This window comes from Papaver somniferum, chromosome 2 (genome assembly GCF_003573695.1).
Source record: "Papaver somniferum cultivar HN1 chromosome 2, ASM357369v1, whole genome shotgun sequence".
Taxonomy (NCBI): domain Eukaryota; kingdom Viridiplantae; phylum Streptophyta; class Magnoliopsida; order Ranunculales; family Papaveraceae; genus Papaver; species Papaver somniferum.
Window position 1 is genome coordinate 208,484,659 of NC_039359.1, and position 70,205 is coordinate 208,554,863.

General features: G+C 37.2%; 4 protein-coding genes across 4 annotated transcripts; all 4 read left to right on the forward strand.

The window, feature by feature from the left end:
- Window positions 1-15,347: 15,347 nt before the first annotated feature.
- LOC113350357 (nuclear transcription factor Y subunit A-3-like) lies at window positions 15,348-20,009 on the forward strand. Its single transcript, XM_026594471.1, has 6 exons — window positions 15,348-15,821; window positions 17,032-17,427; window positions 17,559-17,662; window positions 17,738-17,809; window positions 18,916-19,083; window positions 19,313-20,009. The coding sequence occupies exons 2-6, from the start codon at window positions 17,169-17,171 to the stop codon at window positions 19,679-19,681; spliced, it is 972 nt and encodes a 323-aa protein (XP_026450256.1). The 5' UTR covers window positions 15,348-15,821; window positions 17,032-17,168; the 3' UTR covers window positions 19,682-20,009.
- A 16,473-nt stretch (window positions 20,010-36,482) lies between these two features.
- On the forward strand, window positions 36,483-39,949 carry LOC113350363 (PHD finger protein ALFIN-LIKE 4-like). The gene is made up of 5 exons (XM_026594474.1): window positions 36,483-36,832; window positions 36,922-36,954; window positions 38,072-38,300; window positions 39,217-39,352; window positions 39,472-39,949. Exons 1-5 carry the CDS (start codon window positions 36,736-36,738, stop codon window positions 39,751-39,753), a joined length of 777 nt encoding a protein of 258 aa, XP_026450259.1. The 5' UTR covers window positions 36,483-36,735; the 3' UTR covers window positions 39,754-39,949.
- Window positions 39,950-40,211: 262 nt separating this feature from the next.
- LOC113350358 (probable mediator of RNA polymerase II transcription subunit 37c) lies at window positions 40,212-47,455 on the forward strand. The gene is made up of 9 exons (XM_026594472.1): window positions 40,212-40,531; window positions 40,644-40,962; window positions 41,077-41,213; window positions 41,366-41,500; window positions 41,588-41,806; window positions 41,952-42,197; window positions 42,324-42,380; window positions 43,215-43,444; window positions 45,411-47,455. Exons 8-9 carry the CDS (start codon window positions 43,273-43,275, stop codon window positions 47,300-47,302), a joined length of 2,064 nt encoding a protein of 687 aa, XP_026450257.1. The 5' UTR covers window positions 40,212-40,531; window positions 40,644-40,962; window positions 41,077-41,213; window positions 41,366-41,500; window positions 41,588-41,806; window positions 41,952-42,197; window positions 42,324-42,380; window positions 43,215-43,272; the 3' UTR covers window positions 47,303-47,455.
- Window positions 40,466-42,191, forward strand: LOC113352685 (factor of DNA methylation 2-like). The gene is made up of 7 exons (XM_026596480.1): window positions 40,466-40,531; window positions 40,644-40,762; window positions 40,928-40,962; window positions 41,077-41,213; window positions 41,366-41,500; window positions 41,588-41,806; window positions 41,952-42,191. Exons 1-7 carry the CDS (start codon window positions 40,466-40,468, stop codon window positions 42,189-42,191), a joined length of 951 nt encoding a protein of 316 aa, XP_026452265.1.
- Window positions 47,456-70,205: the final 22,750 nt, after the last annotated feature.

A 70,205-nucleotide genomic window follows, 5' to 3' on the forward strand; every position in this document is an offset into this window, starting at 1 on the left:
ATAGTAAAGTACTAAAATTGGCTAGGTGTGTAAAGATGACATGTTAAAATGAGTCCTAACATTTCAATTTCTACACTTGATTTAATTTAGGGAGTTATGTAATGAGGGTCGTGATTCTAAACATGGAGGGTAATGGACACATCAATTAAATAATTGACAAATCAGAAAATATATGTGAAATATACACTCGATAGAGGAGTGTGAACAGATTTGGACTCTGCTAAAAATGATATTCAAATCTACACGCAACACGTGTGTATCTGATGTGCCAAACATGCTGATCAACCTGGCATATCGCATTACACGTATAATGTCTTGTTGAATGTCCCCAAATTTTATTGTGCTGTGCGTGTGCTACAAATGTGTCGGGCACACTCTACCTAGTCAAACAAATAGATAAATCCAGTGATCACCAATTGCCTCACAGAAACCAGATATGAGGGGCTTGTGGAGTGGATCTCAACGTATAACCTTGCGAACACATGAAATCTAGCAAATAAAACCTAGTAGACAGTAGATACATGGAACCTCCAACAAAAAAGCAAGCGAATGCATAAAATCTAGCAAAAACCTAGTAAATACATGGAATCTCTAACAAAAGAGGCTAGAAAATGCATGGAAATTCAGAAATCAATGGAAATGAGTTGACACCAATTTTGTTTCTTGCTTGTTATAGTATCTATTTCTTAATATAGTATCTATTTCTTGCTTGTTATAGTATCTATTTCTTAATATAGTACGTAGTACTCCTAATGCCAACTGCACTGGAAGGTGAAACTTAGCTTATATAAAGACAACTCTCTTTATTGATGTTTAGAAAATCTTTCAAAACTAAACACAAGTTTTAATCTTGCTCATATGATCAACCACAACTTTGGTGATCATATATATATAGAACTATAAATTCCTTTTCCTAGTCTTATTACCTTATTACATGTCTTTCCTTTTCTTAGAACTAGATGACTTCTAATTCCCTTAGAATTACATCAATTTTCTAATCTTGTGCTAACCAACTTGTTAGTGAGTTCTATGTTGAAGTTAATCCAACAACTCCATCTTTCAATATACACTTATGGAAAGCTTCAAAGATGACCAACCGATTAAATTTTATGACCATCTTTTGGTATAACAATTGCTAGATTTGATCACCTGGCGTCTTTATAAACATTAGCTTTCTTGTCGGGAGAAAACAAATAGTAAAGTACTATATCGAGCTAGAAACGTTAGCTTGCATCGTTTTAAAAGGATACACTTCCCAAGTGAGGCATGGTGCATGCTGTTTTGTTGCAAGCTTGAAGCTTAGGCTAAATCTTATGGTGTGCTAGTCTAGTAGCTAGATTAGCAGTCCACGTCAGTGAGGACTATCTCCTAAGTCTTATGGGAGTGCTAATCTAGTAGCTAGATTAGCAGTCCACGTCAGCCCAGCGATGAACTGAATGGTTCAGCGCTTTAAATCTCAGCCGTCAGATTAAAAGATATATCGTCCAGCGCTGAACCATTCAGCGAAAAGGTGTTTTTTTTGCGCTGAATCATTCAGCGAAACTATCTAGCTGCTAGTTCACATGCTGGCAACTGGTAGGAGAGAGAACTAGTGTTAACTTTTTAAACAAAATTGGTTAAAAAGACCAAAATCAACAATTCCTGGGTGAAATGGACAGTTAGATTTTGATACTGTTTAAATGGACAAAAATGTAAAAATAGGCAGGATGTAACCAGTTTCATCGTGCCCATTTTCAAATATTTTTTCTTATTTTTAATTTACACAGGATGTATCCAGTTTCATCCTTGCTATATTTTAAATTTAAGCTAGGATGAAGCCAGTTTCATCCTTACTATTTTTTTTTGGCCATTTCACCCAAACTATTTTTTACTCGTCCATTTGAACCGTGATTTAAAAATATTTAGACAAATGACCCATTTTACGAACTTTTTATACCATACTTTTTCTTTGAATTGCAACACTTAACTGCTAATGTAGCACCTTCAATGTAGCCCATAAGACTTAGCCTTATGCAGTTGTGCGTACTTTATTTTATTTTATTTTTATCGATAAAGAATTTGATGCTAGTACTTCTGACGAGACTTTGGTATTAAACTATAATGACATCTACATAAACACTACTAAACTAAAAATTTATCATTATGGATGGGGGCACAATAAAAATATAACTGCTGAAAACAACATTTTCTAACATTTTCACCCCAATAAAATTCTTTCTTTTGAAATGCAACAACATCAATAAACAACTTTAATTCTATGCAGTTGTGCATATTCGTTTTTTTCTTTTATCGATAAAGAATTTGATGCTAGTAATTTCAACGAGTTTCAAACTACAACTTATGTTTCTTTGCTTGCATGTAATTCTGTTTCTTCCATTTATCAAAAAATAGAACTTCGAGAATCTAATAATCTAATGAATATTCATAATCGGATCGAAAATAGAACTAAATGGTTGGAAGTTAATTCCGAGAAAAACCATCCTTTTTCCATCGGATCATATACATACTTGTATTTGTCTTATTCCAGTAATTCTTCTCTTTTTCTTATCGGATTTCTCGGTGTTGTATTTTTACGGTATGTTTTTGTTACTTTGTCTTCTCTTAATTTCGATCTTAAACCCATTATAACTTCGAATTTTCGTTAATGAAAAAGTTTCTTGTTTATCAAAAAATAAAAAAATATAGTAAAACACAAAAAAAAAAGTCTAATAATCTCTTCACCAATTATGAGAACTATGAATATAACGAATAATCTTGAGAGGTTAACAAATATAACCTACAAAAGACATGGAATCTCTAGCAAGAAAAGTACGTGGAATCTAATGAATATTCATAATGCAATGCACTTGCGCTGGGCAGCTGGCCACCAACTTTGTTTTTAGCTGCTCATTTGTTTTTCTCCGTATAATCCATATTACTACGTCTATTCATACAATTATTATTTGAAAGCTTCAACGATGACCACTCCATTTTTTTGAAGAATCGCCTTGGTGGTACCTGGTCTAGGAATTGACTTGTGAATAGTTGACATTACAAACATTAAATTTCATAGCCAGGGCCTTGCCGTATTTTAGTTATCTGAATTGAAAATGCAATAGCCTAAATATATGATAATGAAATTAATTAAGCCGGAGGAACCATGTCTAGGTAAATACATTATCCTAGAATGATTGCGATGTCACCTGGGGGAACTAGTCTCAAGAGCGTCGAACCTCGTGGAATTTTATATTGCCAGTTCAAGATATCAGTTCCCAGAAGATCTTCTTTTTCTACATTTGTTTGCACCAATATTGAACCCAGTCAATGCATGATGTTGTTCCAACCTTTTATGGGTTTAAGACAAGGCGATTCACTTTCTCCGTATCCTTTTTTTTTGCTAGTGGCGGAAATTTTGGGAAAGTTAATGCATGATGCTGTTCAAAGGGGCCAGATTAACGGCTTTAAGGTTGCAGAAATTGGGAGTATGATATCTCATCTTCAATTTGCGGATGATACGCTTATCTTCATTGACAATAAAGCAGAAGAGGTAACTCGTCTGTTTATTATCTTGTCTATGTTCGAGTCTCTAACGGGTATGAAACTTAATTTAGATAAGAGTACCATGATAAGTATAGGAGCTGATGAGATCATTGGGGAGTTGGGTTGTAAAACAGAGAAACTACCTGTAAATTATTTAGGCATGCCAATAGGTGCAACTTCGAGATGTACTTCTATTTGGGATTCTGTTTTACATAAAATGACACAGAAGTTGGTGTCTTGGAAGAAGAAATTCTTGAACAAGGCAGGAAGGATGGTGCTTATCAAGAGTTGTCTGGCTAGCCTACCGGTATACTTCTTATCGCTCTTTCACTTGCCAGTCTGTGTGGAGAAGAAAATGATAAAATTGATGCGAAACTTCCTTTGGGGTGTTGTTGAAGGACGCAAGAAAATGGCTTGGGTTAACTGGGATAAGATTAGTTTGACAAAGGAACAAAGTGGATTGGGTGTGAAGAATTTTAGACTTACTAACAAGACACTTCTTGTCAAATGGATATGGCGTTACACAAAACAAAAGCAGGCATTATGGAGGTCTATTGTACAACACAAAATTGGTTAAAAAGACCAAAATCAATAATTCCTGGGTGAAATGGACAGTTAGATTTTGATACTGTTTAAATGGACAAAATGTAAAAATAGGCAGGATGTAACCAGTTTCATCGTGCCCATTTTCAAATATTTTTTCTTATTTTTAATTTACACAGGATGTATCAAGTTTCATCCTTACTATTTTTTTTTGGCCATTTCACCCAAACTATTTTTTACTCGTCCATTTGAACCGTGATTCAAAAATATTTTGAGAAATGACCCATTTTCCGACTGTACAACAGATGACCAAGGCAGATGCGGATGTGATTATGCCGGTGGATGAAAATTCAATTCAAGGTAGGAGTTTGTGGCGAAACGTGACTAGGATGGTGCCCGAAGTTCATAATATGATAACTTTCAAGATTAAGAATGGTAGGAGCGTGAGGTTTTGGATGGATCGTTGGTTACCGGTAGGTTGTCTCAAGGATATATTTCCGATAATTTACAAGGCATGTAATCGGAAACACGATACTATTGCTGAGATGATTAGAGACGGTCAGTGGCATGGGAAGTTTAAGCACCGGTTGAATGCCAATGAACAGTTGGAATGGGACCTGTTGCGACGTGACATCGGTGCCGCTCCAACTCTGGTGGAAGAAGACGATGTTGGATACTGACATTTTTTTTTGTTTTTTATTAAAGGAAGGTTACAAATTAGCCATCAGACACTGAACTAAACTGGAGGTTGAACCATTACAAAAACTTTCATTTGAAAAGAAAGATAAACTAATACAAAACGAAATAAAAGCACTGAAAGAGAAATATAGATATGTCTAGACAAGAATCAATGCTACCACGTACGAAGTGCATTAGACTTCCTAACTCGGTCAAGTACGAAGAAGGAAGCAATCGAATCGGCTAAGTTTTCATCAGCCTAACTCCGACCATGATTATAGTGTACTGTTATCAGAACCTGTTTCAAAGCGCGAATATGTTGATATCTAATTCTCATAAATGATCCGCAAATGATATATAAAGGTGCATCACTCCCTTCCGAAAGAAGAAGGATGACTAATCACGGTGACCCTAGACCGGTTTCCATAAACAGTAGAATAGCATTCAACTATCTCAAACAAAACCAATTCACACCTATACCACCTATACCATATATATGTACTTGTTCTATTTTCATTATTGCACACAAAAATGCCATTTTGAAAATTTTAACTCTTCTTTATATATCATTAATTAATATTTTGGACTACATGTACTCAAATCAAAAGTGTGCATATTTCTGAAAAAACAAATGTGTACATGTTTATAATAAACTTCCAATACCGTGGGTTTAAAATTACTAGTGAGATTAGGGTATACCCAGATTAATTGGGGTATACCCAAATTTGAATGGACATGTGCCCTTACTAAGGGGAGGTCAAAAACGGATGAAATTACTTTAGTACCCCTGTACTAATTAACCTAAAACTAAACCCTAAACTTAAAAACTAAAAAACGTTTAATCTTCTTCTAATCCATCTTCTCTAATCCCTCTCCTTTTCTCCTTCCTTTATCTTATTCCGTCAACCAAAAATTTCAATTTTGATATTCTACCAAAAATGGTTCGATCCAGTAGCAAGAGAGATTCAACATGTAACATGAGAAGATCCAAATCATATGGAAAAGGTAAGGAAAAAGTTGGAACTAGCAAACCCGAAAATCCAATCCCTGAGAATGTTGAAAAAAACGCTCCACCGGTGAAAAGAAGACTATAAATGATTTCTAAACTCAACCCATTATTTTAATGTGTTATATGATTATTATATTAGGTTAGAAATCGAAAATTTTGATTTTCAGGGTTTTTGGTCGGCAAGGTCGATAGTTTAAAACCATGCCGACTATTGATATTTTGTAAGCGCCGGCATGGTATTAGGATGAGTAACCTGCCGACTTTTCATAGCAGCCATGGCGACTGTTGTGCAATTACCAAGGTCGGGATGGTATAATAACAAACCCTTCCGACTTACATCTGGTCGGCATTGTCTTAGACTTGTACCATGCGGACCTTGGGTCACAAAAACTTGATTTTCCTTAGTTAATAGTCGGCATATTTCTTAAATAGGACCATTCCGACTGTTTATTTGTCGGCATTGTAGATGAATACAACCATGCCGACTAGTTGGTAGTCGGCACTGTTTATTTTATCGACCTTGCCGACCAGTAGATGACCAAAACCATATGAAAATGTGTAACAATTTTCATCTCTCTCCCGCTTTATGTGTATGGGTAAGTGGGCAGGAATTGATTATTTTTCTCTGAGAAACAAGGAGAACAGTAATTAATTCTTCGCCATTTCCCTATATACGTAAAGTGGAAGGGAGAAGAAAATTGTTATCCAAATTCATGAATGTACCGACCAATATTGTATGTTCAACTGTGTTGTTTGTTTTCATATCTCTTATTTGTGCATTGTTTAGGTTCCCAGAGGAAATAAAAGAAGATATACCTTGTTCGGTTACTGCAGAAGAGCTATTATAATTTATTGACGGAATTTATCCCAATGTAGAAGATCCTAAAGATGAAATTGAAGAGAATTGCCCTGTAAGGAAGTTACTTCTGATGGGTAAGAAAGATCCTGAAGAATTCTTAAGATTTATGCACAATCCTAGCAATCCCCTCAACTATGTTGAATGCACATCATGAGAGGAGGAAGAAGAGGAGGTTGATCCAAGAACTTTTTTCAGGGCATGTGACTTTTCTGGAGTGGACCCCTATTACAATGAGGTCGGTGACTACATAGGTCCAGATAAGGGAAAAGCAAAAGTTGATGCTGGTGAAAAAGCTAGTGATGGGAGGAAAATAACAACAATGAGAAGGATCCATGAAATTTTTAAACTTTATTATGTTTTACTTTCTCTACCAAAACTTAGTTTGTGGTTTGAACTATTACATTATGTTTTGAACTCTTAGATTATGGTTTTAGACTTGTTAAACTTATGTTAATTTTCAGTTTCAGTTGCTTTAGAAGTTATTCTTTTTTGTGCAGTTTTAGACAATTTTTCATGTTTTACTGAGTCGGCATGGTGTGTAAACTATACCCTGCCGACCATACTAGGCTTTATATGCCACAATGCTATCACGGACTGGTGGTCGGCATGGTTTTAAATCTCGACCTTTCCGACTTATATGTTAGTTGTACTTTTTAGGTACAAAGTACAACCCATTGAATGTTCAACGACTAGAAATTTCAAAATCAAGATATTAGGTGTGTTGTTATTATAAAAGCATTCTCAACTTCATCTTCAACCTTGCATAAAGAATGGAAGTTTCAAGTGCAACACAACCAAATATTTGTAGTCTTTGTACACTAAGTGGTCATTTTGCAAACGATTGTCCTTTTGAAAGAAGCAAATGCACTATTGAAGGTTGTAAGGGATTCTTATTTCTCATGAAAGCTGCAGTAGGAGATGTATATCATCCGTATGCTTCAAAATGCACTTGTTGTGGGTTTTTCTATTGGATAGATGAGCGCCTAGCTCCGTATGAAGATGAAGTTGCTAAAATCAACCTTCTACCATGCATAGATCCATGTTGCGACGGTAAGATGAAGCTAATTACCTCTCCTAAGAAATTGTGTACCGGAAAAAGATACTATATATGTCCCAAATGTGTTAGGGTTAAGTTTTTAACGTTTGTATGCTTCAATTAAGGTTTGTATTCGATGTAAAGTCGGCATGGTACTAAATTAAAAGCGTGTCGACTGCTTAACAGCCGACACTTAACAGTTTACAAACCATGCCAGTGGTCGTAAAGCCGACAGTGTTCTCCTGATAAACCATGCTGACTTAATGCATCCAAAAACAAGTTTTTTTTTTCTGTTTTGATCGGTCTGGTTATCCTTATAAACCATGCCGGCGGTTGTAAAGCCGGCAGTGTTCTCCTCATAAACCCTGCCGACTTAATGCATGAGAACATCCAAAAACAAGTTTTTTTTCCTGTTTTGATCGGCATGGTTATCCTCAAAAACCATGCTGATCATATAAACGTCGGCAAGCTGAGGAAACCAAGAGCATGCAGACCCTGTTACGGTCGGCAGGGTCGTGTGACAAATACAATGCCGACCAAAGGAATATACACAAAAAAAACCACATCCATTTCATTCATTCGTAGTACGCCAAAGTACATTACACAAAACACGAATGCGATTACAAAAGTACTCCAAAAATATTTCTTAGTTCCTACCATAATCAATCATCACTCAAATCTATTGGATGGAGTTCATTCAAATCTATTAAACCTCCTTTAGTCAAATCTATGTGACATTTCTTAGACTCATCTAAAACATTCCAAAGGTCCATGTTGTCCTCATAAAGTTTCATCCATTACTTGCTCTTGTTGTTTGTGAATTTCTCCCAAAATCTAAACCTACAAAGAGGAGGTAATGGACATTCCTTGTTAAGTTGTAGACCAATAAAATGATTTTTATCCATCAAAGTCATGACAATTCTTCTATGCTTGAGTTGCTCCACGCAAACCCCGTGTTTCGGTGCAAATGCTATAGATAGTCCCTTACTAAAAAAATGTACCACGCAATTCCACGTATCCGCCAATAGATGGCCACACTCCGGCATTCTCATCCAATGCTCCCATTTGACCGGTGCATTTACCTCCGGGCCTTTAACACTAGTTAGCAAATCTTTAAAAGTTGCTTCTTTGTCCTCCATGGAACCTTCTAGCATCATTGAGATATGAAACTCCTTGTCGGGTGGCCATCTTCTTTCTTATGTATTGGTATTGGGTGAGATTCTCCTCAACCGCTCCATTTAGGTGTCCCAATTGTTGCGAGACAACGTGAAACCCACAATTTCCATCTTTTGGGACGTCGTCGATACCAATAACGAACTCTTGAATAATTGGAGGGAGTTGTACGCGATACTCTTGCAACACCGATTGTACTACCTTCCTTGGACGACCTCTTTTCTTCACAACATCTCCTTGTCTTACTTGACTCTCAAGAGTTAGAGTGTCATTTGGATTCAAGTTTGAGACCGTTGGTGTAGTTGAATCCTTCCTTGTCCGACCCCTTTTCTTTCCAACAAATTCCACACTTGCTTGACTCTCAAGAAGTGGAGTGCTATTTGGATTCAAGTTTGAAACCATTGGTGTAGTTGTTTCTTTCCGCGGACGACCTCTTTTCTTTTTAGCCGGCTCCTCCTTGTATTGCGCCTCGGTATAAACATGTCCGGATGGATCGCACTTTGTACTCAAATGCTCTTTAATTTGTTCCTTTTCGGATTGATCACACTTTGTACTCAAATACTCTTTAATTTGTTCTCTTTCGGATTGATTGCACTTTTTACTCAAATACTCTTTAATTTGTTCCCTTTCTTCCGCCCTCGTCTTTGTGATAGGTGGTCTACCGTTAGGATCTTGTTTCCCGGTTCTTGAAGTTCTTCCATAAAAGGGTAAACAATCGACATCAACTTGTGATTCATAGTTTGTTTGTCCAACCTATTCAACTTGGGGTACTTTTCAAGGATTATTCTCCCAAGTTCCATGTCGCCAAACTCTTTACCGGGATCTTCTCTTGGAGCCGGTTTGAAAGATAATTGCTTCCAATAAGGATCGATATCATCAAGAGGAATGGGAGTTTTATACCTACCAAGCATATGACGAGATGGAAGTCCGATAGGCTTCATTATCCTACACTTACAAGGAGTGCTCGGGTCGTTATACTTTTTATACTTTTTAAACAAAGCGAGATGTTTCATCATAAAACGTATTGCCCAATACGGGACGTTGCAATGTATACCAACAAGCATCCAATTATCCTCCTTAAACTCCCTCAACTTCCGGAAGCTACTTTCTTGGAATTGCTTTTTTATCTTGTTGATATCATTATTAGTGTACTCATGGATAGCATGTTGCACCGTCACAATCCCATTTTGACTAGTGAAATGTAGACCTTTTAGTCTCCCATGAGCTTGCTCTACCATACTTGTGGATTCAAGTTTGAAATGTTTATAGTCGTAAGTAAAAGCATACACAAACCTCTGTTTGTGTGGCCTCAACCATTGTTTCTTGCAATATTCCACTACTTTGGGGTAATTAGTCCCCCAATCTTCCTCGAACTCCTTCAAGTTTATCTCATATCTTGCAACACTCATCGACCAAGCCACCTTATCCCACGCTTTCATGAATAACCCAAACTTGATCTCGCCTTCTTTCCATTCTTCGTCTTCTTTCTCTTTCTCCTTCTCTTGCTCCTCTTTAGTTAGTTTGCTAAGAAGTTCATCTTCCTCTTTTTCACGGTTAGTTCCTTTCTTTGCCTTCGGTTTTTGGATATGACTTATACAATTATTTCTAAGATTGCATTTTATATGCCAAGTGCAAAGGAAATTTTGTGCATTGGGAAAGACTATCCTCACGAAGTTCATTATTGCTTGCTCATTGTCGGTGACCCTGGGAGTCTCGTCTTCGTGGTAGAGAAGCTTCAAAGTTTCCAATGCCCAAATATAGCTATCATCCTTCTCACGATCCATAAAACACCATGCCATCGTGAACGATTGCTTATCCGAGGTTTGTCCAACAATGTTCAACAAAGGCATGTTGTACCTATTCGTCTTAAGTACAATCCATGAACAAAACTTGGTAAAAACAACGCGCCAATTGAATCATATCGGGTGCGCAAGAAAAATACGATCCACCTTCCCCTCCGATGACTCATGGTGTCTCACCGTGTAGTTGTATTTGTGTATTAACCATTATGATTCTTCCATCACCTTTCTTCCATCCCATTCAATTATTTTAATAGTTGTCTTGGCCGCATAAATTGTAGACAATGAAGAGAGGTTATTCTTGTCATCCCTCTTGAACTTACTAAGGAGCTTGCTTGGTTTAATTCCCCAACTTGTTCTTACTTGTTCGAACTTGTGCGGTTTCAACTTGGCAACTTGACAATGCCCAACAAGATTTTCTGGATCTTTATGGTTATGCCAACCAACATCAACTCTACTCATTCTCCACACGTTGTCGGTTTCTTTGTTCCTCCAAAAAATAATCTTGAATGGGCATCCACACTTCTTTGACTTCGTCTTGTACATCATAGTCGTCTTCTTATCATACACATAGCCCTTTCTCTTGTGACTTTCGTCCGGCGACCCATAACACTCGCATACCATTTCAAACCGCGTAGATTTTTGTTGGGTGTTTTTCACTAGAACACACATCTTCTCTTTTGCTTTATCAATAATCCATTTGAACGCGTCATGCTATATCATCGCCCAGAGGTATTGCCTCTCCCTATCACATATTTTATGCCGACGATATCACAGTGGTTTGTAAAGGCACTAGACGTGATGTTAGTAACTTAATGACTCTGTTTGATGAACATGGTGCTTGCTCGGGTCAAATAATTAGCACCTCAAAGTGTACATTATTTTCTAGCAAGCATATTACTATTAGATCTACTATTATTGCTGCTCATTATGGTATCCCGACGGGCTCCTTCCCTTTCCTTTATCTGGGTGTCCCTATTTTCCAAGGTAAGCCTAGGAAAAAATACATTCAATCGATAATGGACATAATCAAACTAAAATTCGCTACCTGGAAGAGCAAGTATTTTTTCCATGATGGGTAGAGTCGAGTTAGTTAATTCTGTAATAGTTAGTTCCTCATTATATAGTTTTCATGTGTATGAGTGGCCAAAAGCCTGTATTCATACTCTGGAAAGCTGGATGAGAAATTTTATTTGGTCAGGTGATATAAGCATCGTGAAACACAATACAGTTGGATGGGATAAGCTTTATTTTCCTCATGCTAAAGGTGGGCTGAATATCAAATCTTTGGTAAGTTTGAATAATGTTGCATTAGTGAAGATAACATGGAAAATCATGACCAGGGAGGAATATTGGTGCTCCTTTAGTAAGGCGAGATTATCGTGAAGTTCCTATAAAAAATCTTCAATTGTGACCGATATTCGTCGACAATGGGAGCGTATAAAACATGATATTTTTTGGTTAGATGGTAATGGCTCAAAGATCAACTTTTGGCGAGACAACTGGTGTGGTGATATTGGAACCTCGATACAGAATTATCTCGACTTGGATGTTTCGCAAATTCATAATAGTGTTTCTGACTTCATAGTAGACAAAAATTGGCACATACCTGACTACATGCCAGAACTACAAGGTTTGGTGAAATAACACATTCATGGTACTCCTTTTGCTTGCCATTTAAGTGATACGATGGTTTGGAAGATCGGCGATGGAACTAGTCCAGACTCGAACAAAACTAGAGGTTCTAGTTTAGATTTCCATTTATTAGTGTCTAACAGCGGCGTGGAGTCTAACAAGGCATGGACTTCACAAATAACATTATCGTCATCAAAATCATACCCAAAATGAGCTAAGAAAACCTCTAATGGATCTCCCAGGTGGCTCTTGCAAATATCTTGCGAGTGCATACTTTCTTTTCGCCCGGACTTCAAACTAAAGTACCTAAAAAAAATTCAAACAAACTGCGTAAAAAGAACTAAAACAACAATAAAAATAAATTATTTACAAAAATTAAAGATAAGATATATACAATGATATCAACTAGCGAGTATTTTATTACCACTCCCCGGCAGCGGCGTCAAAAACTTGGTACAGATTTTATATAACCAAAATGAATGATTAAATGAAACCCAGTTATATCCGCAAGCGCACAGGTCAATAGTAATATAGATAGCAAATGCGGTTCGTTCCCACAGGGAGTGTGAAATACTCTACCAACTAATACCAAAAATTAAATAATCAACAAGATAATGTTTTAAGGATTTTTAGAAATTCGGAACAAAATGAAATGATAAATAATTTAAAGATAAAGAAAACGAGTGTGGGTTATTAGGATTTTCGGTTTCCACCAATTAATTATGCAAACTCTAGTAATCTTTATAAGTATATTCCATGCTTTTTCAAATACTGTTTCTCCGCTATAGTTGTCTTCGCTTCATGAGTAGTGATTCTAAAGCATTACCTATCTATCCTTGCATACCACGTCTAGGGATTTAACCGAAGCACGAAATATCAATTCAAAAGCATAAATAATCAAGAAAATCGCATGAACAATAAAATACCAAGCTATATGAAGAAAAACTACTAGTCATTTAAATCATTATTGAGCATATAAATGTAGAGTTTACATAATTAAATTGGTTTCTACCCAAACCCTAACATAACTCTAGCTAGACATGGCTTTCTCAAAAACCATAAACATATTAAAATCAAACTTTAGCTAAAGAAAAACGAAGAATCGAAAACAAAACTCCAAAATCCTTCTCCGGGTTCTCTTCCAGCTCTGTGGCCGGGCGCCCCTCTGGTATATTTTGAAACAACACATAAATATAGCTCACAAATGAATTCACGTTTTTCTTCTTCGTCGCCACATCACCTCCCAATAGAAGTCTGCCACATGTCATGAAAATATAAATTCACCTAATGATGTTGTGCCGCATGTCATAATATGACGAGACATTGTAAAGTATCACCGAATCTCCACTTTCCATAGTATATGAATTTCATTTAGAAAGCATGATATTTTCTTGCATGTGTTGGGTCCCACCTTAACTGTATTTGCAAAATGACGTCATTTGGCTTCAAATATTCCTTCAGATTATTTATATAAATATAGCAAGAGAACTTATGTAAGGACAAGATATATTAATCTTTCCTTTTTCTTCATTTGCACGTGGTCATGGAGGTGATATTCTTCCATTCTTATGCTAACAATAATAAAGTCACTCTTGACCAATCTTAGGAGGCATTAGTGTGCTGACATCGACTCGCTTCACCATGCATTAATTGAGATTAAGAATTGTCCGCCCGTTGTGAACTCGTGAGTGCTAAGCCAGTGACACTAGCCAACTGAATTTTAATTCTGCCCACGTCTATAGGAATCGTGAACTTAATCATGTACTCTTTTTTCCTTGCAAGTTCATAAGGCTCCGTTTATGTTTGGTGCCGCGCAGTGGTGCTGATACATAGGAATACCAGGCCAGCCACATTTACCCATTTTAGTCGCAAATGTCATTTGTTGTTTATTTAACCACTTATTTTTCAGGTGATTGGATTTGTTTGTAATTCCTGCGAAAGCCTTAAAACAATATTATTATCCAAAATATCGAGTCCTAGCGAATATAAATATGGGCATAAAATATAGGACTTTCGTGCTTATCAACACCCCTACACTTATATTTTGCATGGTTAAAATTCCTAAGCATTTTAATTCAATCACAGTTATTCGTCAAGTAACTTTTTTTTTCTATTAATCAATCAAAAAGAATATCTAGTTAGCGACTTCATTGTCATTTTTGGTAAAGATGAATAAGAAAGCAATTGGACCAAACGTTTCACATTAAAAAAAAAAAAAAACAGTGTATAACACATCACTTATTCACCGTCGATATAGTGCATCCTCAGTAATCCATTTTATAGGTGACCATGCATTCAGTCAGATAAATTTTCTCCTCAAAGACCGCTAACACCTTATTTGTTTTTGCCTGACTCGTGTGAGTCATCTGAATCTGATTCGTTTGGCTCTGACTAATATCACCTGACTCATCTGGATCTGACTCAATACGTTTGTTTTATGAATCAGATCTGACTCATCCGACTCATAAATATGTAAGTCAATCACTTGGTTCCAAGAATCGAAGACATTTCATTCTCCGACTCAAGTGAGTTCCAATTAGGAGTTAGTTCTGAGCCAGATCACGAGTCATATCTGACTCAAAATAAAAAAAACCAATAATATGACATCGGACTCGAACCGAATCAGGGACCGAGTCAAATTCAACCGGGAAGGCACCAAAAAAAGCAACAGACATTAAATACACTATCCGGTGGATTTGAGCCGGCGAAAAGAAAACACCTTAAACGCATTATTTTTGAAGGCTATTATTGTGACGCCTCAATAATAACCTACTTATTTTTGGTTAGTGAAACCCAGCTAGAAACGGGGTAAACAAAACACAGAACGCTTGCTTCTTAAAGTAACCAAAAATGGAGCGACACGTTGCATCTACAGAAACTACAACCACCCTACTAGTGCTCTGTAGTACTAAGCAGTACGTTATCATCATAGGTAGTCGGAACTCCGGAAGCCTGGAACCAACAATAACAACGAAATGGCAACGGACGTAATTAATAGAAACATCCACGGGCATTTGTATAAAAGCTGTCTTATGTAAAATTCATTTCATCATCAATTTCGAGAGAGAGAAGAAGAAGATAAAACAAAACAGAGTAAAGTAATGAAGATGAAGTGAGAGAAGGGCGGCTGAACATAAAAAAAGAAGAAGAAGATAGATGATGAAGCAGAATATAATGGTTTTTTAATTGAATAAAGAAAGCGAAAGAAATAGAGAAGAAAAGGACAAGATAGTATATAAAAAGGTGGGAGGAGGAGTAGCAGTGGTGGTGGGAGAGTGAAGAAGATTAGAGGAGTGGTGGTGGTGGGACTCAAATACTAAGAAGAGAGAAAACAAAAGAGAGGGGTGTTTTTTTTGTGTAGGTGTAAGTTTTTTTTATTAGTTTATTATTAAGGGGAGAGTACATTGAATTTCAAGGAGGAGGAAGGAAGGAAAAAAACAGAGAGAGTTTGTAGATAGATAGAGAGCAGCAGCAAAGCCAAGAAAGAATGAAAGAGTTTGAGGAGAGGAAACATGTTTAGATCTACCCCAACATCTTCATTTCTTACTACTACTTTACCAAATCCCAAAGGTTTCTACTTCTTTTCTTTTGCTTTGCTTTGACTTGTGATGAAATTATTGGATGCTGTTTCTTTTTCTGGATTGGATTGGATTGGATTGGATTGGGTTGCTTTTATCTGATTACTTTCTTCATTGGGTTGTTTACTTGTTTAGGTTTGGGTTCTTAATCCCAAAGCTAGTTACTTCTTTTTAGTTTTAGTTGATTGATCATATGGTGGTTGTTGTTGGATATGGTGGTGGTGGTGAAGGAGATGGAAATTAGTATAGTTTTGGTAAGAGTTTTTTTGGTGTATATTTAGGATTATGGGTAATACTAGTATTTCCTTTTATCTGATTTTAAATGAAATTCCATTTTAGGAAATGGGGCTTCTCTGATGTTTCTGTTGTTTGTTCAATTTTGTGTTAATAATTGATGGATCAATTATTTATTTTTTTTTTGCTTGTTCAGGGTCTGAAACCAGCTTAGATTTGATGGTTTTGCATGTTGTCTGTTTCCTAAATTGATCTGTGATTGTTTCTAGTACTGTTTTCTATACCAATTTTGTAATTCCAGTACATCTTATTTGATGACTGATTGGTGTGATTCTTGTACCTTGATGTTTGAAGCCATTATTATTAAGAACCCTTATTTGGGTAATTTTGTGTTGTGATTTTTCATTGTAGGTGGGAATTTTTTTTTTTTTTTTTTTTTTTTTTTTTTTTTGTGAATTTTGATTATAGGTAGAAAAATTTGTGCTGGAAAAATTGTTGACTTTCTAGCTATCTGTAAATGGCATCTTTGCACTTGCTGCTCCTGAGCTGCAGATGCCTGAGTTCTGATTGCTGCACATGATGTCTATTGTGGTTGTTGTAAGCTTAGGAGGAGGTTTTACTCTAGCATGAAAAGTTTCTATTTGGATATGCTCATGGCATGCTATGTTTCTCTTCTACTTTGGGTTCCAATTTAAGCTTGATCTGGACTTGATATTTTCAACAAATCTTCATTAGAGACGTTTTTGATTTGTGAGATAGAGTGACCATAGGTATCTTCTAGGTTAATAGGCATCTAGTTATTCAATTTTATGTGAACTTAGATGGATGTTGGTCGAAATTTTGATATTAATGCCTGCTGTGTTATCCATGGTTTAGTTGGTATATAACTGGTACGATGAGATTTTGCGATTCTCAAGTCGTATGTTTTTGTTAATACTGATTTGGGTGTTTGCGCTTCTCTTGAGCAGATCAGCTGCAAAAGTGTGTTGAATAGGTCTCCAAGCACAATTCTGAAGGTTTTAGATAGGCTGTAAGCACAACTCTGAAGGTTTTAGATAGACCACTTCGCCATATATAAGTACATACTCAAGAAGTTTCAACAAGTATGCAAGAACTAGCCAAGAAAGGGTCTGATCCAATTTGGTGGACTTCTTCTGGATCCCAAAATCCACAGAGTTGTTTGTCTAGGAGCATAAGCATAAACATGGACTCCTCTCCTCCAGATTGTCGCAATGTAAAGCAGTTAGGTTTCCAACTGCAAGATCAGGACTCATCCTCGACCCAGTCAACTGGTCAATCACATCATGAAGTATCAAATATGTCGGCAGACCACTCTAATGGACAATGTGTTTCAGCTCAGTCTGGTATACTTATTCTCCAATTCATGTGTCAAAATTTATAAAGCAAAAAGAAAGATAACTGTTGGGTTTGTTTGCGAGGTCACCTGTGCTTTACCTTTCCCTTATTTTTGTTTTCTTCTGTTTATGTACGCAAGGTATTACTTATGGGAAGCAAGGGGATGCACAGAATAAATCAATTCTATCTCTTGGAACCCCTGAATTTGTTTTCCCCCATCAAGTTGATTATGCCCATTCAGTGGTAAGTTGATTCTTCGTTTGTCAGAAGGTGATTCAGTTAATTATTATTGGTCTTGATTTGTCAATTTCGTTTCAGGCTCGCCTACCCTATCCTTATATTGATCCATACTACAGCGGCATAGTAACTTCTTATGGACCACAAGCTATTGTAAGTACAATCATGTCCTTTCTTTGTTTTTTTTTAATGTATTGTTGTTGTCGTATAATGTATTTTCAAGTTATCGTTCGAGTTCAATCATTGTTCTGTATGATTACAACCTGGCCTTTGTGGTAATTCATTTGCGTCGGACAGGCCTTACATGTTCTTCGTGTACCAAGTTGTAAATTAACTTAATTTAAGAGTTTTGGAACTTCATCGTTGCACTAATTTCCAAGGTTCCGCAAGTTTTTTTTTTGTACTCCCTGTTTCATCTGTTGAGGTCTTTTGTTGAGTTGAGCTGGTGTTATAGCTCACTGTACCGCTTCCTTGATCACTCTTCCTTGGCTATCAAATATAAGCGCAGTTACAGATACAAGCATCTATATGTTCCAAGAGTTGAATAACCGAAAGTATTTGGATAGCATTATAGCAGTATAGTACAAATGTAATTCTACTTCCTGTAGTTGCATGTTCGAAGTACATATAGCAGGAGTACTTGAATCACTTTTTACTGCTTCTTTAACTTTTCTGTTGATTGAACAAGTTTTGTCCACCAACTTTGCTTTTTTCCCTTTCCAGTTAATGGTTGTTGATGATCCTTTTTCGAAAATGTCTGTTCGTCAAAAGGACCTTTTAGCAGGAAAAAGAAGGGTTGTGGTGTTGCTTTCCAAGTAGAAAGTATATATCTTTTCCTTTATTTTCGATTCTGCAAGTTTTACGTAGTAAGTAGCATAAAAAGTATCTCCACTTCCCCTTCTGCCATCATCTCATCTACAGTTCGTAGGTAGGTCCTTCAGGTTAGGAGCACTGCAGAAAGGGATGCTTAGGATGAACTCACCACCCTGGACCATATATGTGCAAGTAAAACTTTTGGATGTTCTTTTGTTGCAAAAACTTTAGATAGCATCTTATCCTATGTACCTCATCCGGAATCTGGCTGTGATACCTATATGCAATACAACTTGTGGGTGTTTTTTTTTTACCTTTTTTCTGTTTTAATGTGCAATACAACTTTCCCTTTCATTTTGTAGGATGTGATTCCGTGTTTTTTTTCCCTCTTCGTATTATGTCTTTCTAATATAATGTGGATACTAATTGTGCCCCTACATCTGCAGATACATCCTCAGGTTATGAGTGTGGCTTCTGCTCGAGTCCCACTGCCTCTTGAGCTTGCTGAAAACGAGCCCATGTTTGTTAATGCAAAACAATACCGAGCTATCCTCAGACGTAGGCAGTCACGTGCAAAGCTTGAGGCTCAAAATAAACTTATCAAAGATCGAAAGGTTAGTCTGCATGTTTAAACAATCCTTCCCATCTGGATCTGTTTGTATAATTTTATTATGGCCCTGCAATATTTTTTCTTTTTTATTTTGATAGCCCATTTTGTAGTCTGACCCATGTTTTCGAACTTAGAAACTCTTAAGCCACTTCGACCATCCATGCCAGGTAGAAATTAGTATTGAACAATTTTTCCTACTCACTTTTGAAGTAGTTCTATATCTTCCTATGCAGCCATATCTACACGAGTCTCGGCATCTTCATGCATTGAAGAGGGCAAGAGGATCCGGTGGTCGTTTTCTTAACACCAAGCAGTTGCAGGAGTTGGAGAAAAACAACCACTCTAATGGCCAAAACACCTCTGACATGGGCTACCTGCAATTGGGTGGAAACCGATCAGAATTAGATTTTGGCAACCATGGGGGTGCTTCCACAACATCCTGCTCTGATTTAACAACCTCCTCAAATAGTGGTGCCTTTTTTCGTCAGCAAGATCTCAGGTTCCCAGGTTACGCTCACATGGGAAATGGGAACAGGCAGGACGGAGGTGGAGGGGGCATTATGTGTAACGGATCCCACCAGCGTGTTCCTGTTACACAATGAAAAACATGGGGAGGAAAACAACTTTTGCTTCAGACACGGTTCATTTGGTGCATACTCAAAGTGGAACTGAAGAACTGGCTGGCTTGTGTTGTCCCCCATTTGGCAAATCATCCTTGGCTGTGTTACTAATTATCATTATATGAAATCATGTGTTTCTTTCATTATGTTTGCTTTTTATTTTGATGAACAGACAATGATGATGTTGACGAACGAACGACTTTCAAGATAACGGGGAGTCCGTGCAACATTTTTTCTTCTTCTGGTTTTGGAACATCCATGTACCAACTTTATACATATGTTTTTTCTAAATTCTGTTGGTGTTCTCTCAGTTTGTGTATGGTTGGCTTAGTCCTTTGGCAATGGCTTTCTGCCAACATGTGTTGTTCTGCAGGCTACTGTATCGGAGACAGAGATAATCCCAGTCTTCTGAGTTAATAATTACGCGAGTTGCAAAATCAAAAGAAGTAAAGTGGTAAACTTTCTTCATATATCTCATAGTTGAGAGCAATATACTCGATAGATTTCAGCATTAAGCATCTTGGAAAGCAAAGAAATGCTTCTCAGCTTCAGGTGAAACATTGAAATATGCCTGGAGAACTTGCTGGTTCAATCATCAACCCTTCCAGACTGATGTCCTTCGTGCTAAGTGGCAGAAGATTGAAAATTGTATTTCATTGATGAGAGTGAGAGTTGCAATCTTGATCAAACAGATTGAGAAAATGTCTTCCTTCAGCAAGTCATTTCTAATGTCACTGTCGAAAGTCCTTGGATTTAATCAACTTTCATGCCATAGATTTCAATGTCAACTGATAGTAGTAGTTCTATTGGGAATATTACAAATTCTAATCCAAATATGGATATGAAAGCAGATTATCAAAAGAAGAAAAAAAAGGTAATTTGAGTGGGCAGGAGATTCCTGAATCCTGAGGCCTATGAACTTGCTTACCAAATGTTAGTGCCCTGGCAAGAGATTCAGTTATGATGATCACTTTGCATGTTCTGTTATTGGCATCTGATGCCCATTTCCATTGTTATTTTAGCCTGTTCCGATACCATGTTAGAATACGGACATCCAACTCAAAATCAATTGGCAATGAGTGGAGAGGCCCTAAGAATTATAAACTGCATGATCTTAGATTTCCAAGACAACGGTAAGTAGTAAAAACAAACATTTCGGGTCCCACCTAATCCATTTCTCATTTAATACACTTGGCCCATCTCATTGTCAATCAGAACTCATTGATGCCCCTGACATTTTGATGCAAAATCCTCACTTCACTTGTTAAGAAACAAAGAAAAGTACAGACCGTTGGAGTTGGATTTGAAGTTTTGCAACAAGAAACTTTCACTGGATCGTTATTTCATTCCCCAATTCAGCAGTTTTTTGTTGTTGTTGAGAATATATGTTTTCAAAGTTGTTGTCGTTACGAATCTTCAACAATAAAGATGCTGAGTTGAACACGTTCAGAATCATTGCAACTTGAAATAACGAAGAATTCAAGGAGTTGAAGAACCAAGGAAATCAAGCATGATGAATTCTGGAGTTTTAAAGCTTTATTTTTTAATTCATATGTATTGATAGTTTTGTCACTAAAATTGACAAAGGGGGAGATTGTTAGAGCTCGGTCCAACTCACAAGTGTTGTTATCTCAAACTTGTTTATCAAAACTATGTCTTGATTTCTAGTCTATATTTAGTCAAGTCTCGGATTAGGATAAAAGTGTGTAGTTGAGTATCGGATATCACTGCCGTTTGAAGGCAAAGATCAACTGAAGCTCTGGAAAACTTCATCAACAAAAGGTAAGTGAAGACTGAACCACCTATTTCTCAAGTTTTCACATTTCTATCTATGAGACAATGTCGCATGATTAAATTAGACAGTACTTGCATAATAGAAATTTCGAGTCAAGTTTATCTTGAATATCGTTCCCGAAATATGACTGAATAAGCTTAAGAACATTTGTTCATACTTGATGAATTTGGTTAAGAACAATTTATTCTTTATAACCTAAATTATGATTCATGATTTAATCATTTGAAAATAGCATGGAACAGTGATATGTGTCACTGATATTATTCGGGAATGTTTCGAATTGATTATTGGAGAGAGATAAAACTACTTTAAATCTGGATACAGGACAATATGCATACCAGTTCACATTCTGGAAGAAGTGTTATAAGTTCATAGCCGCAGTACATGTACCCAGTACATGTATCGACGTAGCTATAGTCCGGTAGCAACTTTTTGGTACGCATACCCGGTATCCATACCCATAAAAAGTTTGTTGGCTCGTGAAACAGGAAGGTGCACATACCTAGTATGCAAACCATAAAAGATCTGTGGATTCGTGAACCCATTTTTGTCTTAAGGGTACACATACCCGGTACACGTACTATGACAAAAATACTTACGAACAGGTATACAATAGACGTACTTACCCTATCGAATATTTTCAGATGCATCAGAATTATTTCTATGAGATAATAGGCATTTGAACAATTCTCTAAAAACACTATCTAGACATGTTTGATCACAAGTGTGACTCAAGATTTAGGTTTTAGAGTGTTATATGAAAATGGTTAAGCTTATTGTTCGACTGGCTAGTTTCGGCTAACTTTTCATGAACAAGTAATTGTACACGGTTCGGTTATGGTTCACCATAACCAGAGTGTATATTCTGTTATGTTAATCTCAAGTCAAGTTTTTCATCAAACAGTGATTATTGATTGATTGATTCCAAAGCTACCTTAGCTTAAATCCAAAGCAACCTTGACCTAGAAAGTCTACCTTAGACAATGATGATGATGACGATGTTTTTTTTTCTACCAAGATAGTGGGAAGTCCATGTAACTTTTTTTTTCTTTCGGTTTTGAAACATTTATACATATGTTTTTTTTGTAAATTATGTTGGTATTCTTCTCAGTTTGTGATGTCTTGTTTTAGTCCTTCGGCAATGGCTTTCCCCCATCATGCTTTGTTCTGCAAGCTATTGTATCAGTGACAGAGAGATAACCTCAGTCTTATGACTTATCATCCAAGTTACAAAATCAAAAGTCACTAGCCTTTTAACTCTTATTTTGAGTTTAGGCTTGACACCAAACACCAACAATCCGAGCTCGACCATTTCCCCTAACTAAAGAAGGTACCTGATAATTAAGCTGCACGAGAAAAGAATCTTGGGGCACATTGATCTTGCATTGACCCTGACGAGATCTACACCAAGTCTAATTACCTGTTCAAACCGAAGAAAAATTCCTTCCATTCAAGACAACAACATGAACGTTCTTAATATCAACATCTAAAGGTGCTTCAAATCAGTTCAAAGCCATCCCTTTTGTATAAAACTATTACTGTCACCTAATCTCACTGTCTAAAGTCCTTGGATTTAATGAACTTTCATGCCATAGATTTCAATGTCAACTGATAGTGGTAGTTTTATTGGGAACATTACAAATTCTTATCCAAATATAGATATGAAAGCAAATTATCAAAATAAAATAAAATCTAAGTGATATATATATCAAAGCAAGAAGAGCAAGACACAACCAGTGTAGTCAAAATCGCTTTTTAAGACCGATTACTCACCGAGTAATCACTACAAGCTATATGATCGATATGATTTCGGTTTCCAAGTCATTTCCACTTTTTTTGCGATTAACAAGACCGATTTTCGTGCAAAACGCGTTGGGAATTTTTCCGAGTTGACCTTGCATACACCAAAATTAGAAAATAAAAGATTTCATAGCCCCGCAAATGGGAGTCGTCAAATGGAAAAATCTCTAAAAATATGATAATAGGTTCAATATAACAATATTACACACTTAATTACATGATAATGTTAAAATTTTAATTTTAATTAGGTACGAATCATGACTCATGAGCAGCAATATATAAGTCTCTAATATATAGGTTCTGAGTATTAGGCTGATTTTTGGCGATTTCCAAGTCCTAATTTATTGCTCCTCGCTCCAAGCTTCCCAACTGAGTAGGATCGATGAACAATTTTGTTCACTTTGGACACGACTATAATGGATGTGGATATCAATAACCTCGACCCAATACAGTGAAGCTACTATATATATATATATATATAACTGAAAAGTTTGTATCTAACAAACACACATTTATGACTTAGCCGATGATGAAGTAATCCAACTTTAATTGTAGCCTTTAATTCATTAACTTAGTTTGTTGCATTTTTTAATTTATTTAAATATGTAGTTTTAAATTCGATAATTTTTAAGTTATTCTTGTTTTAAATATACTTTTAAAATGGATTGATTCACTGCCCATTAGGTAATATAATTATAAATTCGAAAAGATTGTTTTTAATGTAACTTGATTTCGATGAATAATAAACAAAGCTTTAATTGATATTGTAAAGATATCAAATAAGTTTAAATAGATTTGTTTTAAGTGATGTTAAATTTGATTAAGAGATAAGCAATATCACAAATGCATAAATGTGACGTGGAAATGAAGTGAATTGGTAGGAACTCAGGTTTCACGAAAAGATAAAATCCGTTGGATCCCCACGATTCTGTTTTGTTAGTTGTTGGATGATTAATTTAAATGCTCAACGACTATATTTCCAAGATTTGCATATTTTTTCCTGCTTTGTAAAAATCACCTCTTTTCGGCATACTCGATTCACCCCAATTCATCTACTCAACTTTGTTTTTCTTATTCATATCTATCTCCATTCAACATCAATTTCTTCTGCATCTATATTTTTTGTTCTACATAAAAGATGCTCAAGATTTACAGTAACAGAGAAGACTAGCTTGCATTTTGTTACTATTTTTTGTATTTTAAAGAATGAAGGAAACTTTTTGGATGGGAAAGAGTTTAGCCAAAAATTTAAGATTTGTTTTTTTTTTTCTGTTGTGTCAGGGGAATCCTCATATAAGCGTGCTGATACTGGAATACAAATTATAAGGAGAATGAATACTATCAGGAAAGAAGTGAATGTACTTGCTAATCTAGTTGAGGTTCATCCGGAAAATGGGTTATGAGAATCATGTAAGTTGTGAAAATTTATTAAAATATAGGTGTATTTAATTTTTATCAATATTTTTTCTACTAACGATTCATTGATTTATGTACATCACGTAGGTTCCAACTCCGATAAATGGATTATTTAATAAATAACAACAAAGCTTTTATGTGCGACTATGCACTTGTGCACAATGCAAAAAGATAATGTTGTTGTAGCCGAGAATCAAGTATTTAGAGAGGATATTTTGTAGGAAGATGAAAAAGCAACACCAATTACAAGTAAAATCCTTTCCTTTAACTAAAATTCATCTTCAAGCCATAATCCTACAACTTCAATTTGAAACCAATTTCGAAGCTCTTCTAACAACTCAAATGAAACACAAATTGCAACTCAAGCCTTTTCCGGGAACTCCCGACAACCTAAATCGTTGTTTGAGACAACCTACGTAGCAAAAACAATGCGATTAATAAAATAAAGGGATACATACAACTTATTTCACAAAGCAACGAGTCTAAAATTAATGGATAAAACTTATGTAACAAGTCAACGTTTTTAAAATCAAGGGACACGACTAACATAGCGAAATGATGGATTTGAAATGAAGAAAAATAACTTAATTAGGTTTTACCTATTTCCTACCCACACTTTTCCTAAATCCCACCGTAATTACAAAATTCAAATTTTGTTTAACAAAACTCACTCTAATATCCTCCGATAGTTGTAACTCCACTAACTCTCACCACCACCACCATATTAATTATAATTTGACATTGCTTTGCAAATCATCGTCTTAGGTGAGACCGGATAACAATTTTTTTTTTTATTTCCTGACACATAATATAATAGTGTAGGGTTAAATTTTGGTATAGTAAATATAATGAAAATTACTGAAATTGGTAAAACCTTCAAAGGTAACTGGTTTCAATTGTTTTACACTTTGTTTCAATCGATATAAAAATTAAAAGTTATAAAGAAGGAAAACCAATTATGTGATCAAATCTTGTACAACTTCTCAATTCAAGTACGATACCTTCATTAGATCATGCTTACGGTAATATAAATAATGGTGGTAATCGTAATACTTGATAAAGGTTGCATCATGGTGCTAGCAGGGGTTACCGGGTTTGTAGTAGTGGTAAAGTTAGGTTAAGATTGGGAGAGGAAGATGGAAAACAGTGGTGGTTGATAGTAGGGTGAGTTTTGTTTATCCACTGTAAAAGCGTCATGGAAAATTTAATTAGTGTAGTTGGTATGGCATTTAGGAAAAATATCACATTTATCTATTGTATGTTTAACATATGAGACATATTTTCGTAATTAAGTTAGTATTATTGCTTTTGATAGATATACGGTGGGTAATATAAATTAACCCACTTTTTTTTTTCTATTCTTGTACATATATATTAATATTGGTAAATTAGTAAAACGACCTGGGATCAATATATTAACATTGTCTCATATTAATTTATGATAATTTACTTCATCCCATGAAAAAAATCATTAGCTCTTATCTTTCACATTGGTGCACAAGATAACAAAACTTTACTAAAAAATCATTAGCTCTTATAAATTTTTTTTGAAGCACAAACTTAGTTGGCTAATATAGTGTGAAGGACTCTCGGCGAACACAATACAACAACCATACAAAAGGTTATTAAAATTTCTGCTACGATACGAAAATTCTCTTTGTTGCCTCTTACAGTCAAGGAGATAGCAAACATGAAGTTATATGCTTTATTGAATTAGATATCTTAATTTAAATATTTTAACCTTTTGCCTAACGTCTGTGAAACTAAAACCAAAAAAGAAAAGGGGAAAAAAAGACCTTTGAAGCAAAAACAAGATAGTTCTCTTCAAACAGTTTCTGTTCTAAAACGGTTCCTAACCACAATTTTCTTTCCAAACTATTTACTTGAGTTATACTTCAGGGATGGAGGCCACCATTTTTCTTTGCAACAGGAGGACCTAAGTCCTCATCATCCGACTCAACATGTCTGTAACACCATATATTAAGTCTATCTTTCTTTGTTTTTGATAGACACATTTTTGTGTCTAAATTGATCTCAATACTATATATTGTTGGCACTCGATTTCGTATTTATTTACAGTGTTTCTTGTGTTTGTAGGTATTTTTGGGGAATAAACATTTTTGGAAGAATTGGCTTAAAAGTGTTAAAGGCATCCTCATTTCAGATAAGAGAACCAATCTTGTTAAAGGCACCCAGCAAATGGATAGAGGCACCCTCTCCTTCTTCATTTTGAAACAAATTCACGGAATTTATGAGATATTTTAAAGATTCGAGGCAAAGATATCTTCTTGCCTATTATACATAAAGTTTCCATATCTTGAAGTTAAAAGAGATAATATATTTATGAGTTGGTTTTTATTGAAAAGGTGAAAGAAAATCGGGGGTTTTATTTAAAAAAAAAAGAAGAAGATAATATCCCTAGGATTTTATTCTAGCAAATAAAGAAGATTTGTGATAACGGAGAAAGAAATTATTCATGAGATATCTTTCATTAAAGAGAAGATCTGATGGAGTTATGGAAGAAGATTTTGAAAAGATGTTTGAGTAATGGGTTATTGTGTATAAAACAGGGGGATCGAGAGAGGGGAGTTTTGGGAGAGTAAAATCACTGTTTTATTCTTCTCATTACATTTCATCATCTTGTAAACAATTTTTGAGCCATGAATAAATATTTTAAGTGTGTTTTCGACGTGATGAGCTAAACCCCAACACTGGGACGACGGAGGAAGACGAATTTCATACATGGGTAAAATTGTTTAATTCTTTTTAATACTTTTGCATTAATTTTAATTGAAATATGATTTGAATTAATTGGTTGTCATTTAATTTGATGAGGTATGCTTAGCTTAAATGTTTTGATACATCATGCTTAAGATTTACAACTAATCTTTTGAGAATCTACCTTGGCAAAATCAGAGTCCATGTTAATTTTATTCATTGAGATTTAATTGTTGAGAATAAATAAATTGAACCCTATGTTATGAATTCGACGAAATCTTAGTCCCAGTAACACTCTTCATCCTGTGACAATATTTTGTGTATATTTTTTTTTCTTTTAGTTTATTAATTCTTAAAATCAATTCATCAAGTCCGAGTGAACGACAACTCTATTTACCACTGTATAAAATTCGATCAATTTTTGGCGCCGCCGACGTGGACTTGTGTTTAGGTTTTTCTTATTTTTTATTTATTTTATTATTTATGTTCTTTTTTCTGCGTTTTGGTATTTTTTTGTTTGCTTTCAGATTTGGAGATGAGCTAAAGAAAAAGAGAGAAAGTACTGAAAAGAAAAGCGCAGCTAAAGAAGGAATTCAAAAGGAGTGAAGAAGAAGATTTTGTATATTATTTTATTTTATTTTTTTATAAACTGTAATTAAGGTTTTTATTTTTGTAGTATTTTATTTTTGGACATTTTTTTTTCTTTTCTTTCAGACATTGAACATTGGACTTTATCTTTAAAACCCTAAGGAAGGGTTGGTTTAAATATAAACTGCACAGGGAAGGACGACAGTTACGATACTGTCTCGGCCCCTCGGGTTCGTACACTGACATTGGAGTCGGTGGCCCGAGTCGACCTCAACGGTTCATCCCCCATCTGGAACGGGAGGTAAGAATTCTAAACACCCGCGAATCCCCTGTCAGCGGGTTTACTGGATGATTTTGTATGCATATATGTTGAGGACCTGAAATCGGATTTAATTTTCTAGTAAAGGGCAAGGCCTGGCCAAATCAAGATAAGGACTCGGATTTCATCACCGTTTCCTTCTTGCCCGCCTTAGGAACACGTAACCTACACGAACCTAAGATTAAAATACTGACTAGAACGAGACCGATAAGGTAACGAGCTTAATAGGAAAGTCATTCGAAAAATATTGGTTACTCTTTTAAGCATACTTTGAAGTTCATGATGGTTTCTGTGAGTTGAATGCGTGACTGCGCCGCCTTGTAATTCCGGTGAGGCCTTGGGTATCAAATCTCCACTGAGCTTCCCTCGTCTCAATTCAATTTACTTTAACTCGGATTGATTTCAGAGGGGTTTGCTCAAATTGTAACAAATTCCCTTTCTAAGGATTAGAAGCTGGTCTAGAAACAATCTAAGGGAGCCATCATGCTTTTTGTTTGCTAGATAAAATAGGTTTGTTGTGGTCGAGTCAGCCTTGTTTGTGCTTGTGTAGAATTCCCTTGCAGTTAGGATGTCAAACTGGTATTATAATAGCCATCACAATGAATATGATTATCCAACTGAACAATATGGACATTACTCTTACCATAGTGTGAATAGTGGTTGGGAACGACAACCTTTGGAAGGATATGGGTCATACCCTGGTGAGCCCAATTACTATCCACACGTGCATCAGTCTTACGAGCAAGAAGATTATAGTACTAGTTCTTCGTCTCTAGAGGATACAATCAAACTATTGAAAGTAGTCCTTTTTATGATCCCTCTGTTCCTATTCCTCCTTCAGAAGAGTCCCTCAGGAAGTTAGCTGAGTCGACGCGTAAGTTAGCTGAGATGAATATTATAATTATAGACGAAAGAACTACAATAATGAGTGAACCTTCTTTAGCAGACCACCTCAAGCGAATAACTGAGACGAACGAAATAATTACTCGAAATTATATGAATTTCCAACACAGTGTTCCCAGTTTTAACCTTGAAAATAAGGATAGTTATTATTCACCTAATCAAGATGACGAGGATAGAATTGGAGACACTATTTTAGATGAGGTTCGATGTCTTTCATGTTATTATGATGAGGATAGTGTTGATGGAGAATCATACTTATGTAGGAATAGTGATCAGGAAATGGTTACTCCAATTGAGCTTTACAATGATAATATTATTTCTAGTTCAAATCCAAATAATTTTAATAATTATTCACCTATTCAAAAGGACGAGGATTTTACTAGAGATACCCTCGTTTTAGACGATGTAGTATTTCCTGTTTACAAAGCCGATAATGATTTAGAGGAACGAGTTTATTCTGAGAATAATGTTTTAGAGTCTAGCGATTTAGAAACAATAGTCTTAGATGAAGAAGATGAACTCGTAGAGCTTTTAAATATGAGTGAGGATGCATCACCTGAGTATAACCTAAAAGAAGCAATTGACCATTTTCAGGATTCCGATAATCTAGAAATTAGGGAAATTGTAGTTAGTCTATCTAGAGACACCCAAAATTCTAAGTTTGGGGGTGATTATCATTCTCCCCGTGCTTTACCTTTAACTCTTAGAAAGTTCCCTCGTGTAGGACTTGACATTTGTGCCTCAACCATCTTACAAGATTATCTTCATACTCTTTTTCCTGAACCTAGTTGTGTCCGTAACAGAGCTCAGTTGTTAGAAACCCATCCTCTGGTTGATGTGGTTAACCCAGGCTATGATACCAAAATTGACTTTGTTTTCCCACCAAAAACTTTCCTTCCAATTGTGGGAACATATGAGTTTCAGATGTGTCAGTTATTAAGTTTTGAGACTAAACCGAATTACTTTAGAAAATTAGGGTCGACACATTTGCTTAAGAATGATCACTATTGTGGTCAACAGTGTGAGTCAAGTCTGATTGACTTAGAGGATCCCCAATTATTCAGGTTATTGTTATGTGCTTCTAAGTTCTTAGTTGAGTATTTTCAGACTCTACAACCTGATCTTCAGGATCCTGCCTTTGAGGAACTCCATCCCATGAAAATATTTTATCTAGACCCAGTTATAGAACCTGAACCTGAACCTGAACCACAGCTAGATGTAGTTGTCTTAAACAGGAAACTGGACAAGGGTGTGCTTTATTTGCTAATTTTATTAGCATGTTGCAGATTCCTTTTACTTGTGATGACCCTATTTGGTTTTGGTGATCCGCAGTTATTCCGGCTATTACTCTATGATTCCATAAGGTGACTAATCCTTTCTTAGTCTGGCTGAAGACTTTAAACTTAGCACTTCTTGGGAGGTAACCCAATATTCTTGCGACACGGTAATATCTTTCCTTATCTCTTTTGCTTCAAGTGGTAATAGTTTCTCCTTGTTCATGTTTTTAATTTTATCTTTAGAACATTGAGGATAATGTTAGATTTAAGTTTGGGGGTATGAGAGAAACTTTTTAGTTGCAATAAATAAACTCCAGAGCCTAGAAATCTATGCTTATTAAGGTTGGGACTAACCAATCTAAGTGGATGTGAACATCTTGGTTGTAGGAGTTGAGGAACCAATCTGATTAGATGGAAACATCTAAAGAGTCTATTCATAAAAGCACAGAGCTTAGGTGTTAGAATTAAAAAGAAACATGGTAGTTTCGCCGTATCTCGTTGAATCCTTTTCACCTTTTGTTTTTCTTTTTCTTTTCTTATAAGTGATTGGGTGAAATAGAGTGATTGAGATACAAAAAAAAAAAAGAAAAAAAAAATGAAAAAGAAATAAAAATAGAGACCAGACCATCAGACCAACCGGAATAAATTCAATAAAGTCGACCACTGGTGCCCTTGTATATACCAGTTGTGTTGACCTAGAGTTAGGATTATCACCCGCTGGTTCCCTTGTATATGCCAGCTGTGTTGATATTAGTCAGACATGTATCTCAGTCCATTAGGATAGGTTCACCTTAGTCTACATCAAAACCATCTACGTTTTTCTCTACATCCATCTTCTTAATCTTTCCATGTGATTGGTTGACTCCGGTTATGATGTACAGAAACTATCTGAGTAGAGCTATGTCACTTATATGAATTTTAGTATGCTTGAGTGCAAACTCGTGTACAACAATTGGAATTTCGCATCAGGGTACTTCCTCCTGTAGTCAATGAGAGTATGCCAACCAAGGAGATTCTTTAGTGCCTTCCAAGGTTCTGCGTAGATAGCTAGGGTCTGGAGTAAAGGTTTTGTGGGTACACCTCTGGTAAACCCTCCGGAGACAACACTCCGCCGGTAGGCCCACCTAGCGGTTTAACGGCTTGCTGCACGTGCTAAGTGTAGTCATTTTATTTTTCTATATTAGATTTTCTCGAGGACTAGCAAATAATAAGTTTGGGGGTATTTGATAAACACATTTTTGTGTCTAAATTGATCTCAATACTATACATTGTTGGCACTCGATTTCGTATTTATTTACAGTGTTTTTTGTGTTTGTAGGTATTTTTGGGGAATAAACATTTTTGGAAGAATTGGCTTAAAAGTGTTAAAGGCATCTTCATTTCAGATAAGAGCACCAATCTTGTTAAAGGCACCCAACAAATGGATAGAGGCACCCTCTCCTTCTTCATTTTGAAACAAATTCACGGAATTTTATGAGATATTTTAAAGATTCGAGGCAAAGATATCTTCTTGCCTATTATACATAAAGTTTCCATATCTTGAAGGTAAAAGAGATAATATATTTATGAGTTGGTTTTTATTGAAAAGGTGAAATAAAATCTGGGGTTTTATTTTAAAAAAAGAAGAAGATAATATCCCTAGGATTTTATTCTATCAAATAAATAAGATTTGTGATAACGGAGAAAGAAATTATTCATGAGATATCTTTCATTAAAGAGAAGATCTGATGGAGTTATGGAAGAAGATTTTGAAAAGATGTTTGAGTAATGGGTTATTGTGTATAAATAGGGTGCTAGTAGGACCAAACAGGGGGATCGAGAGAGGGGAGTTTTGGGAGAGCAAAATCACTGTTTTATTCTTCTCATTACATTTCATCATCTTGTAAACACTTTTTGAGGCATGAATAAATATTTTAAGTGTGTTTTCGACGTGATGAGCTAAACCCCAACACTGGGACGACGGAGGAAGACGAATTCCATACATGGGTAAAATTATTTAATTCTTTTTAAGACTTTTGCATTAATTTTAATTGAAATATGATTTGAATTAATTGGTTGTCATTTAATTTGATGAGGTATGCTTAGCTTAAATGTTTTGATACATCATGCTTAGGATTTACAACTAATCTTTTGAGAATCTACCTTGGCAAAACCAGAGTCCATGTTAATTTTATTCATTGAGATTTAATTGTTGAGAATAAATAAATTGAACCCTATGTTATGAATTCGACGAAATCCTAGTCCCAGTAACACTCTTCATCCTATGACAATATTTTGTGTATATTTTTTTCTTTTATTTTAGTTTATTAATTCTTAAAATCAATTCATCAATTCCGAGTGAACGACAACTCTATTTACCACTATATAAAATTCGATCAGCTTTTTCTTGGAATTCTTCCAACTGATCTAGGGATGTCTGCCTTTTTCTTTTGTCCCACATGTTCCTCTTCTCTAACCTAGCAAGTCCTTCCTGGAGCATATCCGTATTGATGCTGGGCTCTGTTTCCACATTAGCTAGGGTAACAATAAGGACAGTCCCGGTTCCTTGTCCTTTCAATATCCTACCTAAAGTAACCCTATCTTCAAGCATGACGTTGAGACTTTGGAACTATTTAGGGTCGAATCACTCAGATATTCGGATGCTTCTTGAACATAATCATCCTCTGGGATTGGGACCTTGATGAAAGCAAGGCTGCATGACTGAGAAAGTCCAGGTGCAGAGGCCATTGATGGTTCAATAATCTTTAACCGCTGTAAGGAACAACTTCTTGATTACCATAGTAAATATAAAAGACCTCAAAACTATCTATAGGCGATTCAACAGGTCCTCGGGAAGTGTTGACGATCATAACACGATTCCATAGGTGAAGTAGGAGTAGACGGGTGACCTGAAACACCAACAGTGGGCGAAGAAGGACTAGCAGAGACCGGGAGGTGTTGGTACCGAGATAAGATAAGTTGTTTCAACAAAAAAATTAGGAGTTGTTTCAATTGAAACAACATGAGTTGTAGATAAGGTATCAATCGAAAGAATATGATTTTTATTGAAGGAGATACTAATGTTAGCTTGAAAAGCTGTATCAACAGCTGCTTCTGCCGGTGAAGTTGAAGTAAGAGTATATGAATCACCCGAAATACCAGTAGTAGTACAAACTAGATCAAAATTTTTCATAACTTGTTTTCATCTTAAAGAGATTCCTGAATCCCTAAGGCATATGAATTTTCTAGTTGCCACCAAATATTAGTGGCCTGGCAAGAGATTCAGTGGTGATCACTTTGCATTTGATCTGGTTGCACTAGAAGTTATCATTGGCATGACGCCCATTTCCATTGTTATTTTAGGCATGTCCTCATCGTTTACTTGTCTAAAATATGAAGTTATGATCTTAATAACCAAATTTAGAGCATAGCCTCCTAGCAAGGTGGTCCTTGTGTAAGTAGCAAAAACAAACATTTCGGTTCCCACCTAATCCACTATTCATTTAATACAATCATCCCATCTCATTGTTAATCAAAACTGTTTGATACCCCCAACATTTTGAAACTAATAAATTTTCATACTTACATGTCTTTTTTTTTTCTTTTCTTTTTGATAAATAACGAACCTTTTCATTAATGGAAATTCGAGGTTACATTGAGTTTAAGATCGGATATAAGAGAATACATAGTAACAAGAATATACAATAAAGGTAAACTACCGAGAAATTCGACAAAAGAAAGAGAAAGATTATCGGAGTAAGACAAATAAAAGTATGAATAAGATCCGATTAAGTCGGAGGAAGAATGGTTTTTCCCGGAATTAAAATCCAACCATTTAGTTTGTTTTCTTCTTTAGAAAGATATGCTCCCAAATATGAGTGATCTTCTCAAATCTCTTGTAAGTGATGATGCTTGCGTCTTCAAAGAAATCACCGTTCAAGATTCCATCGTCGGATAAGTTGATGATGAATATTTCTAAAACCCAACTCAATAACCAAGAATCGCCATTAAAGTGAAGATAAACCTCAAAGGAGTAGATAAAACCACCACAATGGTGTAGATAAGTAGAAAACATGATAATAACTAAGCTAAAACTACTAACTAACATAAAAATCAAGGAAGAACGAAGAAATCTGCTCAGATCCGGTCCAACCTGAGCAGAGAAGGGTTATTGGTGATGGTTTTGTTGAAGAAGAAGGAGTGAGAGAGAAGAGAAAGAGAAGAGAGTATGTACACCCGAAGAACAAGATCATATTTACAAGTCAATAGAAAGAAATCATGGACGGATGAATAATCCGCACTTCACTTGTCAAGAAACAAAGAAAAGTACACATGGTTGTAGTCTGACATGTAACTGTTATGTCAAACAATTTTCTTAATGATAAGTAAGTTCTTTCTTTGCCAAAAAAAAGTAGTTGAAATTGAGGTTTTTCCACAAGACACGTCCATTGAATCATTTTTCCATTCGCCAATTCAGCAGCTACTAGAAAAATAAAATTAAAACTTGAGGCCTTGTGGCTTGTGATGAAGCCCAAAATGAGTCGATTAATCGGTTATGAAATTACTAGACGGAGAAAGGTATCGCGTTAACTGGCATACTCGTTCACACATTTACGTTAATATTCTGAATCCGTTAAGAAAAGGACTAACTCGTTCTGGAGTTTTTTCTTTTTTATACAAAAAAAAGTAATGTCCAGAAAGTGGTTACCCAACTATTATAAGATGTTCTTCAATAAAGCCAAAACGACATAACAGATGACCGGAAGCATATGCCAGACAGACATAACAGATGACCGGAACATCAAAAAACGAGAAATAGTTTCTTCTCCACATTTGCAGGAGTATCAGATTGGGTCAATGTAGTTGAGAAGCTTAGTAGTTCTGACATTGGTGGGAAAAATTCCATGGGCACATTTCCTATGAACATGCGTATAATAGGAGATGTGTGTCCATTTTCCAGATTTTCAACCAACCAATAGATTGAACATCATTTTTATATTTGTTTTTGATTTTTTGTAGATAAAGAGATTTGACTGTAAAATTTCTCTTTCCAATAAGACCCTAGATTGGATCTTCCACCCGAAGGTTATACGAAATGTTGATAACTTCTATTTGAACATCTTGAGTTAGCCAACTTGTCAGCTTGTCAGAGTCCCGGTTCCCCGTAGCATTTAACAGTTGATGCACTAACTCGAGATCATTTGTGCAGTTGGCACGTCTTGAAAGAGTAGTTTCCATAACCCATATATCTTTCCAAATGTTGATTTTCTTGTCATTACCCCACTTCCTGTTTATAGTTTTCCTGAAAATTAACAACTTATTCAAGGATCCCTGTCCGACACCCAAAATTGAAAAATCGGTCTTTTAGTGATACATATCGTTCATCATTCTTATCACGTCCTTCGGTTCAAAATATCTTGCCTTTTCAAAATACCGTTACACAAGTAATTTATCTAGTTAATTGCAGATAAACATAAAATAAATGGTTGAAAATACGTAACATCACTATTGGCAAGAGATGACGATCAAATGACACGTTTTCTATTTACAAAGAAAATCCATAGCAACTAGGAATCATGTGGCCGATATCATTGTAGTAAAGTCATTGGATGATGCGACAAAATTTGTCGTAACCTCTTGCTACCACGATATGTTAAAACTCAGTATGTTAGTAGAGAATTTAATGGTTGGGCTGATAAAACAGCTAAATATAGTAAAAGATTCAATGCATCGGGGAAATGGTTGGACAAAAAAAAAAAAAAAAAAAAAAAAAAAAAACCACGAATCATGGCCATCTTATATAACCAAGTCCGGCTGATTTCCATCAGAGCCATCCCACCCACAGGACTCACAGTTAGGCAAGTGGACCCACAGACTCATCTTTTTATCCCGGTCCGTTTATTTTTGGATCCCGTTTTCTTTCTTTCCCGGACTTTTAATAAATCTCTCAAATCTAATTTATTAAATCCATTTCAAATCCGCCCTTTCTCTTTCTCTCTCTTAAAAAACTCAGATAGACATTTGAGTCAAAATTATTTCATCAACTTTTCTCTTCAGTTTTTTTTCCCTCCTCTATAAAATCCAAACCCAAACCAGAGTAAAAATTGAAACACAAAACCCTAATTTACCACTTTCCTCTTCTCACCTAGTGTGTTCAAACATTAGGTTTTCTGCAAAATTTGGAGTAATTTTAGTGTAAATTTTGAATCTGAGTGTGAGGAGGAGAATAATTTGAGAAGCTATGGATGCAGATGGACAGTATAATCCAAGAACAGTTGAAGAAGTTTTTAGAGATTTTAAAGGGAGAAGAATTGGAATGATTAAAGCTCTTACTACTGGTAAATTATTAAGATTATTTGAGGTTTCTTATGTTTCTAGGGTTTTTGTAATGTTTGGGTTTTAATTTCTGATTTTTTTTTTTTTACAGATGTTGAAGAATTTTATCAACAGTGTGACCCTGGTAAGACTTAAATCTATCTCTCTACTTTTTTGATTTTTGTTTTTCACTGTGATGAGTAAATTTCTGGATTATTGTAGTCCTAGATTCTGTCAAATTTCATATGAGGTTTTGTTTCTCTTGGAATGAGTGGTTCTCTAGTTACTGTATTTATTTTTTTAGTTGTTTCAAATTTCTGTGTAATTTTATTAATTTATTTATTCTGGATAAAGAGAATATTCTATTTTATTTTATTTTATTTTAGTCTTGGAAATAAGTATTGGAGATGGCCTTTTCTTTGGGTTTGAATTTGAAATTTGATATTGTATAATGAGAAACCATGAGTAGAATGGTGTTTGTTTTGTGTGTATGTATAAATTTGGTTAAACTGGTGATGATTGAGAAATTGTGTGTTTGTGTATTCTGGAATTTTGCGGCATTTACTGTTGGAGATACTTGTGCTGAGTTGGTTACAATGTTTGTCGTAAATGTAGCTTTTAGGTAGGCTTGTGGTATAAAGAATTTCTTAGCGGAAAGTTCGCCCCTTTCCTGTTTTCGTGATAACAGTTGGATTTCTTTACTATCATGTTGATTTTTTTTTTTGAAGTTGATTTAAGGAGATCATGTTCTTTTTCTTTGTAACTGTAAGTTGCTTGACAGGCATTTAAGGATGTAAAAATGTTGTCGTCAGTTGAACATGTAAAATCTAGATTAATGCAGTGTAAGTATACGTGTATCCTGTCGATTGTTTGTTAAATATAATACATCAAACTCCTTCTCAAATTGGACGTGCCTTTTGTTGTTGTTGTTGTTGTTGTCATACTTTGGCATGTTGTTGTTGATTGCCACGGCATCTGAGGGTTATAATTCCATTAATTGAACCATCCTTTCCGCTTATAAGAGATTATCAGATTTTACACACCCTGTTTGTGTTTGAGTTTTGATTTTGAACTTCTGCTTTATGGCCTGAGTAAGATTTCCTACTTTATATATTGTAGGACTATTTTTCAAATAAGTTTTTCATTCTTTCACATCTTATTGCCGTTTCCTTCTAATTCGGATTTTGTTCCTTTGGTGCTTCAGTTACTTGAAAACATGCAGTTCTACTGTAATTGCTAATTAACTTTATCGGGTTATGCAGAGAAGGAAAACTTGTGCTTGTATGGATTTCCTACTGAACAATGGGAGGTCAATTTACCTGCTGAAGAGGTCCCTCCTGAGCTTCCAGAACCTGCACTGGGTATCAACTTTGCTAGAGATGGGATGCAAGAAAAAGACTGGTTATCTCTGGTAGCGGTGCACAGTGATGCGTGGTTACTTGCAGTCGCATTTTATTTTGGTGCCAGATTTGGATTTGAGAAAAATGACAGGTATGCTCTTCTTTCTTGTCTCCCCATACTGATGCGCTACATTGCAGTTAAGCTTTCGTTTTAGTACATGATCCAGGACCATCCAGATCCCAGTCACCTGTTGAATAAGTAGAAATTCCCTTGTTTTTCTGCATTACTTTTGCTCGTTACATAAGTGGCCAGTGGGATGTGCATGTGCATATAAATTCATCCCTGATCCTCCATACAGTCAAGTTACTGCTGTTTCTGATCAGTTATCTCTCATTTGTCCAGAAGGGAAAATACACATGATTGATTTTTTTTCATATGCCAATGCTACATTGAGAGTGGTAAATCTTCTTCATCATGCCAATTGAGCAACTAAATGACTTCCTAAAAAGTTTCTTTACTTGTTACATGGGTGGATTTGTTATGACGTGCTTACTTCAACTCCTCCTGTGATGGGTTTACTTGGATGAAGTTATCCAGGGAAACTAATTTAGGCTTGTCAGTACTTCTTAGTCAAGCCTGGCTCAAGGTTGAGCGTGCCAAACAGACAACATAACGGCCGAAAGATTTCCTAGGAAGATTTGGATTTACCTTAGTTTCATGCTGACGCTGTTGCAATGATTTCAGCTTCAATTTGCTGATCGCTATGTGTGTGCATGTGTGAGTTTTCAGGGAGGTGTATCAGAGCCGTGGTACTTTGATTTTGAGCCACATTAGTTTGTCTTGAAGTTTACTGGGTTGAATTTGCAAGTCAATCTATTTCTACTGTCATGAATTACGTTTTTGCTTGGCAATGTCCGAGGCTTTTGATTCTAAAGTATCCCAGTTTCTGCTCCCTTTCTTCTGTGAACCGTTAATGCCACTCCATTTGAATATAGCTCATGGAAATGCATCTTGGCTTGATTATACACAGTCGTGCAACCTAATAATCCTGATATTGTTGATGCAGGAAACGCTTATTCAGTATGATAAATGACCTTCCAACTATCTTTGAGGTTGTTTCTGGTGCTGCGAAGAAACCAGTGAAGGAGAAGACAGCGGCGTCAAACCTCAGCAGCACCAAACCCAAGCCTAGCCCAAAAGTGGTAATAAAACCACTTTCAAATTTCACCTGTTCATTTGATGACTTTCAATTTATATAAGTTAACTGACTAGTTTACTTGTATTGTTTGTTTACAATATATAATTCTTTTGGCAACTACAGCAACGGGTGGCTGAACCTCAACCAAAGTTTACCAAGCCAATGCCGGCTCCCAAGGATGATGATGATGAAGAAGAAGGATCCCTGGACGAAGAGGAAGACGAGCATGGAGATACTCTTTGCGGGGCCTGTGGGGAGAACTATGCGTCAGATGAGTTCTGGATCTGCTGTGACATCTGCGAGAAGTGGTTTCATGGAAAGTGTGTCAAGATCACTCCAGCGAGAGCCGAGCACATCAAGCAGTACAAATGCCCAGCTTGCAGCAACAAAAGAGCACGCCCTTGATGAATTTTACTACTTATCATGTATTTGTATCTCTCATTAGTGGCGTGCTTTGTGAAAAAAGGATGATTTTCTTCTTCTTCTTTTTCTTGAGATGTTTTCGTGTTCTTGAAGTGACAATTAGTTCCTTGAACATTTCACTGATAGATGATGTATTAAGTTCAATTCTTAAGTTAGGAGATCTGTTCCCTCACTGCAAGCATTATGGAGTCCTCGCTTTAGGTTTGAATTCTCGGCATGGCATTATACAGACATTAGTAGTTTATACTTGAACACTCAATACATGGTTCATCCTCAGTGAAAATCCGGCATTCGACTTTGTTTCTGGAAAAGTGATACTTTTAACGGTCCAGTAGTCCCAAATCACACTACACCTAGATACCGAGAGCTGTTACTGTAGTGTAAACCGTGGTACTGAATCTCTCCCGCCATTTGTAGCCAAATATTCTGCAACAGTCCGTTTGAGTCATGGAGATTAAAACAGAGAATATATTCTCTTCTAATCTGCACTGAACCCTAAACCTGTCAAGAATTTTTTGGTGAGTGATGTATTTTGTACAACGAACGAACAGAAATATATTCTCTTCTACTTTGAGCTTCCATTACCTGCTGTCGTTTAGTCTTTCTGTATCCATTTTTCTCCATTCTTTCTCCATTTTTGATTCAATTTCTAGGGTTTTTTAGGGATTTTTTTTGTTAAGCTTGAGGAAGAGCCATGCCAAAAATTCGTGATTTCAGTTGGGGTGAAACAGAAAGAAGAACTGGGGCGCAACTTAAAAAGGTAACACTATCTTATACACTTGGTGAGTATAATATGTTTGACTGATGTTCTCTGAGAAATATTAATGGAGCTTGGGGTAAATTTCTTAATTTTTTTCTTGTTTGCCATACAGATGATTGTTGGTTCAAGTTTATTGACAACTCACTTACATGAAGAGATAAGGAAACTGCAGAATCTTGTGTCTAGACTAGATACGGAGATAGATGTAAAGAATCGAAGGATCGGATTCATGTAAATAAAGATGACCAACCTATCGACGTCGCTTAGTCTAATGAAAGAAGAGAGAGATTAACTGATTCAAGCTTGTGCTGAGCTAACAATGTCGCTTAGTCTAATGAAAGAAGAGAGAGATTAACTGATTCAAGCTTGTGCTGAGCTAACAACGTCGCTTAATAGAGTGACGGGTCTCCTGAAACAAGCTCATCCTGAAGGTTACAACATTACAGTTGGATTGTAATGCATGGTTTACAGACACATTTTATAATTGCCCTTTTTGTTTGGGTATCAATTGATTCTGATATTTATGCACATCTATTTTATTTCAGATATGAGAAGAATGCATGGGAGTATGAATGAGAACGAGACATTGAGAAGAGAGTTAAGAAATCAAAGGACAGAACTTGCGCAGCAATGTAAGGAAATCGAGAAGCGTGAGGCCCAATTGGTTGTTTTGAGTGAGGAGGTACCTACACTTTTATCAACTAGATGTCTTAAACCCGCCTCAATTACTGTTTATGTCTTTTCGACAACCTTGTGAACCATGAAGAGCTAGCATGGCGGCAATTAGAAAATTGAACCTTTTATATCTTTGTCCGGATTGCCACTGCGATGTAGGTGGAGGATATGTGCAAAAAACTGGAAGAGAGAGATGATGAGTTGGATAGTATGATTAACCTCAATAACACCCTTATAGCCAAAGAGCGCATTAGTAACCACGAGCTACAGGAGGCACACCAAGTTCTAATCGAGGTAAGACTTTTATGAATAGACTTAATCCATGTGCACATATACTTTATCATCGTTCCAACGCAAATAGTGATTATCCTTAATATACAGGGTTTGGATGGGTTTGCAAATATACGTTCGCGTCCTCCTGTTGGGATAAAGAGGATGGGGGAGCTGAATGAGAAACCATTTCGAGATATTTGCATTGAGAAGTTCTCGAGTACAGAATGGGAAATAAAATCAGTTGAGCTATGCTCGTTGTGGCAATATAAAATACAAGATCCAGAGTGGTATCCGTATAAGAAAGTGACAATCGATAAAAAGCTTCATGTGAGTAATCATTCTATCAAATTATTTCGTTTTACATTTGTGTCCATTTCATATTTTCGTTGTTTTCTTTTAAGTAAAATATCAGTTCCTTTAATATACCATCACTGTGGAGTTTGAGGAGTGCCGTCAATTTTTTGCGGTGCAGGAAGTAATAAATGAAGATGATGAAAAGTTGAGAGAGCTGAAAGATGAATGGGGCGAGGAAGTATATGATGCAGTAGCTAATGCTTCACTGGAGATGAATGAGTACAATGCAAGTGGAAGATATCCAGTTCGGGAGCTTTGGAATTTCAAGGAAGGAAGACAAGCCAGCTTTAAGGAAGTAATGGAGTACATCCTTCAAAAATTGAAAGCTCTTAAAACTGTTAAACGTCGAAGATTCTAGCTTAAGGTGTGTATTTACATACAATTTTTATTTTGTACTCCAAACAGCATATGATCCTATCTGTTTTATAGAACACTTTTCTTTATCTCATCCATCTAGCTTTTTATTCGAATGATGCATTTTCATTTTCAGATAAGAGAATGGCCGTATAGCTAGAATATCCAAAGTTAGCAAGAGTTGCAAGACCCAGTAAGTGAAGGAAAAGTGTACAGAACCATAAGAGATTGGAAGATAAGAAAACATTAGAATAAGTTACTAGGAATACTAAATTTCCTTTGTTGATTAGACTATGTTTTTCCCGGTACATTTATTTTTCTACTTGTTTTCGTTGGATCCCAATTTTTCTCTGTTTCCTGGACTTTTGATAAATCTCTCAAATATTATTCAGGAAATCCAAAATCCGCCTCTCTCTTTTAAAAAACTCAGATAGAAATTTATTTTGTTGAAAATGTTAGCTTGAAGGTAGGCTAGTGCTATAGAAAATTTCTCCTGTTTTCTGTTTTAGTAATAACTGGTGGGTCTTTACTATCGGCTTCTCATTGAAATTTTTTGAAGTTGATACTCAGTGTTTGTTTATCTTTCCTCATAAGTTTAAGAGTTGTTCGGCAAGCATTTTAGGATTTACAGAATGTTCTCATTAGCAAACATTTGTGAAATGTAACACATCAAACTCCCTTCCAAATTGGATGTGTCTTTTTGTTTGTTGTTGTTGTCATACATTGGCATACTTTGGCTTGTTGTCGATAATTTCCACTGAATCTTTTCTGCTGATAAGAGATAATTAGTTTTTACACACCCTGTTTGTGTTTGAGTTTTTATTTTGAATTTCCACTTTATGTCCTGTGAGTAAGATTGCCTACTTTATATTTTTTAAGACTATTTTTGAATTAATTTACTTTTCATTCTTTAACATCTTGTTGTTGTTTCCGTCTAACTCGGTTATCGTTCCTTTGGCGCTTCAGTGACATGCTTTAAGCAAGCAGTTCTACAGTAAGTACTAATTAACTTCATCATGTTATGCAGAGAAGGAAAACTTGTGCTTGCATGGATTCCCCTACTGAACAATGGGAGGTCAATTTAAATGCAGAGGAGGTCCCTCCATGGTTTCCTGAGCCTGCACTGGGAATCAACTTTGCTAGAGATGGGATGCAAGAAAACGACTAGTTATCTCTGGTTCCGGTTCACGGTGATGCGTGATTACTTGCAGTTGCATTTTATTTTGGTGCCATATTTGGATTTGAAAAATACGAAAGGTATGCTCTTCTTTTATGTCTCCCCATACTTATGTGCTACATTACAGTTAAGCTTTTATTTTGTTACATCATTGAGGACCATCCAGATTCCAGTCACCTGTTGGATAAGTAGAATTTGTTTTTTTTGTTCTGCTTTACTTTTGCTTGTTACATCAGTGGCTAGTGGGATGTGCGTATAATTCATCCCTGATCCTCACATTACAGCTGTTTATGATCAGTTCTCTCACTTGTGAGTCGTGACTGGCAGAAGCAACACATGATTGATTTTTTCAAGTAACAATACTACATTGAGAGTAGTAAATTTCTTCTTCATCATGCCAATCGAGCAACTGAAAATTTGATCAACTTCTTAAAAGGTTTCTTAACTTGTAACCGAGCCTGCTAAACACACAACATAACGCCTGAAACATGTCCAAAGAAAATTTAGATGTAACTTAATTTGATACCGACACTGTTGCAAAGATTCCAGCTTGCAGTTGCTGATCTTTATGTGTATGGATTCCCTACCTGCTGAAGAGGCTCCTGAGCTTCCAGAGTCTGCACTGTGGATCGAATTTGCTAGAGATGGGAATCAAGAAAAGGACTGGTTATCTCTGGTTGTGGTTCACAGTGGTGCATGGTTACTTGCAGTCAATTTCATCTTGGTGTCAGATTTGGATTTGATAAAAACAATAGTTAAGCTTTTATTTTGAATTAGCCATTATTAGTCCAGTCATCAATGGTTTCGTAGAATAGTTCATGGGAAACCAGATCATATAGCAGTGCGCCAGTGCCCCGCTGCCCTATAACTGTGTTTGATATGGAAACCTTGTTTACCATGATGTCCTGTTGGATAACCTGAGCTTGTTCATGTACTATACCCTGAAGACTGTTTTATTCCATGTAAAGTATGAATGCATTTTCTTTTTCAGAAACGACAACTTATTCTTATTCACTGTTTGAGTTTTTGCACTCCCCTCAAATTTCACCTGTCCAATTGATTGGCTTTTCTGTTTTTGGAACTCACTGGTTTACTTGTATTGTTCTCGTCATTTAATCAGAAAAACTTCCCGTCTGCTAATCATCTTCCATCCTCTTCGGAACTCTAGTGATTTTAATCAGAGCCATTCAACCGTTGGACTTACTATAGACAACTGGACCCATAGACTGACTATGTTTTTTCAGGTACATTTTTTTTTCTTGCTTTTGTTGGATCCCAGTTTTTCTTTGTTTCTAGGACTTCTGATAAATCTCTGAAATTCAATTCAAGAAAGCCATTTCAACTCGTTTAAGTCTTTCTTTCTTTTAAAAAACTCAGACAGAATTTATTTTGTTGAAAATGTGAGCTTCAAGGTAGGCCTTATTGCTACAGAAAAGTTCTCCTGTTTTCTGTTCTAGTAATTAGTAATAACTGGTGGATGTCTGTCTTGAGTGGGAGCACAGGCAAAAGCCTAAGAAGGAGACTTGAAGAGGTAAAATATGTTATGCACTTCATTACCTTTGTCGTGTTGCTGTAGGTCTGCTGTTCAGTGAAATTCAGTGAAAGAAGTGACAAACTTAGGAAACATAAAATGATATAAACGCAGCATAGAAGCCTAGCCAAATTTTAGCATATTAAGAAGTTTCCATAAAAATGGCATATTAAGAAGTTTCCAGACAAGGGTGCGTGAGTTCCAGAATCTTCCAGGTGTTTCCAGAACCCAACTTCCCTTATTTGATCCCACTTTCCTTTACTCGATCTTCCAGAAATTTCTGGAACAAACTAGAGAAACCCAATCTTGTATATATAAACAACAACCAACCTTGTCTTTCTCCTCACGAACTTATTCTTATTCAAAAGAAGCTTCACAAAACTCTTATAACAAAGTTCTGCAAATTTTTCTTTTAGGCATTTTTTTTTCTTCTGTGAGTTATTGAAAGAGAATGGCAGGAAAAGGTGAGGGACCAGCGATTGGTATTGATTTGGGTACAACATATTCGTGTGTAGGAGTGTGGCAACATGATCGTGTAGAGATTATTGCTAATGATCAAGGCAATAGAACTACACCTTCTTATGTTGCTTTTACCGACACTGAACGTTTGATTGGTGATGCTGCTAAGAATCAAGTTGCGATGAACCCTATCAACACTGTCTTTGATGCAAAGCGTTTGATTGGGAGAAAGGTTTCGGATTCATCAGTTCAAGCTGATATGAAGCTGTGGCCTTACAAGGTTACAGCTGGACCAGGTGAAAAACCGGTGATTACTGTGACTTACAAAGGCGAAGAGAAGCAATTTTCAGCTGAAGAAATATCATCTATGGTTCTCATCAAGATGCGTGAGATTGCAGAGGCTTACCTAGGTTCTTCTATAAAGAATGCAGTTGTTACTGTCCCTGCGTACTTCAATGATTCGCAGCGTCAAGCTACAAAGGATGCTGGTATGATTGCTGGTCTTAATGTGCTGCGCATCATCAATGAACCAACTGCTGCTGCAATTGCATATGGTCTTGATAAGAAGGCGTCGAGTATTGGGGAGAAGAATGTTCTTATTTTTGATCTTGGTGGTGGTACGTTTGATGTTTCTTTACTGACTATTGAAGAGGGTATTTTCGAAGTGAAGGCTACTGCTGGAGATACTCATCTTGGAGGAGAAGATTTTGATAACAGAATGGTGAATCACTTTGTGCAAGAGTTTAAGAGGAAGAATAAGAAGGATATCAGTGGAAATCCTAGAGCATTAAGAAGGTTGAGGACAGCTTGTGAGAGGGCAAAGAGGACTCTTTCGTCCACCGCACAGACTACAATTGAAATTGATTCCCTCTATGAGGGTGTTGATTTCTACTCGTCTATTACCCGTGCCAGATTCGAAGAGATGAACATGGATTTGTTCAGGAAGTGTATGGAGCCAGTAGAGAAGTGCTTGAGGGATGCTAAGATGGATAAGAGCAGCGTTCAAGACGTTGTTCTAGTTGGTGGATCGACTAGGATCCCTAAAGTGCAGCAATTGTTGCAGGAGTTCTTTAATGGGAAAGAACTCTGCAAGAGTATTAATCCTGATGAAGCTGTGGCTTACGGAGCGGCTGTGCAGGCTGCAATTTTGACTGGTGCAAGTAATGATAACTTGAATACGATTTTGCTGTTGGATGTTGCTCCTCTCTCCCTTGGGCTGGAGACTGCCGGAGGGGTTATGACTACTTTGATTCCAAGGAACACCACCATTCCCACCAAGAAGGAGCAAGTTTTCTCTACCTATGCCGACAACCAACCTGGAGTGTTGATTCAGGTGTTTGAAGGAGAGCGAGCAAGAACCAGGGATAACAACCTGCTTGGTAAATTTGAGCTTTCTGGAATTCCACCCGCGCCCCGTGGTGTCCCTCAGATCACTGTTTGTTTCGACATTGATGCAAATGGTATTCTTAATGTATCTGCTGAGGATAAAACTACAGGGAAGAAGAACAAAATCACAATTACAAATGATAAAGGAAGGTTGTCGAAGGAGGAGATTGAGAAGATGGTGCAGGAGGCGGAGAAGTACAAGACAGAGGATGAAGAGCACAAGAAGAAAATCGAGTCGAAGAATTCTCTGGAGAACTATGCATACAATATGAGGAATACCATCAAGGATGAGAAGATTGGTGGGAATTTGGATCCAGCTGACAAGAAGAAGATTGAGGATGCCATTGAAGGTGCTATCCAGTGGCTTGACAGCAACCAGCTTGCAGAGGCGGAGGAATTCGATGATAAAATGAAAGAGCTGGAGAGTGTTTGCAACCCGATTATTGCAAAGATGTATCAAGGTGGTGCTGGACCTGACATGGGTGGTTTTGGTGGCATGGATGAGGATGGTCCTTCAATGGGTGGTGCTGGTGCAGGACCCAAGATTGAGGAAGTTGATTAAGTTGAACAACTATCACTGCCTAAGCTCAGTTTAGTTTACTTGTTTTTAAGTTTTAATTTTTCTGTAACAAATGATGATGGTACAGTCTGGGTGTTGGCTGTTGGAAATATCTGAGTTTTAGTCATAGTTTTGAAATTGATTTCGGAGTTTCTTTTTCTTTCCCCTTGAGTTTAAGAGAATTATTATGTTGAAAGATTTGTTCCCTTACTGCGTTCATTATTGAATTCCAGCCGGGTTTTCAATTGAATTTTCAACTTCTTTGTTAGTGGTGGGTTATGACTAGTTGTTGCTGATTCTAATTAAAACCCCAATTTTTGCATTGTTTTTTATCTGCTGATCATATCATTTCTGAAAATTTTGTCTTTTTAGTAACACTTGGTGAGTATAATGTGTTTGACTGATGATCCTTTAGAAATATAAGCATTGATTCTAATGGAATTTGGTGATCCTTTGTCAATTTGATGGATAAGAGTATGGAACTACCATTAGCACTGTCATTTTGTGTTATCATCTGATTATCTTGTTATTGTTGATGAAGTGTTCTGCAATGCCGGGATAAACTTCTTGTTTTCCATATAGATTATCATCCGGTCAAGTTTATTGGCAACTCACTTACATCAAGAGGTAAAAAGACAGAAGAATCTTGTGTTTAGATTAGATAAGGAGGTAGATTTAAATGCAAATCGAGAAGCATGAGGCCCAATTGGATCTCAAATGCAAGCAACTGGTTGTTTTAAGAAAAGAGGTACTTATACTTTTGTCAGCTTGAACTCTTACTACTGTTTATGTCATTTGGGGCAAGCTTGTGAACCATGAAAAGCAAGCATCGCGGCAACAGGAAAATGGAAACCTTTTATATCTTTGTTTGGATTGCCACTTCGATGCAGGTGGAGGATATGTGCAAAAGACTGGAAGAGAAAGATTATGAGTTGGATGGTTTAATGAACATGAATAACACCCTTATTGCCAAAGAACGCGTAAGTAAGTACGCGCTACAAGAGGCACGCAAAGTTCTAATCGAGGTAAGAGTCGTAAGATTTTTTATGAACATATCATTGTTCCAAAGCAAATAGGTGATTTATATATCCTTGTCGTACAGGGTTTGGATGGGTTTGCAAATATACGTTCGCGTCCTCCTGTTGGGATAAAGCGGATGGGAAAGCTGAATGAGAAACCATTTCGAGATATTTGCATTGAGAAGTTCTCGAGTACAGAATGGGAAATAAAATCTGTTGAGCTTAATGTGAGTAATCATTCTATCAAATTCATATAGTTTTACTTTTATCCTTGATAAAAAGCTGTGTTAGTAAAATTCCGATTTTCTTAAATTACCATCACTGTGGAGTCTGAAAAGTGCCGTTAATTCTTTGTGCTGCAGGAAGTCATAAATGAAGATGATGACAAGTTGAGAGAGCTGAAAGTATATGATGCTGTAGCTACTGCTTTACTCGAGATGAATCAGTACAATGCCAGTGGAAGATGATATCCAGTTCGTGAGCTATGGAATTTCAAGGAGGAAGGCAAGCCAGCTTAAAGGAAGTAATGGAGTACGTCCTACAATGATTGAAAGCACTTAAAAGTGTTAAACGTCGGAATTACAGCTATTTCTGATCAGTTATCTCTCATTTGTGACCGGCCGGCAGAAGTGAAAATATACATGACTGATTTTTTCATATACCAAATGCTACACTGAGAGTGAAAATTTTACCGACATACAAAAAAGTTTCTCAACCTCGTTTAATTGGGGGCCCTGACCAATATGTTTCCCACACCAAAAGGTATAGGGGACTTCAAAAGGTGGCGAAAATATTATTATGCCCTTCCCTAATAACTAAACTAAAAATCCTATCAGCCCTTAACCCAAGGTTCCCAATTTCATTTCCTATCTAAATAAAAAACTCTTCTTCTCCTCCCTTATTCATCTCTCTGCTTCCTCCTCCGCCATTAACGATCCGATTTTTTTCTTTTTCTTTCAAACATGGCACGATTAGCTTTTACTACAAAAATAGCACGTACTAAGGCGGAATCGGAGAAACGTATGGCTCCAATCAAAAGGTATGTGAACTATAACCCCCTAATCTAACTTGGGTTTGCGTTTGATTTGATTTTCTAATTGAAAAATTAGGTTTTCAACTGCAAAATTGCAGTTTCAGTTCTAAGGTCGTTATAGTCGAAATCCTTATTCCTTAACGGTTTTTCATCTGCATTTTGATATTAAGAAATCAACTGCAAAATTGCAGTTTCAGTTCTAGGATCGTCATAATCTAAGTCCTTATTCCTTAACGATTTTTCATCTGCATGTTGATATTATGAAAAATCGTTAATGTTTATGCTAAGGGAGATAACGACCCTAGGTTAGAGAGTAGGATGTTTTAAGTACGCCGATGATGAATCATGTTGACGACCTATTTTATTGCCAAACGACTCTATATTATACAAAACTACCTCTCTGTCCAAAATAATGAAAGGGTCGTTAGTTTTAATATATAAACCATTAACGATTCCTTATGACGACCCATTTTTAGAACCTAACGATTCCGTATTATAAATAACTTGTTTACTGTCCAAATAATCAGAAGGGTCGTTATCTAAAAGAAATAGAGTCGTCATTATGTATTTGAGAATCATCATGATCTAATTTGGAGTCGTCATTTATGTTGAAGGGTCGTTTGTGATGATGATGGTCATGCTGGTAACAGTGGTTCTGGTCGAGGTGATGGTGGTGGTGGTAGGGAGGATTTGGAGATTGAGGAGGAGGAGGATGAACGCAATGATGATGATGATGAGGATGATGAAAATGGTGGTGGTAGTGGTGATAAGGATGATGATGATGATGATGATGGTAATGATGCTGGTGATAAGGAGGATGAAGAGGATGATTCTACCATTCTTAAGCTTGTAGTGAGTGTTTATTTTTGTAATTATAATTGTCATCGTCATCTGCATACAAATATAAGTTTGTTAATGTGAATTTGTATTTGAATGCAAATAGAGGGAACGAATGAATCTTTTTGCAAACGCACTGTGTTACTCGGCTGACAAAGGGGAAGTGTTCGATCCTAACAAACAACGTCGGTACGCTTATTACTGCAGACACGTTGAAAATCCCAATGCAGAGAAAATGTTTGCTGAGCTGGCTAAGGAAGGTAAGAGGACCAAGAAAACACGTAGCCAACTAGGAGAAGAACGTGCTTAACAGGGACAAGGTATCCATCATCCTCTTGATGAACAAGGCAGTAGAGAAGATGGTGGTTCCCCAGGGGGTTGTGCAACTCAGGGTCCTAATAGAAGATGATGGAAAGTTAGCCGATCAGGGAGATACTAGGGGTTGCTGTCGAAATGAACTTATGTTTTATGTTACTTTTGACTTGAACTTATGTTTCTTAACTTTTCTTAGATGCAACTATTTTTTCCATTAGATACTTGGGGTTTGGTTTGGATGGTTCGTTGAAATTATTTTCCTTTCCTAAGATTTTAGAACCTTGTTTAGAAGTTCTTTGTTTAAATGTTGGCTAGAATGAATAAGGACTCTGAAGCTGGTAAGATTTTATACTGTGGCAGCTTAAGGGTCGTTAACTATATATATAGCTGAATAACGACTCCTTCATAGTCTTTATTGTTATAGATGTCGGGAATGACGACTCTAAGCTATCTATGAAATGGTTGGTTAGTGTCGTTATTGAATATGATTACACAAATGACGACCCTAAGAGTTACATTTACAGAGATTTTTTGGTTTTAGAGTCGTCTTGGTATAAACAAAACAAAGTAACGACGCTAAGTGACCTAGCTAGCTGGAGTCGTCAATGTTTATCAGACCACCCTAACGATTTTTCATAACCTGGAAAAGTTGCAGGTTTGAGTCGTCAGTGTTTATCAGACCAACCTAACGATTTTTCATAACTTGAAAAAGTTGCAGGTTTGAGTCGTCATAGGGAGCGCCAATAAAGTGACGACATTTTAGAGTCGTTTGGGTATACACACCACCGACTATGACGACCCTTACACTGAGTTGTTCCATAGTGTGGATGATTCGACCACTTGGAGCAACAAACAGACAAATCGAAGGGTATAAGATGTTTACCTGATTGTTTTGAGCTTCGGGTTCCTCATTTTGAGGGTTGGTTCCTTCATTTTGAGCAATGAGATCTTCATTTCCACCAATATTCATGGCTTCCTCTATTAACATCTCTTCATCAAACATCCAATCCATAGGATTAATTAGTTGAGACAATCTCACCATCAACACAATCATGTTTGTTTGAAGCTTCACCAACATCGTTTCCTCCACTACAATCACTCATTTCTAAAAACCGTAACTTTTCCCACAAAAACTCCTCTTCTTCTTCTCAACACACAAACACATTACTTTTTTTCCCCCAAATATTTAATCTTAAATATGATTTTAAATTAAACTAACTAATTAGCTTAACTCAACTAGTCAGTAACACTAATCATTAGGGGTAATTTAGTCTTTAAAAAAATTATGGGATAAGGGATAAGCCATATTTGCTATTTCATAACCTTTTTTTGTCATGTAGTTAAATACCCCTAATTGTTTACAGGGGCCAATTAAACGAGGTTTCTTAACTTGTTACATTCTGTTATCTAGCGCAACTAATTTATTCCTAGTTGAGGGTGCGAAACACAACATCTGTAATGTCCAAAACATGTCCAAGGAAGATTTTGATAGACCCAGGATTTCATTTTGGGTTGAAGTATAATCTATGCTCTTGTAGATTATCAATGCATCAATTCATTGGAATCGAAAATATTAGTAGTATCAGTTTCATTCCCGTAGATTTCCCTTTGTTGTTTTCATAGGTAAGAGAGTGGGAAATAAGCTTAGGACTGGGAGTTTGTATGGGTGCAAAAGTCATCTAGTTTCTCATTGGGCTTGAAAAACTTAAAGACCCAATAGAGAATTTGGCACCAAGGGCGAGCAATTGACCAAACGCAAGCCATTAGCTTTACCACATGAAATTTGTTGCCTCATCTTATAATTCATTTACGCGATTTCTTTTATTACCAATGTGGGTGGTAAGAACTTTGGCCAACATGCACAAAACGACTGGCCAGTAGTGGTTATAAATGGTCCAAACTCTAACTCTCATGGTCAGTTGTTGACAGAGCCACCATCTTTTATTCGTCCAGCTTTGGGTAATGATAGATCGAATCTGTCTACTTATTGTTTTCGATAATTTTTTTTTTTTTTTTGCTCGATAAAGAAAATTATATTAAGATGGAGGTCAAATTACAAAGCTGCAAAGCGTAGAGCCACCAAACAGGGAAAAAGAGAAAAAAAAAACTCCAAAACAAAGAGAACTGACTAAGGAGGATCAAAAAATAATTCCCTCCAGTTGGAAATTACATCATTGAGACGATAACCAACCATGGAAGGAATAATATTAGCCCACCAACCATGGAAGGAATAATATTAGCCCAGTGGAAGGCACTAATAGCCATGGAAGGAATAGTATTAGCCTAGTGGAAGGAATAGTATTAGCCCAGTGGAAGGAATTGTTTTCGATAACTGAAACATGTTTTTTCGGTTTTTCTTTCTAATGTTCCTTCCGAGGTTTTGGCTTAGTCCCCCTCTTCTTTTCTTTGCCTTTTAATAAAAATATCTCCTCATTGAATTTTGCAAAAAAAAAAAAAGAAAAAAGAAAACATGGTCAGTTATGCGATCGATGAACTAAATACTACAAGACACACCTGAGTAGCTAGGTTTCACTGATTCTAACAACTAATATGCAGATTTTTTTTAATCATATTAACACAAATGGTTCCCAGATTTAGTTTGCCGACGATGAGAAGAAAAATGTTATTTGTAATTGTATATATAATTTGAGGCCGAAATACTGGCTCCAGAATGAAAGTTAGGACAAAAGCTTGAATTCTAGAGCTCTTGGCCCCCTACCAATGAGAATTGAGGATTTTGAAATATTTTCGGTGTTTTTTTAGTCGCACACGAAAGGGTGAGAAAACTTGCACACAACAGTATTGACGGACTTCGAACCCTTCCTTTCAAACCCTAACTTCTGAGTTTCTCTTCCACCGTAACCTTTATATCCTCATGTTTTTAATGCCGCAGATGATAATGCAGGATGGAGAATCAAAAGTGCATCATTGAGGTTCCAGTTTTCCTACCTCACTGTTTTGAATGATTTTTGTTAGTTTTGTTTGATTTCCAAAGTAATCTTCAGAACCTTTAGATCATGCCTTATAAACTGAACCGTGAAATATATTCATGACTAGAAACTGGGGTTGCTCATTTAATCAGGTGATATTTTTTAAATAATACCACCTATATTATCTGCGTGAGATAGACCCTTCACTTTATTTCTCTTTATATAATTCTGAAGCTTGAAACTGGAATCATGAAAAAATACCGGCTATTGTTATCGTTTTAATGATTTTATATTCTGATTTACCGTTGTTGATTTTTGATTCGTCTCACTGTGTTTTACTTTTGCAGGTGAGTGTCATTCTATGAACCAGATGAGAAGAAGGGTTTGTTCCTTATCTATGTCATGTTACTTTGCTATCGAATTAGATTTGCTAATTCAATGGAATTTTGGGCTCTTGGGATGTTTTTGATTATTGATTTTTTTTTGGATGTGAAGATGTCATTGTGTCTTAAACTTTCTGGCAAGGATTATGCTCTAAATCAAGGTCTTAGAAAGGTGGTTGTGAAAGAGGTACATCAGTGAATATTTATCCAGGGACATAGATGGTTTACATATTAAAACTATGGGAATGTAATATGCATGCATTATTTCTTGGGAACTTGATTCTAGCGAAAATGAAATGGAATTCAAACAGATCAAAATTATGGTCAAGGAGGTGGGCAGGGAGAGAAAAAACAATTTCAAGGTCTTACATAAGCTTACAAAATAAAATTATATAAACATTATGTAAATATTCCTTGCTCACACAATTTCCTAGAATCAGAAAATGATGAATAGGGAACAAGGTAGATACAATACAACAACAATCATGAAAGCGTTATCATGGTTTTACACAGCTTACAAATCAAAATTATCGGATTATATGGATTGTTGCTTGCTCAAATAGTTTCCATCAAACGGAAAAGGATGGATATTCTAACTGGGGACAACGAGGTGGGCGAGGCAGAGACAATAACAATCATGGTAAGCGTTATTTAAGTCCAACAAATTTAAACTGTACAATGCTATGTATATTTACTTATTTGCATAATTGCATTCCTATCTTGAACCGGAAAATGACGGGTATTCTAAAGAGGCAAGGAGGTGAGCACAATAGCAATCCTGATAAACCTTTCGAAAAGTGATTATTTATAGGTAGACTGCATGTTTCATAAAAAATATTGTTTGCTATTTATATTACTTCTTCATTTGTTTTTCCATATTGCTAAAACTTAAGAATTTTATTATTGTTACTAATCTTAAGAAAATGATTTCAAGGAGTAGTGCAGGCAATAGAGCTGAAGATGAAGCCAACGGAAGCAAAGCGAGAAAGAGCGAGAATCGTGAGTTCATACGCATTCTTTCCACAATGTGGGGATATTTGTTAAATGAAACAAATACTATTTGGATAAATATGCCTATGAAGTTTTTGTTTTCTTTTATTAATTCTGATGCCAAAGAATTTTCATTATCGTAACGCAGATGTTGTAAGAAGAACTTGCCTAGAACTTAAAGATTAGATAATTCGTCTTTAAGATTTCTTTGGGTTGCAAATTTAAACAATTTATTTTGTGTCATTTTTCAGTGGCTTTTATAAGGTCACTCAATTACATTTATGAGAGTAATAGATTGGAGCTACAATCTATCACCACTGTTGTATTTCTATTGTTTCTCAAAGCAAGCATTTTTATATTATTTAGAGTTAATTTCGGCCGCATTCCGTTGTAGGGAACTCCACATGTATTTCCTCCTCCATATGAAGTTTTTATTGTCCGCACTTGCTGGATAGGCAGATTGTATTCCAGTCTCAGGTAACCCTTGGAGTTTATTTTATTTTTTTCGGCTCAACAGCCACAACATGCTCAGAGCAAGGATGTGAGATGCAGTAACATATATATTTAGACATTTAGGTGGGTTGAAAAGAATTTTTTATTTTCAATTCTCAGTGATATTAGATTGTGTTGATATGTTTGATTTTGACTTATGTTACTTTAGATTTGCTATGTGCATTAGGTTTAAGTTTGAAGTGCAGCCAACAGTTAAATGTAGACAATGTTTGTGTGCACCCTGAAGCAGTAATAGCCTACGCACGGATACACGAAAAGTGATAAGCAAGCTATGTATAAGGAGGACAGTATATATGTTGCTCGCATGAATAGATTTTGAACGCCGCTTTCAGCTGTAAACTACGGATATGGCTAGGCTGTATTAAGCCGGAGAGATCAGGCCAGGGCAACTATACTATTTGTGAAAGAGTGAAAAAATGCTGATCAGATATTGGTGAATAATAACTAATATGTTCTTTCCTTCACCATGGTCAGGTGGAGCAATTGGACAAGATTTTCAAGCTATGTGAATACCAGACAGAGCCTATATAAACGATGCATAGTCCAGAGACTCAAAACTTTAGAAACTTGATCACCGGCATCATTGCAATTGATGGAAACACTTTAGCAATAATTTTGAGTGTCAAACCGGAACTGCTTCATTGAGGAGTGAGGTATCCAAATAATAAAAAAAATTCAACTGTCGGTTCGAGTAAATTAAGTTTCGATTTATGTTTTCTTCTCAACAAATCTAATATTTAATTTTGTTTCTCAAATGACGACGTCACCTCATCAATTTTTACTCCTCTCACATTCATACCATGTCTTGCATAAACCTTCCACCGTAGTTGATTCAAGTGCGAGTGAAGTGGCCGTGCCATTAGTCAAACCAAGAAGAGGTCTTTGATCTACATTCAAGAGGGATGCTTAGAGCATGAGTTAGTTAACAAAGAAGACCACAATGATATACCATTCAAAACTAAACAAGTGAACATCCATAAGCTTCTTTGGGATGGCATAGTTTAGAACTTATTAGATGGAATGTTGTGCCAGTTAAGAGATGGAAATATCTGGTTCGATTTTGTATTGAAAACATATTTGGTGTGATATCTAAACTTGGATATTGGGAGGATTGAGAGATCATAATGTAGCAGGTCATAGTGTGTACGCTTCTAATTCGTGCGAATTAAACAAGACATTGGTAAAGTATTGGCTATTCACGCGTTTATTTTGAATAGTGTTAGGGCCTGGAAGAGTACACGACCTGGAAGAATTTTGTGAGCAAGGTTTACGTGCTAAGTTTTACATCAGAAGAAGTGGGTAATATAACAAAAAGATCCGGTCACTAAAGAATATCTACCTTTTGTTCTATGTAGAAGGAAGTTGCCAGTAAAAGGTAAACCAATTCATTGAAAGTGGCCTATTGCTGGACATTTATTTCCTTCTGTATCGAGATTTATTGGAATTTTGTAACTAATATCTTTTGGTCACTATGCAAGTGTAAGAACACAGTGCATTTATAGATCGGAAACAAATGCATGAAGACTGAAGAGTGAACTATTATTTCTTTATAGATAACATCGAGTGCATTCGAACCAAGCTAACCAAAGATGTAACAACCCGCCACATAATTCAAACCCGTGCAACGCACGGGAACACAAATAGTACTGATTAATTGCAGTAGGCAAATAGAGTTGAAAATTTATGATGATCAACTAGTACGGAGCAACCATGTACACAACGAAGAGTCGCACCACATGCACGAGAATCTCTCGAAGCAAAAAGATAGTTTAAATTAAACAAATGCCTACTTGTTATATTACAATAATCTATGGTGATAACCAGTGGTGGTTATCTCTATCTGTCCCTATACATGTTAGGCTGCATCGATTTGGCTGCAGTTAGCAGTTAGCACATGGATATCCAGTAGTAGTGGATATCTTCCCATGAACAAATCAATTACTTACCTAGTACTTGAGTTTCATTTGGAGTTTGTTCAAAACCTGCTGGTTTTCTATTACTTTTTGTTTGAATGCAATCATAGGTCACTATGTACCTTGAGCCTTGGATCCTAGTACTAGTTTTGATCTGGCTAGTCTTATTGGTTACTTCAAATTCTCAAAAGGGCATGCACATGGCCTCAACCTATACAAAAAGCTGAAACTAAGTTGAATATATTATAATTATGCCTTGCCATTTACTTCTGTACCAATGTTAAACTTCAGCCCAAGTTGATGTACTTTTCTCTTTCTTCTGCAACTTATCCTAATAAATGCATAGTTTTTGCATAACTTCATGTTGGATAATAATCTGCCGAAAGAGTGTACTTCATTTTCAAAGTAAGTTGCTCTCCTTTGCTCTAAATATGGCATGAAGGATCCTGAATTAGTTTGTACAACTTGACTGTTTTTTGAAGATCTTGAAGCTCAAAATTAATTGCCACAGAAGTTTTAATGTACTTCAGTTCTTGTCTGTGAGTAGCTTGAAAAGACATCGAGATTTGATTCAACAGACATCATTTCCCAAAACACAAAAAGTGAAGAAGGAAAAACAAATCAGCATCCAGGTATTATGTCGACATAGCCTTGCCTGGACCATTTCAGACAATTTTAATCCATATAGAGATGATCAACCAATTATATTTAACATTAATTTGGTTTTGTCGAATTCATTCTTTAACGTTTCCTCGATTTGATAAGCAACTAGCTAGCGAGTAATCTGATTTTCGTAGTAAAACATTGGATATTCGGTCTATGTAGAAATGGGTAGATCAACTCATGACAGTATTATATAAACGGGCCCCTAGGACGATATACTTAATTAATTAGAATATATTAAACATTGGATTAAAATAAGTGCTTGACATTTTCTAAGCATTACTTATTCCAACATTGAGATGATAAGTAATAACCACTACTGGTTTTGCTGAAACTAGGAAAACATATAATACTATTGGCGCTCCTTAAATAAGGGGATTAACCTATTTGATGTTTAGATGAACAGAAACTTAGATTTGTCGAACAAAGCTCACTTCTCTAAGGCTAAATAAGGACTACTTGTACTAGCAAGATATTCTTCTGTTAGTTGTCAAGTAGAAGTTTGCTCATTACCTATTTGTAGATCCCCATTTTCTGTTTGCATGCTGTATCTACTTAAAGAGTCTTGTGTGCATAACGTGACCTTAACTTATTGTCTGAATCGCCTTGTCTGTACCGCATCGTGTCCACTCATGGTGTCACGTCCTTTTTCGATTAGAGTTTAGAATTAGCTTAGAATTCTCTAGTTAACTGATCAAGAATCATATTTTCAGAGATCTAGTGTATGTAGTTACTAGGTACTTCCTTACGTTGTAAGTTTGGCATAAAAAATAATTTGTCAAGTTCAAAAAGTTAGCTACAAATCCAGATTACATAATAAATCACTTGAAGTAAATGAAAAATGAGGATTTGCCAGGATCTCATAAATAAAAAAATGACCGAATATGAGTAAACTATGAGTACAAAGAAAAAGAGGGGAATATTAATGCAACACAATAGAAAGTAAGAAATGGTCTAAAACAATTTGAGAAAATAACAATGAATGGGCACAAAATTTAGAGGACATTCCACTAATTGCATGCACTTTCTTTTCAATGAGTACGGGACCTACTGTAATAATAATATACCACCAGTTATAAGCGACAGCTATCGTACTTTACATTTATAAGTCTTATACTGTATTGGGCTCTTTGTGTATGAATTATGATGAAGTCGTATCAAACTTCTGTCTATTGTAAATTTGTAATTGCTGCTAGTATCAATATTGCAGCATGCTGACATTACGGAATGAGACCGGCACCAATAAATCAGTAAAAGGTAGATAGGCATGCATGTCTAATTAAACATGTTTTCACATCACAATTCTCAGTTGTACGTTGAATTCTTTGCTGATTATGTTATAGGCTAGTTTGCAAGAGATAATCTATTGTAAACTTAGCTCCTATATAAATTACTCTAATCTGTTTACTTGTTCGGCCTGTTATTTGCCGCCAGATTTTCCTAGTATTAGATATCAAGACATACTGCATAAGTTGGATATTAAGTTCATATATGAGAAAATTTTGAATGATATTCCCACTTGAACCCTAGGATATATATTAAGCCAGCTTATTAGACAATTATGTATACATGCTAGATCTCATCCGATTATAATTAAGTTAACAACCGTCTCATTTATATTCGTTGTGTGGGTAAAATACCCGACGACCACGTGTCAACATTCCAAGGGATGAATACATGGTAAGATGAGGAGGTTGGAGCACTGAATCATCCTCTGAAAATAAAGGTTTGTCTCAGTCGAGGCAACTGCACAAGCGCCACATGAATGACGCGTGTGTATAAAGGTCTAATCTGCTCAGCCGGTCAAGTCTAAAAAGAAAGATCGCATTTAATGAAGGATAAGAACGAGACTTGGGTAGTTGAGAATCGTGACGGAAGACTCGGACGATCTATACTACGATCCAGAAGCGATGGAGCACGAGGTTCTCTACAGAAGGGCAGCACAATCCAAGGGAGAGCGAGACAACTCAGAGGGAGGACCAAGTATGCCATCGCGAGGGACGGTATAAAACGAGTCCGAGGAAGCCAGGACGATGGAAGACAACTCACCCAACTCGGACTATCAAGCGACCACGAGTTTATTCTGTCTATAAATACCAGTCCATGTACCAGGAGATGGACAACTTATATAATCTTAGATGGTCTTTCTACAGAGAATTCCTGAGAGGGATTTAGACAGAGAGAAAGTGAGAAATCTAGAAGAGATCTGTAACACTTTCAAGGGTAAGACCTTATAATCAATAAGAAAACATCTTCTTCTCCGTGGATGTAGGTACCCGAACCACGTTATATGCTTGTGTCAATCTTTACATTTCATGATATTTACATCTTGTTCATGTTGAATCTTGTATGTTTAAGTAGTTTTTAGTCTTTAATCTTACTTGGGTTTAGTAGTCAGAAAATATGCAGCTACATTTTGGCGCTGGAAACAGGGAGGTATGAAGATCTAATCTACCTCCCTAACAACAGCTCTATATTGTTTTCATAATCTATGTAAGAGAAGTGTTTTCACACTACAAAGTAGATTTTTGTTGAGATGAATGAGTAGAGCTCGGACTCAAAAATGATCTTCACGATATGAGAATTCTAGAAGAACCTCAAGATCAACAGATCTACGTTTTTTCACTAATTTTCTTTAAGATTTCTTGTTATTTTCAAGATATTCAAAGTCTTCCTCAAGTAGCTCCGGAGAGTTGTAGATCGGAGTAAATATGAAGTTTTAAACGCTTCGGTGGTCAAACGATCTCCTCCATGAAAGAGCTGGGAAGAGATGCTAGTCAGTAGGCTACATAAGGAAGCAATCACCTTATGAGAGTTGAAAAAGACGTAACTTTTCATGATGTTCATCATCAAACTCACCGTAATCTTGGAATCTCCTTCTTAAAAATTTAAGTTTAAGTCAAGAGGAGGAATTAATGAGTATATAATCAGTCATCAAACTCAAAGTTTGTTTGAAATCATAAGTTAAAAGATGATGACATATATTTCCTAGAATGGGAAAACGTACTCAATCGTCATAATTAGATTTTTTCCCTATAGGGGTATGGCGTGTTGAAGGAGATATTTCCTCGAAAAGAGGGGACTGGAAAAACACCTTTTCTCCATCATCAACACCTCATGCAAAGAGGGAATTTTTTGACATTTTCACATGTCTCCAAAATCTACTGCAATGTCTTCATGTACTAAACTGTCCAGTCTGAGCTATGACTTAGTAATTGCATGTGACCTGCAAATTTAGGGTCCCACTTTTCTAAAAGAAAAGACAAATTAAGTATTATTGCATATGTTGCAGGGAAGGTAATAGTGACACGACGATCTACTCGTGCGAGCCAAGGAGAAAATGGTGGAGCCTAAACAGAAGGACTCGACGACATGGAGCCAGGCGAGGGACAACCTGATGACCAATATCGGGAAGGACTAACTGATAACTCTAGCTCCGAAGGCGAGGGAAACCCCTTTGAGAAGCGTGATGATATTCATCTTACTCAGCCAGGAGGTTTGAACCGACTGCCGAGACAAGCAGCAAACGGTGAGGTCAAGAAGGACATCCCTTCAGACCTCGCCGATGCTAACGCTGCTATCGCAGCCATCCTGAAAATCCAAGAGGCCCAGGATAAGAGAATGATGAAATTAGAAAGGCGTAATAGAAGGCTGGAACGGAGAAACCGCAGGCTAAAACTCAAAGTAACAAAGAAGGTACCACTCACCACCATTGACGAAATCCAAGAGGAGGAAAACCCTTTCGAGCATCTGCAAGACGACGAACTAATTAACATCCCTAACACCTCGAACGAGGAAACAACTGATCGATTTCCTAAGGGAAGGAGAGGTGTGCCCGACCACGAGGATAGCCTATCCGAGGGGTCATCAGATGTTGATCCCAAACATTTACGAAACAAGAACCAAATCGACGAAGTAAAGACTACGAGACCGAGAATCTCGCAGCCACAAACCCAGAACGAGGGGAGAACTCTAGGTCAACTCGCTCTAAGATTGTGTCATACGTTGAACAATCGGACGATGACTCAAGGTGATCAAGGCATCTCCACCATCAACCATCTTTCTCGCCCGAAAGAGCTCCGGGAAGAAGAAAGAAGGCCGAAACCAGGCGAAATGAGGATGAACTCCAAGCCCGAGTCAACCGACTCGAAGCAATGTATAGAGAAGCTACAGGGAAGCAGGAGAATAAGAAGTTGGAAGTAGGCATGCAAGAAGCAGGACAATCTCCCTTATCCGAAAATCTACTAAGATTGTCATTCCCAAGGAAATGCTTCCTACCGGTGTTCACACCCCCGTTCACAGGAACATGAGATGCAATTGAGCACCTTAGGACTTACCGTATGACACTGACCCAATGAGACCACTACGATGTGGTGTTGTGTAAATTTTTCCCAGCTAGTCTAAGAGATGAAGCCCTATTATGGTATAACAATCACCCAAAGGCTCAGTCAAATCATTTTCTCACCTATCCGAGCTGTTTTTAGAAACATATATCCATAACAGTCGAATCCGACCAGAAGTTGATGCGCTGTTTCAAATATCTAGAGGACCAAATGAGTCGCTCCGTTCCCTGGTGACACGATGGAGAAAACTATATGCTGAAATCGGAAAGTTCCTTGAAGACTATGCGATCTTAGGATTCAAGAATAGCCTTAAAAAGACAGACCCTCTCTTTGTCTGCATTTATGAGGCCATGCCAAAAAGTTTGGGAAAGCTAAGAGAAATCCAAGAGGACTACATAGCCTTGGAGGAACTCCAGGATGGAACTTATGACGAGATGGAAAAAGGAACTAGTAGAGGAGCAAATGTGGTAGAACCACAGAACCCTCCAGTGCCATCCCAAGGAGCAGGGCGATCCAACAATAAGTCAACCCAGTTCGACAAACATCAGACTGGAGGATGGAAAGGAAGAGACCAGGCCCAACAGAATAAGGGAGTTCATTGGCCCAGTCTATACAAAACTGAATCCCCCATATCCGATATCCTCAAGAAGATCGACGCACAGCATAAAATCACTTACCCATGGAATAAAGGTCAGCAACCAGAACGAACTAAAAATAGGACCGACTTCTGTGAATTCCACCAATTTTACAGCCACACGACAGACTCGTGTAGAGACATAAAGAAGGTGCTACAAGACATGATTGACGAGGGAAAGATCCAAGAGTACATTGCACAACCAACAACCCCACCCACCACTGGGGCACCCATACGTCGTGTGGAGATCCCCCCTGAGGCATAGTACTTAGGCTGCAATACCATCTCACACTCGGCGATAAGCACCCCCGTACGAGAAGGAAACATTACTAGAAGAATTCACAAACGAAACTTCAAAGACGATGAAGTTTTCAGTGTAACCAGAGAACTCCCAATGGAGGCATGGATGCAACTACCTATCATCTTTTCAGCTTCGGAGGCACCAGAAGGAGGACAAATCCATAACGACCCACTAGTAGTCACGATGGAAATCGCACTCCACGAGCACGAGGTGAGGAAGCAAAGACTAAGGCACTGCCATGGGCGATGCCCGGAATCTTGATCGATGGCGACAGTTCTGTGGAGATCTTATTCTATGAAAAATTTAAACAAATGGGTCTCAAAGACGAATATCTCGTACCCTCCGCTTACAACATATTTGGCTTCAACGGGTCATCAACCCGCCCAAGGGGTGAGGTAACGTTAGAAATTCGGGTGAGAAAGATCCTCAGCCTAACCACCTTCTGCGTGGTAGATGTATTATCACCTTACACAACCATTATGGGACGAACCTGGGTCCATGGAATTAAAGGAGTGGCCTCGACCTATCACCAAAGGTTAAGATTCCCCACACCTGAGGGAGTGGAAGAAATCATTGGAGATCTTGGAGAAGCAAAATACTGCTATGATACAGAAGTTCAATACGGAGAGAACAAAATAAACTCTTCCAGAGCAAAAAAGAAACGAGGTAAGAATGCCAAAAATCAGGCCGAAATCGATGCTTACATAGCTAGAACTAATGAGGCAATACGATCAGGCAACGAACCCACAATGGAAAATAACCTCCCATAGGACTCACCCATGGGACCAATACAAAATCTCTCCGATATAGGGGAATTAAAATCAAATTTCTCGGCCTCGGAGCCAACCAAGGAGGTCAACATCAGAACACCCGAAAACCCGGGTATGGTGAAAATAGGGACACTCCTCAGCAAGGAAGAAGAAGAGAAGCTAATACAGGTCCTAAGGGAATATTTCGATGTCTTCGCGTGGCGTATGGAAGATATGCCAGGAATAGACCCCGAAGTGTGCTTTCATCACCTAAAAATTGACCCAAAGCACAATCCCATGCGGCAAAAATGAGAAAAGTGGCACCAAAATACCATGAAGCCATCCGGAAAGAGCTAAAGAAAATGGAAGCTTCAAGGGTGATACGAGAATTCCAATATCCAACATGGATATCTAACATGCTGATCGTACCAAAGAAAAACGGTGGAGTAAGGATCTGTATCGACTTTAGCGACCTTAAAAAAGCTTGTCCTAAGGACAGCTTCCCACTCCCTAACATAGACCAACTTGTAGAAGCAACCACAAGATACGGATTGCTGTCTCTGATGGACGGATACTCTGGTTATAACCAGATCCCCCTCGCCGAGGAAGATCAAGAATATACCGCTTTCTTCACCCCTCGTGGCCTATACTGCTATATCAAAATGCCATTTGGGTTAAAAAATTCAGGGGCCATCTACCAAAGAATGGTGGAAAAGATGTTTGACGGTTGGATACACAAAACCCTAGAGGTATACGTAGACTATATGCTTGTTAAGAGCAAACCCCCACAAGATCATGCACATGATCTCAAGGAAATCTTCACACAAATGAGAAAATTTAACATGAAGATCAATCCCGCAAAATGTGCCTTCAGAGTAACCTCAGGAAAATTCTTGGGCTACTTGGTCACCAAACGAGGAATTGAGGTTGATCTCAAGAAGGTACATGCCATATTGGAAATGCCTTCCCCATCAATGGTCAAGGATGTACAGAGAATGAATGGCCGGCTGGAGGCCTTGGGTAGATTCGTCGCCCGATCCTCTGACAAATGCAGAGACTTCTTCAACACTTTGAAGAAGGGTGAAAAGTTTTCTTGGACTAGTGCTTGTGAGGAAGCCTTTCAAAAAATCAAGGAACATCTGGAAACCTTGCCAATTCTCCAAAAGCCCAACCCAGGTGAAAACCTCTACATCTACCTATCGACAACCAATACATCGATTAGTGCAGTACTCACTCGCATAGATGCAGATGCGGAGAAACCAATTTATTTCATCAGCAAAACTCTGACGTCGGCTGAGAAAAAATATTCAAAGATCGAGAATATAGTGTTATCTCTGGTCTACGCAACAAAGAAGTTGCGCACTTATATTCATGCGCACACTGTAACAGTCATCACCAAAGCCCTCATAGAGTCCGTGCTAGACCATGCCGACAGAGCAGATAGAATCTCCAAGTGGGGGGCCCAAATCAAACAATTCAGTGTCAAATATCAAGCCCAGACGACAATTAAGACCCAGGTGGTCGCATATTTCTTAACGGATTTCCCGATGGACGATACTGATGAGATTGAGGAAATCCCAGGGATGGAAGACGAGTTAGAGGATCCTCCCGAACTACTTTGCTCCGAGGACCCCAACCGATGGTAAGTCTTCGTCGATGGGTCGTGTAACTCGGAAGGATCATGCATAGGAATGGTTTTCACAACCCCAACCGGCCGAAGGATCGTCTATAGCTTAAGGCTCGAATTTCCTGCTACTAACGATATAATCGAATACGAGGCAGTAATACATGCCCTCCGAGTAATCATCGCGCTGGGCATCCATAATGTGCGTCTCATAAGCAATTTCCAACTCATTATCCGGCAGATAGACGGAACGTACCAAGCCTCGGATCCATGTTTGCAGCGATACCTTCAACTCGCCAAGTACTACATCGAGCAGATACCAAACATCACGTTCCTCCACTTAAATCGAATCCACAACAGATATGATGATGCCTTAGCATTCATAGCTTCTATGACAATTAACCCTGAAGCTACCAACGTCAGAATTGAAAGGGTCCTACTCCCCTCCATCCCCTTGGAAGGAAGCATGGACATCCTCGCTGTCGACTCAGTATCCCAGGAGGAAAGTCTGCCAGAGGATGACTGGAGAACACCAATCATCAAGTATCTAGCTAACGGATACCTACCAAGCATCAACTAATCGCACACAAGATAATATCAAGGTGTGGGAACTACCAACTCCGGGATGATGTGTTATACAAACAATCCTACCTTGGGCCTCTCCTCAGATGTCTCTCATTTGCGGAAGGACAGACCATATTAAAAGAAATACACTATGGTTACGCAGGAAACCATAGTGGAGGACGATCCCTCGCTCACAAAGCGAGACTACAGGGGTATTTTTGGCCTCGCATGAACGAGGACTCAAAGAAAATGGCAAAAACTTGCATAGAATGCTAAAAATTTGGCAAAAGAAGACATGCACCTTCAATGGAATTAAAGTCCGTTCTAATTCCTTGGTCATTCGCCAAATAGGGGGTGGATATTGCCGGACTTCTAAGCGCCGGCACAGGACAAAGGAAGTATTTAATTGTGGCCACAGACTACTTTACTAAATGGATGGAGGCCTCGGATTTAAGACACATAAGAGACCATGATGTCTTTAAATTTCTCTTCGAGCATATTATATGCCGCTTCGGTATCCCAGCCGCTATTGTATCTGATAATGGGGCGCAACTACGAGAAAAAAACATCGACCTTCTCTTCAATTGTTTCAAGATCAGAAAAACAAATCTACGCCAATCTATCCTGAGAGCAATGTCCAGGCAGAGGCCACAAACAAAACCATCGCCGACATCCTCAAGAAGAAACTTGACGGATATGGAGCCAGTTGGTGTGAACAACTACACAACGTCCTATGGGCCTATCGAACCACTAAAAGGGAAGCCATAGGAATGTCTCCCTTCGCCCTCACATATGGCACAAAGGCAATCATACCAACAGAAGCCATGATCCCCACAACGAAGACCGAGGCATGGGAGAAAACCCTGACCTCGGACATGATACTCTCTAAACTGGACGATTTGGAAGAAAACAGAGAAATTTCTCTCCAAACAATAGAAAACTATCACAGAAAATTGGCTCAGGAATACAACAAACGTGTTCACCAGAGACAATTCAACCCAGGCGACAAAGTCTGGTGCGTGATTCCACCCTACCAACGCGAGTCAGGAAAATTTGCACCCGTATGGGAAGGCCCACTAACAGTCCTAGCTAAGGCAGGGGATGGAGCATATAGATTGCTCAAATCTAATGGCGAAGAACTCAAACGCCCATGGAACATCAAATACCTAAACGCTTACTATGATTAGGAAGACCGTCCAGTGGTCCTAGAATGGGGCACGGCCCCTACTTGTACACAAGTCATAGAACCTTCATAGAATGTACTCAGAGCTTACCAAGCTCTCTTTTGACAAGTAATGAAATTGCTCTTTTTGTGTTAATTTTGCTTTTTGCTTTGTTTATTTGATGTACTTCTGTTCTTTTTTGTTTTGTTTTCCCTTTTTGTTTTTCGCTTCTAATTACTTCATCTCATACTTGCATACCACAAAAGTCCATAAGTCACTATGGCATGGTGCTAGCCACACCTTCCATTATGCACAGAATGATGCATGTACTTTACCTAAGCTACCCGACACGGACACAGACCTAAGGTAATGACATCACGATAACGGAATCAGGTGATGTCCTCCACAGTAGGAGATATCCAGAATCGAGATACCTTCCCCTGGTCGGGGCAAGTATCACTCGACCGAGGTATCACCCTCCAAGCCATATGGGGGAAATCTAGTCCCAAACAAGGAACCAAAAATAAATAAAAATGAGACAGCGCGAAGGAAAAGATCTTATGTATAAAATTCCAATACTATAAGTGGTGCCTTATCCAAATACAGGAACTGATCACTCCTTAGCTTTGACATCCATGATCGGACCAATATTACATATGGCCACTCCTCCGAGCCACACGACTCGCACAAAGAAATCAAATAAACAACTCTGAACAGTACAGAGATGCAAATTACACGATGCCTTCGGATAAGAGCATCGCGCTCGCGCCTCGCTTGGAGCAACGGGTTCCTCACATACTAGTTCCTCGTCCGAGGCGGCATCCACGAGCGGGAGCACAACCAACCCTTCTCTTCACACATACCTTGGACTGGAGCAAGCCACCAATCGGTTTCCTACCGCTTTAAACATATGACAAGCCTCTTGTGCTACGGCATAAAACAGGGGAAAGATATATATATATATATATATCTATATAAAACAGGGGCAAGATATATATATATATATCTATATAAAACAGGGGCATAAAACAGGGGCAACATATGACAAGATATATATAAAACAGGGGCAATATATATATGTTTGAAAACAGAAATAGTATTTTATACCCTAGCACCTCCAGCAGCAAATGTTTCTAAACCTAAAACGCGCAAACACCCACACAACATGCAGTGTTCCCAAGGCCAATCGTAAGAAGAAACACAACACACGAAGTGTTTCGAAGCTTGCCCGTAAAAGGAAAATCAGTGATAAATACGAGATCCCATAACAGGAGGTGCAGACACTTGACGAACAGACGAGACTAAAGATGTCATGCGAAAAGATAGGTCTTTCTGAGAAGACATTGATGATGATCTAGAACAGGACCAAGAAAAAACGAAGCAATACATAAATGAGAGGACATACCATAATGGTAAAAAATACATGAATAACTACCTTGTTCCCATGGAGGACGAGGAGGAAAAAATTTAACATACATCTGAGGAAAGAATGAAGAAAAAAGGAGACCATACCCTCATCACAAAAGGACCCTTCTTAAATAGAAGAGGAAATCTATGGAAGACTAACTAGATCTCCCAAACCCAAGAAGGTCAAAAGCGCGGCAAGCTAGACGATAAGAATTCCGGAGGAAAAAGTACAAAAAAAAAGACATCATGTTCCCAGAAAATCTGAGAGAACCAATAGATATCTTAAAACGAGCTGACAGGTACACACGTGTCGAAAAAGGTGGGACGGTTACACAGTTTTCTTCCCATCATGCCTTCAGCAAGTTGCAAAGAAAAGGAGCAAAATGTGTGGGTAAAATACCCGACGACCACGTGTCAACATCCCAAGGGATGAATACATGGTAAGATGAGGAGGTTGGAGCACTGAATCATCCTCTGAAAAGAAAGGTTTGTCTCAGTCGAGGCAACTGCACAAGAGCCACATGAATGACGCGTGTGTATAAAGGTCTAATTTGCTCAGACGGTCAAGTCTAAAAAGCAAGATCGCATTTAATGAAGGATAAGAACGAGACTTGGTTAGTTGAGAATCGTGACGGAAGACTCGGACGATTTATACTACGACCCAGAAGCGATGGAGCACGAGGTTCTCCGTAGAAGGGAAGCACAATCCACGGGAGAGCGAGACAACTCGGAGGGAGGACCAAGTATGCCATCGCGAGGGACATTATAGAACGAGTCCGAGGGAGCCAGGACGATGGAAGACATCTCACCCAACTCGGACGATCAAGCGACCACGAGTTTATTTTATCTATAAATACCAGTCCATGTACCAGGAGATGGAAAATTTACGTAATCTTAGATGGTCTTTCTACAGAAAATTCCTGAGAGAGATTTAGATAGAGAGAAAGTGAGAAATCTAGAAGAGATCTGTAACACTTTCAAGGATAAGACCTTATAATTAATAAGAAAACATCTTCTTCTCCGTGGATGTCGATCTTCATGACCGAACCACGTTATATGCTTGTGTCAATCTTTACATTTCATGCTATTTACATCTTTTTCATGTTGAATCTTGTATGTTTAAATAATTTTTAGTCTTTAATCTTACTTAGGTGTAATAGTTAGAAAATATGCAGCTACATTCGCACCCCGTATTGCGTACGTAGATTAACAACTATGCGTTCTCGAAAACAAACATAAATCAATTTTGTAACTTGCCAAATGAAATTAAATTTGAGTACCTTCACCGAAAAACGCAAATATTTTATAAGTACAGTTATAAGAGAATCCATTATGAATTCCAAGGCAAGTGAATACCCAATTAGCGTTACTGTCTGTAATATTTCTAATCACGTAAGACAGTTCCAAGGTGGTACCGTGGTAGGATATAATTACAGAAATCAAATGCAGTCATGCACATGCTCGTCAGGGCACAGCAGACAAGATCAAATGATTTTTAATTGCATCTTCACGACTCGCACCACAT

Coding starts and splice junctions, on each gene's coding strand:
- LOC113350357 (XM_026594471.1), top strand. CDS start 17,169: ATGCAAGAACTAGCCAAGAAAGGGTCTGATCCAATTTGGTGGACTTCT. Junction 17,428..17,558: donor ATGTGTTTCAGCTCAGTCTG/GTATACTTATTC, acceptor TATGTACGCAAG/GTATTACTTATGGGAAGCAA. Junction 17,810..18,915: donor CTTATGGACCACAAGCTATT/GTAAGTACAATC, acceptor CTACATCTGCAG/ATACATCCTCAGGTTATGAG.
- LOC113350363 (XM_026594474.1), top strand. CDS start 36,736: ATGGATGCAGATGGACAGTATAATCCAAGAACAGTTGAAGAAGTTTTT. Junction 36,955..38,071: donor TTATCAACAGTGTGACCCTG/GTAAGACTTAAA, acceptor CGGGTTATGCAG/AGAAGGAAAACTTGTGCTTG. Junction 39,353..39,471: donor CCAAGCCTAGCCCAAAAGTG/GTAATAAAACCA, acceptor TGGCAACTACAG/CAACGGGTGGCTGAACCTCA.
- LOC113352685 (XM_026596480.1), top strand. CDS start 40,466: ATGCCAAAAATTCGTGATTTCAGTTGGGGTGAAACAGAAAGAAGAACT. Junction 40,532..40,643: donor CTGGGGCGCAACTTAAAAAG/GTAACACTATCT, acceptor TTTGCCATACAG/ATGATTGTTGGTTCAAGTTT. Junction 41,501..41,587: donor CACACCAAGTTCTAATCGAG/GTAAGACTTTTA, acceptor CTTAATATACAG/GGTTTGGATGGGTTTGCAAA.
- LOC113350358 (XM_026594472.1), top strand. CDS start 43,273: ATGCAGAGGAGGTCCCTCCATGGTTTCCTGAGCCTGCACTGGGAATCA. Junction 43,445..45,410: donor GGATTTGAAAAATACGAAAG/GTATGCTCTTCT, acceptor ATTCGTGTGTAG/GAGTGTGGCAACATGATCGT.